Source organism: Helianthus annuus, chromosome 5, assembly GCF_002127325.2.
Source record: "Helianthus annuus cultivar XRQ/B chromosome 5, HanXRQr2.0-SUNRISE, whole genome shotgun sequence".
NCBI lineage: Eukaryota > Viridiplantae > Streptophyta > Magnoliopsida > Asterales > Asteraceae > Helianthus > Helianthus annuus.
This window is the reverse complement of record NC_035437.2, coordinates 168136175-168188063: the sequence shown is the minus strand read 5'-3', so window position 1 is coordinate 168188063 and position 51889 is coordinate 168136175. Positions and strand designations below refer to the sequence as shown.

The following is a 51889-nucleotide window of genomic DNA, read 5'->3' as shown; positions in this document are numbered from 1 at the left end:
TTGTCTTGGGTGTTCTCAGGCGAAGTGTCACCAGTTGCTTCATTCACAGCCAGAATGGGGTCAGCAGATGATGGAGATAGACGGGTGGTAAATGGAGTTAAACCAATGTCAGATGAGTCAAACGGTGGTTCAACATGTGTGTCTTCAACAGGCTCAGTTTCTGGAACTACATCCGGAATTTCAAAGGTGTTAAAAATAACACCCACATCATAGAACCAATCAGGAGTACTTCCGGTGTTGGTGTAGTTTCCTTCTTGAAAATCAACATAGTAGGATTCGATCACCATCTTTGTTCTTTTGTTGTAGACACGGTAGGCCTTCTGTGCGGATGAATACCCCATGAAGTAGCAGATATCACCCACTGCTTCAAATTTGATGAGATTTTCCTGAGTGTTAAGAAGGGTGCACGAACAGCCAAATGGTCTGAAGAAGTCAATGAGCGGCTTTCTTTTGAAGAGAAGTTCGTATGCAGTCTTTCCATGTGGTTTTACAATTAGTACCCTGTTTAGAACGTAGCATGCCGTATTTACTGCTTCTGCCCAGAAGATGATTGGAAGCTTTGAGTCCACCAGCATGGTTCGTGCAGCTTCGATCAGCGTTCTATTCTTGCGTTCAGCAACTCCATTTTGTTGGGGAGTTCTGGCCGCACTGTATTGGAGATGAATTCCCTTTTCAGCACAGAAGGATATGAAGGTCTGATTTTTGAACTCGGACCCATTGTCGCTTCTGATCGACTTCACTTTCAATTTGGTCACATTTTCAATCAGCGGGATGAATGTTTTGAGGACTTCAGCTGTCTCGCTTTTAGCTTCAAGAAAATAGACCCAAGAGAAACGAGAGAAATCATCTGTGATCACCAAACAGTAAGAACTTTTAGCAAGACTTTTAACACTAATTGGACCAAAAAGATCCATGTGCATCAATTGAAGAGGCGCAGTGATCGTATTCACTGCTTTGGACTTGTGCAATTTCTTGTGTTGCTTTGCCTGGGCGCATGCTATACATTTTTCAGAAAATGGGAATTCTTTAACCGGAAGACCTCTTACTAAGTTTAACTTGAGAGTTTATTCATATTTTTAAAATTAACATGCCCCAATCGCCTATGCCAAAGCAGTGATTCCGATTCTGAAGCCTTTGAGATTAAGCAGGTCAGGTTGTCATTTGTCTTGGCATTTTTCATGTTGAGCACGTATGTGTTGTTTTGTCTTGGAGCAGTGAGCATGATCATTTCAGCAGGAACAACATAGCCGGGCTTCAGAAACAAGCATTCCATGTCATTGAAAAGCACTGATATTCCTTTATCACAGACTTGTGAGACACTCATAAGATTGTAACACAATTCTGGAACGTAGTTGACGTTCTCCAACGTGAGTGCTTCAGACACTACATCTCCAACTCCAATGATCTTTCCTCCTTTCTCGTCTCCAACGAAAGATACGAAATCACCATCAATGAAGCGAAAATTCTTCAGAAGTTCCTTCAATCCAGTCATGTGTCTCGAACATCCGCTGTCCACATGCCAGATGTATTCCATGAGCATCCGAAGCCATTTCTGCAGTTTATTCTGATATACAAAAATATATACAAATTAGCTAGATTTAGGAACCCAAATTTGCTTTATCTGGCTTCTATCGTGATTTTGACCCACATTGACCTCTTTTTGTTTCCAAAAATATGCAGTTGACTCAACCAGATTTTTAACAGACTTCTTAAGATAATTTAACTGATATGTGTCGTTTGTAAGAAAATCATGTTCTGGTTCGGAAAACTTTTTGGTTTTACAATGTTTCGCTGTATATCCTAAATGACCATAGCGAAAGCATCTTTTATGTCTGGGTCTTTTGGTGTTAGAAGATGATGTATGTGATGAGAGTCTTGAGCTTTCTGCTTTCTTCATTTTCTTGTCCACTCTGCTTTCATCTTCTGAGTATTCTTCATCATTGTCTGAATCGGACAAACTTTCAGACATGTTTTCTTCACTTGAGCTTTGCTCTTCACTGTCTTCGTAACTAGATTCATCACTGGTGAGTTGATCTTCATTTGAGTCTTGGTCTTCAAAGGCAGATCTTGAACATTCGAAGCTTTCATCATTGGTGGATTGATCTTCACTTGAACTTTCTGATCCTTGCTCGTCTTCTGAGGCAGTAATGTTTGAATCTTCATTGCCATGATCTTCAGAGAAACTCTTTTCTGAATCTATCACACCTGTTCTAGACGGAATAAATTCGGGAATTTCCTCTGTGAGGAATTTTCCGAAACTATTCTTTTTCAATTCTGGCACAAATACAGGAGATTCACATGCAACTTTATCATCACAAAACGCATAATTTAAATCATGACATTCAGACACACAATGTTCACGATCACGGGTCTCAAATGTAGGCACATGGCCCTTACAGTCATCCAAAGATTTAAATTTAGGCACTCGGCCATTACAGTCATCCATCCTACTTAAACTATTACAATCATCCTTAACATTGTTTTTCCTAGAACAGTTCCAGGCGAACCAGTTAACGGTGGAATAACTGTCGCCTGAATATCCAATTCCTATTTTAGACCCGCCGCAGTCTCCATCCTCATCGCACACATCTTCTTTACACACAATGGGATCTGCATTGCTTTTAGAACAGTTAGCGGTTGTCTCATTTTCACAAAAATCATTCTGTTTAACAGAGGCCTTTTCATTGATAAGATCGTTTTCGGGATGAGGAGTCGGCATAGGCACATAGTTTTTGCTATGTGGAGGAAAGAAAAGTTTTCTTTCATTTCCGTGCCTATCCTTATACCCAATCCCGTCCTTCACAAACGTTGGTCATTGGCAGTTTTAATGTCAGTAAAGGCCTTTTGACTGACATTCCATTTATCTATTATAATTTGTAATTTATTCTTTTCGTTCAAAGCTTTTTCTAATCTTTCTGTAAGATCGTTAATGATAAAATCTTTTCTAAACACAAATTCTTTAAGAGTTTGCATTTCAGCTAAAGTTGAGTTCAACTTTCTCTGATATGCAGCCTCGTTCTGTTTAAGCTCGTTGTTAAATTTTAAAGCTTTGTCTTTATTCTAGATTTAAGAATTTATAATGTGCCACGACATCAACGCATGCAGGTGTGCATAATTTTTCTTTGAAACTAAGTGGAATACTGTTTACCAAGTCCTTGTCAGCCTTCTCCTTTGATGAATCTGCTTTCATTGCGGCTGATGGGACCTTTTCCTTGCTCTTCTCAGATGCCTCTTTCGAAACATGCTCCTCTGCTTGACCACATTTCTTTTCCTTTTCAGGCTCCACTGAAATCAGAATACTTTTCAAACCTTTGTCAGCAGTATTGTCTCCCTTTGGAATTCCAGCTTTCTGCTTCTCAAACTGCCTTGATGAGGATTCACCTGAGATCTTGGCCATCAGAGCTTTGTTGACTTGCTCCTTTGCTTCAGTAATTTCTTCACTCCAATCATAGTCTTCGACGACTAAGGCTTTTGGCGTGCTAGGAGACGCGTTGCTCTTATTCTCTTCAACTGTGATTTGCTTTACAGCAGGAGTGGTTTCACTGTTTCCTTCTTTCAACAGAGGACAATCACGCTTGAAGTGTCCTAAATTCTTGTAGTTGTAGCACCTAAGTTTGGATTTGTCAAAGCCAGCTTTTCCAAGACCCAAACGCTTTCCTGTCTTGTCTTGAATTTTCTTTAGCCTCAAAGTAATCATGGCCATTTGCCATTTCAGATCCATTTCCTCCATATCATCTGGATCAACCTGATACATGTCTTCAGCAGTGAACATCTCCTTTTTCAGTTCTCCAGACATCAGGGCTTCATAGCTGCTTAGAAACGTGTTGAAGAGTGCCACGTTTTTAGTGGACACTTTCAATGCTTGAGTGTCGACAGTGATAGTCTTCTCAACAAGTTGTGGAGCTTTTGATGCGCTTGCGGAAGCGTTCGCATAGATTAAGTCGGAGGCTTGTGGAATGGTGCCCCCTGAAGCAAGAAATGCCACATTTTTCAATCCAGCGGAGGTTTGAGTTGACTTTGGTGGGTAACCAGCAGTGTTCATTTCTCTTTTGTTTACATCCATTTCAAAAGCTCTTAGGGTATTGATCAGATCGGACAAAGTGACAGGATTTGGATTGTTGAGGAAATCTTTCTTGATCATCATGCATTGAAGGCTCCATTCCTTGGGAAGTGAATCTAGCAGCTTCTTTATTGCAGCACGATTTGTGACAGGATTTCCCGCCTTCTTCATTTTGGTCATCATATTCAGAAAACGACTGATGTGGTCAGAAAGACTTTCTCCACGAACTCCACAAAACATGTCATACTGTTTCTGGACCATATCTCTCTTGCTTTCGATCAACTCTTCATTTCCTTCATAGTACTCAATCAATGCATTCCAGAGTGCATTTGCAGTTCGGTGTTCCTCAAACATGTTGCAGTCGTTGGTTGATAGAGCCATGGTTAAAGCAGCGTGAGCACGACGATCACGTTGGATAAGAGCCTTGTCTTCATCAGTAAGGTAGTAGCATCATTGTTAGCAACTACTGCATCTCCTCGAACGACCGTTGGAATGTGGGGTCCAGCGGTGACAGAGAGCCACAAATTGTAGTCCGTGTACTCGAAGAACGATTGAATGCGAGTTTTCCAAGTGCTAAAGTCTTCAGCACCTTTCAACTTTGGTGGACGAGTGGTGGTTCCAGTATCAAGTTCCGCTTGAGCAATTGGACTTAGTTGATTCAACGACATCTTAGCTTGTTTTAGACAAAATGGAGCTGATCAGACGTTAAATTCGCTGACAAGTCACAGAAAACCGGTGATGAACTTAATTTCGCCGATGACCGAAGACGCTTGATCAACTTAGCTGGAAGATCCTCAACCTTCGCTAGTATTTTAGGCAGTCCTGCACGAGCGAGCACGATAATTTCGCTGACAAAACACAACACAGACAATAGTTAGGTTAATTCCGCGGATAACCGTGATAAGAACGCTGTGGTTCAGTATCACAATTCTCGAAGTCGCCTTCGATAAGTTCGCTCAAGGGATACTGGACACTATATCGCTAATGATTAGTAATTTCGCTCGAAGGATGATCGGTGAATTTAGTGATTCTGCGATGAGTTTCTCAACGATTTGATTTAATTCGCTGTATTCAAAGCTATGTTCGCTATCTTCAAAAAATAATTTCGCTATATTCAAAAATTGTTCACTGACTTCAAGCTAATTTCGCTGGACAGAGGGTTTAACACGAACTAAAACCCTCTAATCACCCAAAAACAGCTCAAAAACCATGTTTTGATACATCAAAATGTCCAAAATGACTCCCTAATCATGTATTAACAACAACCTATCGATTAAACACACCCAATCAATCCATTTTAAGTCCAAAAATTTGAAAACTTTGAAACTTTTGAAAAACCTTCAAAACTATGAAAAATCTCAACAAAAACACAACAACCAAGAGCACTAAGGCTCTGATACCAAATTGTAGATCCCAAAACGAATCCGGATCACAGTGGTTGGTTGTTTTAACCCATAACACCTATTGATTAGGTGTTTGAGATATGAGAAGTTAAGAAGGATCAAAGATGAAGGTGAAGCTAATGGATTAATGAATACAACAAGTGTTGTATTGAATCCAAATAATAAGATATAACAATAAACCACCTTGGATATCAGATTTGAGCACAAGATCAACACAAGAATGTAACAACACCAATATTCATTGAAGAGCCAAAAGCTTGGGTTTGTTACAAGGCATGAGCTATATATAGTGTTCCTGATTAGCCAGCAAATTTATAAATTTGCTGGAATCTTATCTACACTAGGTCAGGAACTATACTATTAGAGAATTACAAAATAAGCCCTTGCACATTCAAATTAGCTACAAACTATGACTAAACTAATCCAGCACAAGTATCAACGATCTCAAAAGTTCTAACACACCCATCGTTGGTGTAATACAGTCAGTGGCGGAGCTTGACCAAAAATTCCAGGGGGGGGGTCATGGGGCCTAATTTATATATTATATAAATATTTAGGCAAAATAATTGGGGGCGATCCTTTAGGGGGGGGGTGCACTACCGGGTATCAACTAAGCTACACCCCTGAATATAGTGATGTTAAGATACCGAGGTCGTCCAAGGATACAAGAGCTTTTAATACTGGAATATCATCAACGTCTCTAATCTAACCAAATTTTTTAGGAAAAAAATGTTTAGTGAGTAAATATTAAAAAGAAAGGAAAATATAAAAAGAAACAATAGAATGATAGAATCACTTGATTCCGACTCCTCTTTCACGTATCCTTTGATGATTTACGCACTTTAGGTTTTTTAAAAGATTATCTTAGTTAAAGTGGCATGTCCCTTTTTTGGAGGCAACGCTACCCTTGGCCATATTGGTATGAGTCAGCAGGGATATATTCCCGCAAGGCCAGAATATTGAAAGATAATTAAGTAAGTTATTAATGCAAAATGTGGCATGTCCCTCTTTTGGAGGCAACGCCACCCTCGACCATATTGGTCTGAGTCAGTAGGGATACAGTCCCGCAAGGCTGGTTTAAAGTTCTAAAGTAGTTTATTTATAAGGGATTCAAGTCGTTCTTACTCCCCCCGATTTGATGTTATCTGCCTCAAGAGAAGTCCTAATAAGCTTAAATTAAGTCCTCGCAGGATCTTTACACTGAACGAGGCAAGAACTTTACCCAAACCACCCTTCTAACCCCCTTCCAGGCAGTTAACGTGCTTTATATAGACCGTAAAGACACGAATGATTGAATCAACAAAACATGAAGAGGTGATAGAATAAAGTTCACTTTCAATATAGAAAAAAAACTAGTTATTAAAGTCATTAATACATACCCAAATAAAACGTTAACCAAAGCTTGGAAATCAAAAGTAATACATAAAAGATTTGTCTTCACCAAGTAATATAAGATATTAGCCAAGCATTACCTTTGTTTGACAGAAACTCTTACGACCAATCTTGGATCCCGAGACTACTACACACACTCTCAAGGTGGATGATGGAGGCATGTGGTGGATGATGGTTCTGTAGTGGTGGTGGAATGGTGGCATATGTGAAAGAAGTGGTTTGCTAAAGGATGATTTGCAAATGAACCAGGCAGCCCTATTTATAGCTGGAAACAGACCCTTCACATGGCCTCGTGCCTAGGAGGCACGATCCCATGCCCTATATTTCTTTGTCATCATTTAATGAGTTGTGCCAGTCCGTATGCTCACACGGCCCATGTGTTAGAGGGCACGGCCCCGTGTCCTTGTACTTGCTGTACTTTAGGAGATTTTGCATATCTTAGAGTTGACCACGACCTGATCGGAGTGTCGCGCTCCGGTCAAAGATAATATTTATAGTCCCAAATTACCCTTAACAAATAGTTAGTGGTAGCAAGGGGTCAAACCACGAAGAGTATGTGGTTTGCGAGTGGATTTGATTGAATTGAAATATGAGTCACAATTTATGAAACCTGCTATCTTGTTTTTGTATATTTTTGTTTGATTGAAAGACGTGAATTAAAATTACTAAAATGATTGAATGGATTAACTACTAATGATTAACAAATTGCAAGAAATAAAATTGATTGATTGAACAATAATAAGAAAACAAGGCTCACACCCGGTTTCAACAAATGCAAGACTTAGAGTTGCTGTGTATTTTAATTAGCTTTACTTGAAATAGTTCATTAACGGGTCGCAATCACAAAGCTTAGGTGTCAATCGCTATCAACGTCGTAAACAACGGACCATGATACACTTTGTTACTTTGGACTAGCAAATCCTACCAAAAGACAAGGCATAAATACGTGTATTCATTTCACAAAGTCAAATTTAATCATTCACTCGACAGTTTGCAAATTCAATACCAACGTAGGACAATTGTCTAAGATTCAAATGCAATTCAAGTTGTCACAAAACATAATAAACCCTAAACCTTACAAAAGTCTACACCGGGGTGAAACCTCCAAGAAATTAGCCGAGCATGATCGAAGAAACTTAATCACCGGATGTTGAAAGCTTGAATTGGATCATCGTGAAGCTTGAAGATGAATGGATGGATGAAGGTTAGGGTTTTGGATGGGTGATGATGGTGAATGGATGATTGAATTGATGGATTGATGAATTGATGGAGCTAGGGTTTAGAATCAAGAAGATGATGGTGATTTTGTCTTGATTCGGGTTGTAGGAAGGATGGTAGATGGAATGGTAGGTGAAAGATGGGTGAAAGATGGCTCCAAGAATGGTTTCAAAACTCAAAATATTGTGTAACCCCCGTTTCTTGGTCAAAATTGATGTTATAACTCGTCCCCAACTCAAAAATCAAGTTTTTCGCGATATGAGAATGCAGGTGGCGTCGCCGACGGCCATTTATGGCATCCCCGACGGCCCTTGGAAGTCTCAGTTTCGCCCGACGGCTTTATTAGCTGTTAACGGAGGTTTCTGACCTACGGAACAATCCAGAGGGCGTCGCCGACGGCCCTTTTGGGCGTCCCCGACGCTGCCTGGTTTTGTCGGTTTCGTCCAAAACTGTTTTCTTCATAACTTCTTCGTTATAGCTCCGTTTTACTCACCGTTTTCGCCCACGTTCTCGTAATTCAGCCCTCTATCATGCCATCTTCCAATATATTCATTTTAAATCCATCAACATTCCACAAAATACATCCAATCTTAGTGATTAATCCGGTTTTCTTCATTTCACATCCCCGGTTGATCCGTTTCGCGTCCCGGTGCTCCGTTTAGCTCCCGATTAGCTCCTTAAACTCTTTTAGACCTGTAAAACACAAATCCCATTAAAAGTAGGCTATTCAAGATTAAAAGCTACGTAAAAACATCAACTTAAGCATAAACGATCACCGGTTTTCAACCACGTATCACATCCCCACACTTGTCGTTTGCTTGCCCTCAAGTAAATCTGTTTTTCACTTTCACGTGGGTCGAACAAATAATACACTCCCCATTCTCGAGATGAAGGTTAAGGTCAATTGTCATACTAAAGTTCAGACTCCTTACTATTTTCAACATATTTAACGGTAAAGTGAATTCACATATAAAAATGGTTATCCAAGATTAACCCGCCCGTGAAAACAACAATTCATGCACATCCCTCACAATGTTCTCTCCACTCGGTTTATAAATTAGCTAATTTTCATAATGTATTAGCACTTCAAAGAATGATCGCTCAAAACCGATTAGAACACGTACCCGCATAGGCTTGCAACTCAATCATTCTCCACCACTGAACACGAATACTAAGCACAAGTCATAAGGTCTTTGTAAGGGTTGTAACGGGGCTAGGCTAAGGGTAGGAAATAGGACATTTTAAAGTGGCTAAGGTGATGAAAATTCGATTTTTATTACAAAAGACTACTCTAAACAAAACTAAACTACAAACATCAACTACAAGGCAACAACTTTAGCCTTTTATTTCTCAAACTAAGAACATGTATTTTTGTTCTTTTTTTTCAGCAATTTTCTCATCTTTTTCATAACATTTTCTGATTTTTTTATGCAAACAATCAAATACAACTATACAAACTCGACTCCTATAATCGAATTTCCATCACATGGGTTTAAAAGAAAAAGGTTTAAGGTTATGGGCTATAGGGTGGTCAAACGAAAGGATTAGGCTCAAAATTGGCTACTAAGGGATAACTTTTGGGTAAGGATATAAAAATGGTGTAAAAGGAAAAGGTTTACCTAATGCCTTAATCATTCTCGTGCTTGTATTTGGTCTACGGTCTCGAACGTATCAAAAGTTGCAAGTTCTACAATACGCGACTAATGGTCCACTCAAACAAAGAAACATGTATATGTAAATCTATGATATAAAAGTGGCTCAAAACCTCACGTATAAGGGTATGGTATGTGATATGCATAAAATGCTAGTTTCTTAAGAGGATTATTCCCAAATAACCACCCGCTAAATACCCGTCATGCTATTAATTTGAACTTGACCATGACAAAAGACCAAATGGGTTGTGGCATCCCTCGTTGACTTAGTTACTTGTGCTTTAAGATCGCTTTCGAAACAAGACATTTTTGAAATTTCCCCCCATCCCCACACTTGAGGTAAACTTTGTCCTCAATGTGTAGTGTTTAAATGAACGGGTCAAAATCGAAAACTTTTACTACTCCCCCATCCCCACACTTGAGGTAAACATTGTCCTCAATGTGTAAGAACTAGAGTTTTAAAACGCACAAGGGATGTGACACGGCTAACTTCCCAAAAATTCCACCATGAAAAATAATATACAATTACAATCCACTTATGACTAATCTAAAAAATCAAGGTAAAAAGGAAACGCATGCACCTGATTTTTTTTTCGCTAGATGCTCCTGTCTTCTTCTTCTCTTCACAAAAACGGTCGTCCCTCGAACATGATATACCTACAAATTTTAACCCTTGTGTAGAAGCATGCTTCTCACAACCATTGAAATTTGTTAGCTACTTAGTTCTACCATTTTTATGAAAGTATTACCAAATCATGCGTTAAATTACCTTGATTTTTGTGGAAAATAATGTACAACAATAACAAATCCTAACTCACTTTTGTAGGAATCACGGTTGCATTTAGCGTATGCAACAAGCCCTTTTAAACCCCCCCAATAGCTTGGGAGGACGAGTAGGTCTCGTGAGGGTTATATAGGGAACACACCCACAACGTTCATTTAACTACTAAAATGAAATAACGTCATACAACAACAAAACTACAAAGAAAAACTAAAAATAATTGCGAAAGAAAATATACAATAACAATTGTGTAACACCTCGAAAATTTACGTCCTATAATGTATTGACACGTGTCATAAGCTTGAACGTAAGAAAGAATACTCTACAAGAACTAAAGTTGACAAACATGGAAAATATGTGAATATAAAGGTTCAAATTGTCAACAAAGGATAAATATATCCTAGAATGGCCCTACAAAATGTATATACCTTCAAACGAATAAATCATGGATCATACGGGACTAAATATGAAAGAAAGTGCGAGATTACAAACTACAGGGGTTAAATGTGTCAACATGTTTAAGTTATACCTCTGAGTGACCTTTTAGCGAACCCGAAGCTTTGTAACGATTAACTATGCTCACTAGAATGCACGATAAAAATTTCATAAAGTTTTGTTATCATATGAGAAAATTATGATCAAATTCGTATACGAGGGGTTAAAGCGTCAACGTTGAAAATTATGACTTTTCGGGTAAACATAAAGTGACCAAGGACTTAACAAAGTGGGTATAAGTCTTGAGGCCCTTATAAGTAAATATGGAGGGCTCATAATGCAAGAAATAAGTTTGGTTGACCCTTCGAAAGGCCAAGAGACAAATATGCAACAACTTGAAAATGTGAAATCTGAATACAAGGCTCAGGCGGGCCGCGTAAGATGTTAACATGTCTTACGCGGGCCGCGTCAGACTCCCAGATACAGAAAAAACAGGCAGCAGCCTGTTCAGCCTTGTAACCGACTTAGGGAGATATTTTTCACAGCATGGGCGACCTCTACATGCTTTTTAGGCCCTTAGGGACATCTTTGGGTGATCCATGGCCATTGCTAGGCTTGTGTGTCAATGATCTAGTGAGTTTTGAACACTATATAAAGGCCCTTCTTGCAACCATTTTGATCACACCTCACTTCTGCATTTCTGGATCTTCCTGGAGCTTAAGAGCAGATCCTAAGCCTTCCTAATCGTGCATAGGACTTCAGTAAGTATGCTTAACCTTTCTTAGTTGAGTTTTTACTTAGTTTTAGCTTAAAAGTCAAACCGTCATAATTAACGGTTGACTTAGCGATTAATCACTATTGGTCCAGTGATTAGTCGAATTGAAAGTAGTTATAAGTTGGTAATTATGTGGGCATTAAACCCTCAAAAGGGCACCCTCTGATTCCCGCTCTAACTAGATCAAATGTCGGGTCAAAGTTCTTTAGAAAAAGTCAACAGAATGCTAAATTATGAATTAACACATAATTAACAATGTAGAAGGCATGTAACCTATTTTATCACTCATATAACTTGGTAATAAGTATAAGAACTGGTCTAAGCTTGTTTGATCCGACAATTTTCTATTTTGACCCGGTTCGGAACCGAAAGTCGCAAAACTTTGACTTTTGCTTTGACTTCAGTTCTAACCCGTGTTAGTAGAGTTTAGAAATGCCTTAGGACTTCCTTAGGACCAGGTTGCATGATAGTATAACCCTCTGTGACTGGTTCGTTGATTGTCCGAGTCGTTTGCACATTTCCGTCAAATGCTTAAAAGTTGACCATAATGCCCTTTTGATCATAAAATGAGAATTTTGGGAATGTGAGAGAGCACAAATCTTTGTTACTGATTTATAAACATGTCCCTAAAGTTTCATAACGGTTCGAGGTCCAGAATAGGAGTTATGCTAAATAGCGCAATTAAGAAACTTTTGTTAATTAAACGGCGCACTTAGCATAAAGCCTATCTAAAACCCAATTTCGACACCAAACCTTTTACACACTGATGTAATATAATATTTTGAGATTTTTAAAGATTTTTAATTATTTTTAACCTGCTCATAACCTAAGGTTATGACATTGATTCGGTAAATACCGATTATACCCTTTTCGGGCATAAAATGAGTTTTACATAGTGTTTTGACACGAATCCAATTGCTACTGATTTTATATAATAAATAAAGTATTTTGAACTATGTAACCTGATCAGAAAACTCAGATTTCCTGTTTAACCCGAAAATCGCTTAAAATGGCTTTTTACGCGTATTAAACGCCTAGTATAGCTTTAAAACCATTTTGCCATGTAAGGCTTACTACCTACTGATATAACTTGTTAAAATAGGTGGTTTTACTGATTACTTCAGACCCGAACATCAGAATTATAAATAATCTCTTTTATAATCTTTAAAATGACCAAAATACCCCTACGGGGCTTGTATTAAGGTTAAACTCGTCTTGGGCATAATGGAAGGTATCCTACTGATATCACAACATATTTAGGGCATATTAACTTAGGAAACCTGTAAATGACTCTCATGGTTACCCGTTACGCTTTCTGCGCATTCAGTTCGGTTTATGTAACTAGTTTACATAAATTAGCCGAAACGGGTCAAACCTTATCATTTTTATCTCATGATCCAGAAGGTGTTTAGTTCACCCATATTATACAAGTCTTTAAACTTGTTGGGACTAAAACACATTCTATTCCGGTCTTCGCCTGATTGTGCGTTCGAACCGTATCTTTCGTTAAAGCTAACTGGTCTAAGTTTAGGCTTAATTAAAGACCCGTTAGGATTCTAATAGGTTATTATAAAACTTCGTTCCAGAATAGGAGACCCGGTAAAAGCTACCCGCACTTGCTATTTGTGATTGATACTTGCAAAGGTATATACTTTTAACTTAATTTCCCTTATACGGGCTTGGGGTACGGTATATAAAATACCGCTTGGTCCAGCATTGAATCATTAATCGAATAGAGATTAAATCATTGATATGCTTCATTTTGAAATGTTTTGTTTGCTTAAAGCCTTTGGGGGGTTAATGACCATGTCCCGGATATCCTTGGCATCATCTTACGAGATGGCCACGACCTGAGCACGGGGTGTAGGCGTACACCCGTCAGTGCATAAATGAATAAGTAATGTGGTGTGTCTATTGATCTTTAACCCAATCTACGGATCGGGCTACTGAACGCATAAGAAACATGTAATTCGTTTACAAGTATTATATTCAAATAATTATCCCAAGTTATAAAAGTTTGTGCCACGTGCATTCAAATCAATTTTATTAAACTTTTCAAACTGAGTCGGTTGAATGTATTTACCAGTGTAAACTGACGTATTTTCCCAAAAAGGGTAAGTGCAGGTACTACGCGAACTAGGCTGGCTTTCTCCTAGCGTCCTCAATAAGTCTCGCAAGCTTGGATGTCAAAACTGTTGAACAATGTTTCCTATTTATTTTTGATCCCCATGTGGATTACTTTCAACTGTTGTGATACTTGATATTACAATTTATTAAAGTTGAAATATATCTATCTTTTGCTTCCGCTCTGCATTTAAATATTGTGTTGTTTGACTGTAATGTTACCAACTACGTCACGATAATCCCCCACCGGGCCCACCGGTGAAACGTGTAAATATCGGGGTGTGACAAATTGACTTACCACCTCATGGTGGTCGAATGGCGTGCTTGCCGCCTACGAACTCCTCGAAATCACCCACCGGTGATTTATACCATTTGTTGCCAAACGGTCCAAACTTCCTCACCTCCTCTTCCTTCTTCTTTTCTAGAAGTGACTTCTTTGCCTTCTTTTTCTTGACCGTCTTCTTCTTTGTTTTTCCAAACCTACCAACCATAGCATATACCTTTTTGTTTGGATTCATGTCCTTTTTAGGACACTTATCCTCACTGAGCGGGTTAGTGAAATTTGGAAAAACATTTAAATTTAATTCCCGGTCCCCAAACTTCATACTTACCGTTCCCGTTGCACAATTTATTATGGCATTAGCTGTTGCAAGGAACGGTCTACCCAGTATGACTATCGGTTGGGTGTCCTCAACACACCCAACATAGTCTACTACCAAAAAGTTAACTGGGTAGTAGCAATCATCCACCTTAACAATCACATCCTCCACCATCCCCCGTGGATGCGTGGGAGTCTGATCGGCCAATACTACGGGAGTATCAAACTTTTTCAATGGACCAAAATCATATTGGTCATACAAACTCCAGGGCATGAGACAAGCTCCAAGATCTAGGAGCGCCCTCTCAATTTTAAATGTTCCAATTTGAATTGGGATAAGAGGGTCTCCCGGATCTTGAACTTTTTGGGGAAGTGCACTTGATAAAACGGCACTAACATGTGATACCAAATCAATTGGTTCGGGTAATTTATTATGCCATTTTTCAATGCTCAACTCTTTCAAGCATTCCACATGAGCCGGAACCTTTTTAATGTCATCAAGTAACGGCAAATTAATTTTAGCTTGTTTAAAATTTTCCCACCCCTCGTCCTTAAGTGGGCACCGTTCTTCACTTTTCGACGTATTAAGCGGGTTAAGTTGATTTAAACAATTTTCACAAAAAGCATTTTTAGTTACATTTTCAATTGTACTTTGTGAAATCGTTTCTTGTTTATATTCATTTTCTGGCTCATCACTTATATCTTCCACTACACCATCAACGAATTGTGGTGGTGGAATGCTTTCAACACTACAAACTTCATCATTTGAAAGAATACTTACCGTGCTAACGCGTGCATTCCTCACGTTGCTTGTGCTAGAACCTTGATGCTTCGGGTTCACTGTCGTGTCACTTGGAAGTCCTCCTCCGCTTCCATGAATCTGAGCCATCTCTTGTGCAAGTTGCCCCACTTGCTTCTCCAGCGCCTTGTGGGATTTATCCCTCACCTCAAACTCTTTCCGCATTTCAATTTTAATTTCTTGGTTTGAATTCCGCATTTCAGTTTTAAGTTCTTGATGCGAGTTGGTGAGAGTGCTCATAGTGTTCATGATAACATCTAGTTTTGAATCAATCGAATTATCCCCTTGGGAGTTAGATGCACCACCCCCATTACCACCTTGGTTGTAACCCCGCTGATAGTTGCCTTCACGGTTTTGATATCCTTGGTTACCACCTTGGTTGTAATTCCTTTGTTAACCCCCTTGGTTACCACCTTGACGATTATTGTACAATGATCCACCTTGACCTCCTTGATTACCCGATTGAAAATTTGGGTTCATTTGATTCGAGGCATTACCATACCGGAAATTAGGGTGATTTCTCAAGCCCGGATGGTAAGTGTTGGAGTTCATGTCATATTGCTTCCGATCCCCATACACTTGGTTGACTTCCTCGGTGTAGTCACTCGACCCCGTTGGACATTGCTCCGCTCTATGTCCAATATCACCACACTCTTCACACACCTCAAATTGTACCGCGTTCACTTCCTTCTTCTTCATTCGAGCCATTTCCCGCTCTAAAGTAGAAATTCGATCTTTAGAGTCGAGCTCGGGAAGTGACCGGGAAATGGGATGTTTTTTAGCTCTATCGGCCGATTCTTTCTCTTTTGACCGTTTACTCATCCGCTCCAAAAACTCCCAATCATCGTTTTCATGGTTGCTCAAAAGAGTCCCATTGCTCGTCGATTCGAGACGATTCCATGTTGTGTCATCCAACACACGTACAAAACACTTCACCAATTCCCACTTTTCTATTTGGTGATGTGGGCATCTCCGCATCAATTCCTTAAATCGAGTGAATGCTTCATGCAACGGTTCACTCAGTAGTTTCCGAAATGACCTTATTTCATCCCTAGCATCGTCGGTTTTCGCCATCGAATAGTATTCGTCTAAGAAGGCCTGTTGCATCTCACCCCATGTCCGGATGCTATTCGCCGGAAGTGTGAGGAACCATTGCTTTGCCTTGTCTTTCAATGAAAATTGGAACAAACGAAGTTTAACCTCCTCTAGTGAAAAATTGTGCCCCCCGATAGTGTTACAAATGGACGAGAATTCCGCCAAATGCGTATACGGCTCATAATTAGACCTCCCATTGAAGTGGGGAAGTATATTGATGTAATGCGGTTTACAATCAAACATTCTCTGTTCGCATACTATCGGAGAGTCATTTTCGGTGACTATTGGTCGAAAGCGGTCGTTCACTCCCCGTGGAGGTTGTTGACGACGTTGTGGACCGTTAACCTCTTGATCGACCGGCCTTCGGTTGTCCCTTCGATCACCACCCCTATCACCTCTTCTATCGTCTCTTCGATTTCCACCTTGGTTACCCCTTTGATTACCCCTCCCACGAAACGAGGAATCCGAGTAGGGTTGCCATTGTTGTTGTTGTTGTAAAACCCGTCATTTCGGTTCCTTTGGTTGTTATTTCGTGGTTGGCGGTTATTTTCGTAACCGTCATTCCTTCTATTCCCATACCCGTAGTCTTCATCCCCAACATAATTGGCGTTTTGGTAGCCAAACTCCTCATCTTCATACCCTCTTGCATTGTAGCCATTACCCCTATTCACATACCCCCAATCTTCGTCATCATTCGCCCGATCATAATAGTACCCTCCATCGTCCGAATTTTCCGTATGAATGCTTACATGTTTCGACGATTGGTAACCGGGAACACTAAACGGCTCATTATCGGGGATGGCGTTCCTTAAATCGTCTATGTTGAAGAATGGGTCTTCGTCGCGGGATTGCCGTGATCTCGGTTGCGTCGGCGGTCTGAATTGACATTTCGATCATCAAGGTTTAGGGGTAAGGATTGTTGTCGATGAAGGTTTTGTTGTGGTGGTGTTCTTTGGGTATTGCTGGGATTTTGGTTTTGGAAAGGTGGTGTAGGTGGTCCGGTGTTGTTGTTACCACCCGGTCGCTCTTGAGGTATAGGTTGAAAATTTTGAGCGGGATGAAAGGTTCCTCGGGATTGGAATTGGTTTTGGTTGAGGTTTGGGTGATTGGAGTTTTGGTTTGCCATCGAATTGGTTTCAATGGTTGGTGTGGATTGTGGTGTTTGGTTGGTTTGATTAGAAGCAAGAGTTGCTTCCAATCGGCTTGCTAAATTTCTTCTTGCTTCCCTTTCGATTTCCGGTTCGTAGACTAAAGTTGAAGTCCTCCCGGAGTTCTGCGTATGCATACACTACCTGTAACCTGCACAAGTAACACACCCCGCGTAACAAGGAAAAAGGCAAGCACAAGAGAAGAAAGTATGCAATTTAAACAGTTAATCACACAAATTCAAGCAATATCCAAACACAAAGCGCACGCACTCCCAGGTAACGGCGCCAAAATTTGATCGAAGTGTCGCGCTCTGGTAAAAGATAATATTTATAGTCTCAAATTACCCTTAACAAATAGTTAGTGGTAGCAAGAGGTCGAACCACGAAGAGTATGTGGTTTGCGAGTGGATTTGATTGAATTGAAATATGGGTCACAATTTATGAAGCCTGCTATCTTGTTTTTGTATATTTTTGTTTGATTGAAAGATGTGAATTAAAATTACTAAAATGATTGAATGGATTAACTACTAATGATTAACAAATTGCAAGAAATAAAATTGATTGATTGAACAATAATAAGAAAACAAGGCGCACACCCGGTTTCAACAAATGCAAGACTTAGGGTTGCTATGTATTTTAATTAGCTTTACTTGAAATAGTTCATTAACGGGTCGCAATCACAAAGCTTAGGTGTCAATCGCTATCAACGTCGTAAACAACGGACCATGATACACTTCGTTACTTTGGACTAGCAAATCCTACCAAAAGACAAGGCATAAATACGTGTATTCATTTCACAAAGTCAAATTTAATCATTCACTCGACAGTTTGCAAATTCAATACCAACGTAGGACAATTGTCTAAGATTCAAATGCAATTCAAGTTGTCACAAAACATAATAAACCCTAAACCTTACAAAAGTCTACACCGGGGTGAAACCTCCAAGAAATTAGCCGAGCATGATCGAAGAAACTTAATCACCGGATGTTGAAAGCTTGAATTGGATCATCGTGAAGCTTGAAGATGAATGTATGGATGAAGGTTAGGGTTTTGGATGGGTGATAATGGTGAATGGATGATTGAATTGATGGATTGGTGAATTGATGGAGCTAGGGTTTAGAATCAAGAAGATGATGGTGATTTTGTCTTGATTCGGGTTGTAGGAAGGATGGTAGATGGAATGGTAGGTGAAAGATGGGTGAAAGATGGCTCTAAGAATGGTTTCAAAACTTAAAATATTGTGTAACCCCCGTTTCTTGGTCAAAATTGATGTTATAACTCGTCCCCAACTCAAAAATCACGTTTTTCGCGATATGAGAATGCAGGTGGCGTCGCCGACGGCCATTTAGGGCGTCCCCGACGGCCTTTGGAAGTCTCAGTTTCACCCGACGGCTTAATTAGCTGTTTACGGAGGTTTCTGGCCGACGGAACAATCCAGAGGGCGTCGCCGACGGCCCTTTTGGGCGTCCCCGACGCTGCCTGGTTTTGTCGGTTTCGTCCAAAACTGTTTTCTTCAAAACTTCTTCGTTATAGCTCTGTTTTACTCACCGTTTTCGCCCACGTTCTCGTAATTCATCCCTCTATCATGCCATCTTCCGATATATTCATTTAAAATTCATCAACATTCCCCAAAATACATCCAATCTTAGTGATTAACCCGGTTTTCTTCATTTCACATCCCCGGTTGATCCGTTTCGCTTCCCGGTGCTCCGTTTAGCTCCCGATTAGCTCCTTAAACTCTTTTAGACCTGTAAAACACAAATCCCAATAAAAGTAGGCTATTCAAATTAAAAGCTACGTAAAAACATCAACTTAAGCGTAAACGATCACCGGTTTTCAACCACGTATCACGACCCATGTTCATGGATAAGGTGGCATGCCCCCGTGCTTGTCTTCTTATTTGTTGTTTTTGTCACACCCCCAAAAGCCACATGCGGAGTATCACCGCTGGGAGGCGTGACTGACCAGGATCAAGCCACCAATCATATTGAACATAGCGTGTAAACAATTATAAAACCCAAACACAATATAATTGGTGTCCAAACAAAACATAGTTTAAGTTGTAAGCGGAAGCATAATGTTTAAAGCCAAAGTATAAGTTCAAAATGTAATAAATGTTTAACATGGCATAAGACTATCCATGTCCCACAACGTCCACGCCTCCTCGTGCAAGCTCCTGAAATACCTAAAGACCTGCAAGGCATGTAACAACGAGTCAACAACAAAGTTGAGTGAGTTCACAGTTGGTTGTTTAGTTTTACCAATTTGTTTTGTAATCATAAGTTGTTTCGTAAACCACAAGTTAACAAGTACCTTTGTTTCCCAAACCATAACCATAATCAGTGGGGGGGCTTCCCCTGTGAACCACTAGACCATACCATCTAGCATGAACCCTAACTCACAAAACAACCTTATAACATCTAGCATGAACCCTAACTCACAAAACAACCTTATACAATCTAGATCGCAACCCGTATGTATTTCAATGACAAGATCTATTCAACACAAGTGTCAAGTCAACCGCCATATCGGCAGAAACGTGAACGAATGCAATCTCATGAGATACTATCACATAGTTCTTAAACAACCGTTTTGCACAAGAATAGTAAAACCCTAATCACATGATTCTCAATCTAAACATTAATCATAGTCAAACCATTCAGAAGTCATTGTTTCATTACAATATCTATTTACACATAAAGCAAATAGTAGATCGAATCGATAAACGTGACTAACCGGTTAAGATGAAACACAAGAATTTCCTAAAGATATGATGGTGAGAGGTGATGGCTGCCGCAGGGAGGTAGAGAGGTTCTAGGGTTTTCAATTATGCTAAAAGTGTGGCGAATGAAACAGTAATACTCAATAAATATCCGCGTAACGTACTGGACCCATAATGGGCTTCGACGTAACAGTGGGCCGGCGAAACATGTGTTTCGTCGAGATGTTTGTGACGAAACACTCTCTGTTTCGTCGCTATGGTTTATGACGAATCACCCAGTTTCGTCGGGTGTGGGTTTTGGCTAAACTCTCATGTTTCGTTATATTTATATAATAATAATAATCATAATCGTCATATGTCAAATAGTTCACAATTAATCATATAGTCCAATCAACAATGTGTCAAACATATAATCAACAAGAACAATTACAACTCAACAAATTATACAAACATAGTTGTGAACAAATAACGTAAACAATTAACGTGCAGTTAATGCGAAGATGGAATCTTGGAAACTCGAGTTGTCACATTATCCCCAACTTGAAAGAAATTTTGTCCCGAAATTTGGCATGCGGTTACTGAGGAAGCTAGTTGAGTTGCGTGGTTTATTGCTTTTCCTGGGGTGTCACATCACCCCCCGTTGATTTGGAATTTCGTCCTGAAATTCCGCAGTAGCTTCGGCCTCAGTAGTAGTTGCATTGTTGCCGAATCAATTGGGGATACTTGAGTTTCATTTGGTCTTCTCGTTCCCAGGTGAACTCTAGGCCACGACGGGAGTTCCAACGAACTCGAACAAGAGGTATTCTGGTGTGCTTGAGAACCTTAACGTCTCGGTCTGTGATTTCAACTGGTTCCTCGACGAATCGCAACTGGTCGTCGATAGTGAGCTCCTTCAAAGGAACTATGAGGGTCTCATCTGACAGACATTTCTTCAGATTTGACACGTGAAATACTTTGTGAACTCCACTGAGTTCTGCGGGTAGGTTCAACTTGTAAGCGACTTTACCAATTTTCTCAATGATTTCGAACGGTCCGACATAACACAGATTAAGTTTGCCTCGTTTACCAAAACGAACTACACCCTTCCAGGGTGAGACTTTGAGTAGCACTCGATCCCCAACCTGGAACTCGAGTGGTTTCCTGCGCTTATCAGCGTTGCTTTTCTGACGGTCACGAGCTGCCGCCATTCATTGTCGTATTTGTGTAATCCTTTCCATTGTGTCTACTACCAGTTCTGGACCCGTGATCTGACTATCACCCACCTCTGCCCAACAAAGAGGTGATCGGCATTTACGCCCGTACAATGCCTCAAATGGAGCGGCCTGAATATTGGTGTGGTAACTGTTATTATACGAAAACTCCTCCAACGGGAGATGTTTTTCCCAGCCGTTGCCAAAATCAATCACACATGCCCTAAACATGTCTTCAAGGGTTTGAATGGTGCGTTCAGACTGCCCATCAATCTGTGGATGATAAGCGGTGCTCATGCCTAAACGTGAGCCAAAGGACTTGTGCGTTGCTTGCCACAGTTCAGAAGTAAAACGTGCATCACGATCGGAGATAATGGAGGTTAGCACCCCATGCCTCGAGACCACTTCCTTTAAGTAGACGTCTGCTAATGTAGAGAACTTGTCTGTTTCTTTGATGGCCAAAAAGTGTGCAGACTTAGTTAATCGATCCACTATCACCCAAATAGTGTCATTTCCACGCTGAGATCTAGGCAGGCCTGTAACAAAATCCATGGAAATTTATTCCCATTTCCATTGTGGTATCTCTGGTTGTTGGAGTAGACCTGATGGTTTCTGATATTCAGTCTTGACTCTCGCATAAGTCAAACATTTACTGACATAAGTTGCTATGTGGGCTTTCATGCTAGGCCACCAATACGTAGTCCTGAGATCATGGTACATCTTATCTGAACAGTATGTACTGAGTAGCGAGACTTATGTGCTTCATCCATCACTAGCTTGCGTAAGTTTCCATAAAGTGGGACCCAGATGCGTCCTGTTACATAGTAGGCGCCGTCTTCCTTTTGTTATAACCGTTTCCTTGATCCGCGTAGGGCCTCATCCCTGACGTTCTCTGCTTTAAATGCTTCGACCTGAGCATCTCGTATCTGTGTAAGATGGCTAGATTGGATGGTAAGTTGTAAAGCACGTGCGCGTTTAGGTGTAGTATCTTTTCGACTGAGGGCGTCAGCCACAACATTGGCCTTGCCCGGATGGTACTTGATCGCGCATTCGTAGTCATTCAAAAGCTCGACCCATCGACGTTGACGCATGTTTAATTCCTTCTGTTTGAAGATATGCTCGAGACTCCTGTGATCGGTGTAAATGGTGCACTTGGTACCGTAGAGGTAATGTCTCCATATCTTAAGTGCAAAAACAACAGCTCCCAGCTCCAGATCATGCATAGTGTAATTCTTCTCGTGAACTTTAAGTTGGCGCAATGCATAAGCAATGACTTTATCCCGTTGCATCAACACACACCCAAGACCCTGAATTGACGCGTCACAATAAACCACGAAATCGTCTGTGTCCTCTGGCAAGGAAAGAATAGGTGCGCTACAAAGTCTATCCTTTAAGTGCTGAAATGTTGTTTCTTGTGCATTACCCCAACGTGTAACACCCCAAAACCCGAATGTTTATACTTGTCGTATGTTCCTATATAACTTAGTATGAAATAACTAACTAGGCTAATTAACCTAGTTAAGTGTGTGGTTAAAAGTCTTAAATGACCAAAATAGTGCAATTTATGTTAAGTGACAAAGATGAGGGGCCAAATGGAACAAGATGAAAGTTAAGTTACTAAATAACAAAACTCTCACACACAAACACACATATCGTGTGTTCGAGAATGAGCAGGAAGCTCCCATGGAGCCAAGAACCCTAGCTTCATCCATTTCATCAAATTGGAAGGATAAATGAAGCTCAAATTTAGAACCGAACGCGAATTTGTGATCACCTACACTAGGGGATCATGAGGTATGTCTTAGATTCTAGATTTGATGATTACCCACGAAGTGGGTTATGTTGTAGATCATGAATTGGTATAAAATTGAGCATGAGTATGTGTTAGATTCATCATTTGGAACATGGATTATGCATGGTTTAGGTTAATTTGATGTTTAAGGGTGAAACCCGTTGGTTATGGTGAAGATGATGACATGGGTAAATCATCTATGTCTAAATTCTTGCTTAAAATTGATGTATTTTGATTTGTAAGATGGATTCTTATGAGGGGAATTGAAAGAAATGTGATACTAGTATGTTTGATGTTTATGCATGTATGATTCATGTTGATTAGAAGGAAGAAGTTGATGAATTATGTATGAAATTAGAAGGATATGCATGAACTAGTTGTACACTATGCTTACAAGGTAGTACACATATCAAAAGTATGATGAAATTATGAAGAACTTAAGATTAGATCACTTGTAAGTGATTAATAAGTAGTTATGAAGTGGGTTTTAGATGATGTAATGTAAATTGATGATTTGCTTATGTTAACAATGTTTGGAATCATACATGTGTGTGAGTGTTTAAAGAAATTGGATAAGAAATGGTGAATTGTTGTTAGATGAAGTGAACAAAATGTGATGATAATATGTATGATGTTTAATTTTAAATACCACATGTTGATTAGTAGAAGGATTTGATGAACTATGTATGAATTTAGAAGATTGTGCATAAATTAGTTGTACGTTATGCTTAAAAGATGGTACGCACCCCAATCGTATGATAAAATGTATGTATTGTCGTCCGTATAGTCGATTATGATGTTGCGGGTATATAATGATAGGTCAAAAGTTAAACTAAATGAACCGTTGACTTCTAAAAGTCAACCGTGTATAAGAAGGATGGTTAGACGAGTTGTCATAATTGTAAGATTAAGGTAAGTTATATGGAGCGTGTTTGACGAATGTGTGTTTAATTCGATGACATGATGGTTTACGTGAGTTTGAAATGATATGAATTTGGTCACATGTATTATGCTTGCTAGAAGTAACTAATGAAAGTCAAATAGGAATTATGCGATCGATATGATCGTTAACATGCACAATTATGTATGCTAATAAGAATGTGATTTCGATGACATGGAAGTATAGGAATCATGTTGAGACGAAATCAAGCACGGAAGGCGAACGGGTCAAAAGTGGCGAGGAAACGAGTATGAACATGGACGCACGAGGTAAGTGATTTTTGTAATCACTTCTTAGTTGTTTATGTAAAGTTATGTGCAATTTAATTAAGTATGATGATCGAGGTCAAGTAGGAAAGAATTGTATGAGACCGATGAAGTATTAAACGGATCTTAGTTTTGATCCGAGCGAGGTATGTGTGATTAAGAACTGTAGCTAAGTAGTAGGATTGGTTACTTATGCAAGGGAGTCCTTTGTTGTTAAGGATAGAGCAAAGTTGACAAAAACGCCCTTGATGGGTAAAACAAGCAAATGGTCTTAAAAGTTGATTACAAACAAGCTATTTGATTAAATGAATGTTTTGAAAAAGCAAGAAAGCGAGAAGTATGGTTGTCGTAAGCTAAAGACCTTAAAATGCGCAAATACCCTTAACGGGTCAAAATAAGCTCTTGAGCGAAAATGGGTCAAGAGGATGCAAGACATCCGAGAATTTAATCTTGTATGATATACAATGTTGACATTATTAGGTTCATAAGAAGTCTTGGTCAAACAAACAAGTTTTGTGGATGAAGGCATGAACGGGTCGAATAAATCATAAATAAATAATAAGGCGATAGCGTGTAAGTTAAGAATTTCCTTCATCCGGATATGGGGTTTTAAGTTCATATGATAGAATGTGAATTTACAAGCATGTAGGAAGAAACGGGAGGTCAAACGGGTAAACGGTTCAAAAGTTACGCGCGTTTTAGTGCGTACGGACGACGAAACGAACCTGCAGAAAACTGCAAAAACTAGAGGACGTCGCCGACGGGTAGGGGGCCATCGCCGACGAGCAAGGGAAAATCAGTTTTTGTGCTGACAGGTTAATTACCTGTCTACGGGTTTTTGGGCTACGGGTAAATGCAAGGCCCGTCGCCGACGGCCCTAGGGGCGTCGGCGACGGCCTTCCCAAGTCCCAAAAACTGAAATCTTGTTATTTGAGTTAATTTATGTACCGTGGGCTTCGGTTTGATATCCGTGGAGTACGGTGGACTTTCCAAACATGATTTTGATGGTTCCTTAGATGTTTATGGGCTATAAAGCTAAGTCTAAGACCCATGTTCATAATGTATGATTATGTAAGAGGTACGCGTGATCTAGTACGTGTTCGTTAAAGTATGTACGTATGTAGATGTGTATGTACGTATGTATAAAGATATGTACGAGTGTATGCATGTACGTAACGATGTAGGAAGGTGATGAAACAATGGTTAACCGGGCAGGGTTAACACACTGGTCTCGTCAAGAAGGGTTAATCCCTTCCTCTCGAGGATCGCTGGCTGGATCACCGGTGGTTGATCTCCTGCACAAGGAAACAAGCCGTGACTCGTAACAAGGAGGATGGGGTGGGGGGTGCTCCTTGTTACCACTCTCCGGCGTGAGAATCAGTAGTTTGCTTGGGAAGCAAAGTAAGATAGTAGTAGTAGTGAGAGAGTTGTGAAGAGATACCTCAAACCCGGTTTGGGGTTGGTATTTATAGCCGAGGAGTGAAGGAGGAGGATGACGGATGGACTGACGACGTGCTGCACCTTTGTAGGTGTGTCAGGCTTGTCGGTTGTGGAGGTTACGCCACGTCAGTCCATTGCTTACGTAGCTCTGACAGGTAACTGCCATTGGTGCCACTTGCACTGTGGTGTCAGTCCCACTTGTTGAGTGCATAGGATGCGGTGCAAGCCGCATCGCTGCATGCGGTAACGTCTGAGGTTACCGCGTCTCCTACTTGTGACCAAGAAATACGCGAGATGCGGTGCTGGCCGCATCGTCGTCCGCGGAGACTATTTGCCTGCATCCCTTATCGTGACGAAAATGCCCATATGGTGCGGTGCCAGCCGCACCGTTATGTTCATCTTCTTCTATGCCTAAGGTAAGGCTTCCTTGTATTGATAGAAGTGTTCACTGGACGCGGTGCGAGGCCGCATCGCTGTGAATACTTCCGTTTTCATACACCAGATGTGATGCTATGTCGCATCACTCTACCGTTCTCATGTTCCATGTAAGTCCTCCTTCGTTACTAGATAGATTGGATTCAACCCTTGTGCCGACGCGTTCTCGCATGGGCACAAGTAGGTTGTTAGCTGGTGGGGGTTTTGATAAGGGTAATGGTCACTCGCGGTCGATGCTGACGCGAGATCTGGGACCATACCCCTTCAAGTCCCCCCAGTCTAGTGTTGCTGCCACATACAAGTTGTATGTGGGAGGAGTACTGGACTATGGTGTTTGGAAGGTAGTTTGGAGTCTGGAGAAGATCCTAGACCATGTGGATGGTCTTTTCTGTATGTAAATCAAGCTGGAGGTCTGGAAGGGTCATCTGACGCCTCTTCCGTATCGGTGAAGGAATTTCGTCTGATGCGAAATTCTCAGCCGTTTTATGTCACCAGGTGGGTTGCCACCTGTTGTTGTGCCGAAGGTCTCTTGGAGACTTTGTTAGTAATGCTGCACAAACTTCGAACCAACCTCTGAGATGGTGGTTTGAAGGTATGCACAGGCTTTCAACCTCTGAGAGGTGGTCTTGTCTTCCAACCAATTGTTGAAGTGGTGCATGAAGAAGAAAAGAAACTTTGGATCAATCTCTGAGATCGGGATCAAAAGTAGTTGATGCTTGTAAGTGCTTTGCTCAAGCTGTATGTTCAGCATCTAGTCATGAGATGACGATCCCTTTTTTGTTGGGTTTTCGTGTTCGTCGTCATAGCTCTCTAGTAACCGCACGTCCTTTGCGGTTACCTCGTTGCGTCATTGTTGGCCATGTTTGGTCGAACGATGTAGATTTGTACTATGGGTAAATAAACATGGTCATAGGCAAGGGTATGCCCACCATTGTTTATTCTATGCGGCCCATAGGCGGGCAAACAAAGTCATAAGCAGACTTGTTACCGCTGTTCGGACGCTTGCTGTTCGACAAGGGCTTGTTTAGAGCGCTTATCTGCGTTCTTTCTGGAGCCACTTACCTTCACGCTCCAATACCGAGTTTGCCTTGAAGTAGCTTCGCTCGGTGATGTGGAGTGAGCTTGGCTCTTCCGTAGCAACCAGTCTGCGGAAGCTATGGTTATGTCCGTAGCTACTCGTGAGTGTCTGCGGTTTTGCATTACCATATTCGCTCGAAGCGGGTGTGTTGCTCGGATGTAGCTCCTGAAGGTTCAGGAGTCAGGGTTGCTGATGTGCGCACGCGTACATTCCCTTCCTTCTTTATGTTAAAGAAGGTGTTCATGTACCCTCTGCGGTTGTGAACCGGACAGGAGGGATTTGAAGCTTGAAGAGAATGAAGGCGATGCGGTTTACCTGTGTCTGAGATGCGGTTCAGTCCAAAGAACAACGCTGGTTCTGAGCATCCGACACACCTGAACGGGCTCGTGTGTGTCATGTCCGCATATTCCACGTGTGCTCGTGGGTAGGGCGGATAGGTATTATACCCCCTTATAGTGTAGAGATATATATTTTTACCTATTTTTAGGGGTATGTTAAAAAACGACATGCGGTATGGGTTATGGTGCGGTATACTAGAGAAACCGCATGCCGCTTATTGTTGGATAATGTAGTCGCTTTTTCTTGCCTACGTGGCTGATCTCACGTGTGAGTTGGTGGAAGGTGGTGAGATCTTTCTGGCATGTGCTGAAATGAAAGGACATTTGCACTGCCCGAGGCATTAAATGCACTGTAGCAAGGAGTGTAAACGTCTCCTATGTCAGGCGTGTGGGCGGCCACGCGCGCGTGATAACTGTCAGCGAAAACGGCGCTTGACACGTGGTGTCGTGCAATTCGCTCTTTTTGAACGTGATGATTCGTTTTCTCCCTCCGCATTAATTGCGATGGGTATATAAGGGGAAACCGTTCGTGGTTTCCCCTCACTTGTTCGAAATTTCAAAAATTTGCCGGTGAGAGAAAACTTTTTCTTTGTCTTCTCCGACGATATTTCTTGAAGTTCCGGTGAGGTTTTTAGTTTTTCCACTCACTGTCTTCTATTTTTTTGATATATCTGATGGCTGAACCATCAAGTCCACACAATGTGGAGGGTGAAAACCCTGAACAGCCGGCAGTAGCGGCTGATGAAGACGAAGATGATGACGTTGACGTTCCCGGTGGTGGGTTACCAGTGTTGAAGTGGTCAAAGGGTGGTTTTAAACTCCTGATGACCACTGTGCAGATGGCCGACGATTGGGATGCCACCTACCCACAAGAGGGGGATACCGGTGCCGATGCTCCGGCCGGTTATATAACTTTGTGGGCCGATTTTTTCAATGACGGCAACCTTAGGTTGCTGGTGACTGTAACACCCCAAAACCCGAATGTTTATATTCGTTAAATGTTATGATCGGGTACATCAAGAAATAAATAACTAGGTTATTCGTCCTAGTTAAAAGTATGGTAGAAACAAATAAGGAATGAAAGTTGTGTCAATTCTAATTAGTGAGAAAACTTGAGGGACCAAAACGGTTAGGATGGAAAGATGGGTTTTATTTATGAAAATCAACACACACAAACACACACATTCGTGTGTTCTAGAAAGGAGCAGGAGCTCTCATGAGAGCTCAAGAAACCCTAAACGTGAAGAATCATCAAATCGAAGGGCAAATCAAGGTCTAAATTCATGAATGAACACGGATTAATGATCACCTTCACAAGGGGATCGTAAGGTATGTCTTAAAAGTTAGATTGGTGATCTTTCACGAAGTGGGTTATGATGTAAATTGCGAATTTGTATGAAATTGTGAATGGGTGTGTGTTAGAATCATCATATTGAACATGGGTTATGCATGATTTAGGTTAATTTGATGTTTAGAGGTGAAACCCATTTGTTTTGGTAAGGATGATGACTTGAATGATCACCCAAGTCCAATCCTTGTTCACATCTTGTTGTGTTATGGTGTATGTAATGCGTTCTTGTTAGGTAGATTGAATGTGATATGAATTTGTTGATGTTTTTGTGTTAATTGATGAATGAAAGCATGAAGTAGGAAGTAAAGCATGAAACACTTGTACATTATGCATAAATTGTGGCATGCACACCAAGTGTTTGATGAAATGCCTAGGTGGGATTAATAGATGAAATGGTATGCAAGTAATGGATGAAATCGTATAATATGGGGATATGATGTATTTGATGATAAATAAACATGAGAAAATCTATTTTTATATGGAACTCATGTAGGATTTGGTTGGCCATGTTATTTAGTAAAAGTATGCATTAGAATATTGTACTCTATGTTGGAGTGGTATGATGTTTACTACATGTTTGAATAATTGCTTAATCAAAATTGATAAGTAAAAGTACACTAAATGTGAAGCATATGAGATCATTAGAATAGGATGAAGTTAGAATGATGTTGGGTTGTTAAGCATAGGTCATGGTGTTAGTTGTAGAATTATGTTACTAGAATGAACGAAATTAAATATGTTTGGTATGTGCATATAACTAGATGATCATGTGGTTGTATGCTTATTGCATCGTGAGTATGAAATGTATATAGTGTCATTAGTATAGTCTACTATAATGACATGGATGTATGAGGTTAAGTCGAAAGTTCATATGATAAATTGTTGACTTTTTGAAAGTCAACTGTGCATAAGTAGCAATGTTGGACTTTTGTCACAATTGTGATATTATAGAAAGTCATATGATGCGTGTTATATCCATACGTGTTATATGTGATGACACGATGAATTGTATGAGTTTGAAAGATTAACTTGTGGAAATATGCCTTATGCTTGTTAGAATTGACTAATGAAAGTCAAATGTGAAACATGAATTTGATATGATTGTTAATATGTACAATCATGTATGCTAACAAGAATGTGAATGCGATGACATGAAAGTATAGGGATCATGTCAAGATGGATGGAAGCATGGAAGGTTAACGGGTCAAAAAGAGGCGAGGAAACGGATGCGAATACGAACACTAAAGGTAAGTGATTTCCGTAATCACTTCGTAGTACAAGTAAGTAATAAAGTGTTGTAATGAATTAAATATGATGTTTGAGGTCAAATATGTGTTAAAGTCTTTCGTCGTAAATGATGGGTTTAAGGTTGACCAAAATGCCCATGATGGGTATTTTGGGGTAAACGAACTTAAAAGTGGTTTAGAAGCAAGTTATTCGATTAGAGTAATGTTTTGGACAAGTATGGAAGTGGGGATGATGGTTTGGTCAGTCATAGACCAATTAATGCGCGAATACCCTTAACGGGTCAAATAGTTAGAAAATAGTTAAGTCGAATGTATGTAAGTTAAGGATTTCCGTAATCCGGAGGTAAGATTTTAAGTTCATATGATAGAATGTGAATTTACAAGCATGTAGGAAGAAACGGGAGGTCAAACGGGTAAACGGTTCAAAAGTTACGTGCGTTTTAGTGCGTACGGACGACGAAACGAGCCTGCAGAAAACTGCAAAAAACTAGAGGGCGTCGCCGACGGGTAGGGGACCTAAAGGTGGGATCCTAAAGAATATGTAGTAATATGGTACCTAAAGGTGGGATCCTAAAGAATATGTAGTAATATGGTACCCAAAGGTGGGATCCTAAAGAATATGTAGTAATATGGTACCCAAAGGTGGGATCCTAAAGAATATGTAGTAATATGGTACCCAAAGGTGGGATCCTAAAGAATATGTAGTAATATGGTACCCAAAGGTGGGATCCTAAAGAATATGTAGTAATATGGTACCCAAAGGTGGGATCCTAAAGAATATGTAGTAATACGGTACCCAAAGGTGGGATCCTAAAGAATATGTAGTAATATGGTACCCAAAGGTGGGATCCTAAAGAATATGTAGTAATATGGTACCCAAAGGTGGGATCCTAAAGAATATGTAGTAATATGGTACCCAAAGGTGGGATCCTAAAGAATATGTAGTAATATGGTACCCAAAGGTGGGATCCTAAAGAATATGTAGTAATATGGTACCCAAAGGTGGGATCCTAAAGAATATGTAGTAATATGGTACCTAAATGTGGGATTCTAAGTTAAGAGTTTCCTTAAGTAGATACGTATGAAGGTATGTATGTATGTATGTATGTGTGAATATAAGTGGTATGTATGAATGAATGTATGTATGTATGTATGTATGTATGTATGTATGTATGTATGTATGTATGTATGTATGTATGTATGTAGGTATGCACGTATGTAGGAACGTACGTATGAATGTAGGTACGTAGGTTTGTAAGTAGTTATGTGTGAACGGATGCACATATGTAAGTATGTATGAAAGTATATACGCATGTATTCAATGAAATTGAGTATTGACGATAATAATAGTGTGCCTTGTGAACGAAGTGTAACGCAGGTACAATGAGAAAGTCTCACCACGGAATGTACAATCAGATGGAAAGCTGGGATGTAAAGAATTAACGGAACAAGAAGTAAACGTGAATAAATCTTGTATGTTTATAATGCGTACTAATGTTATGAATTTAATGTGGTGAGCGCAGGTAGTACGAGTCATGAGGATCATCAAGGAACAGAGATCGAGGATCGAGTCACTAGTGAGATTGTACGGGAACGTTGATGTATATAATGTAGTAAACATAAGCTATGTTTTTACTTAGTAAATAAGTCGATTGATGGATTTATGTGAAAGAGTTATGTTAAAGTTAATTTTTAAATAAGTTAAGGTGTTTATAATGAAAGAAAGTTTATGGCTTGAACTTCCGCTGCGACTTTTAGTCAAATACGTATTAGGGTCTTACAAGTTGGTATCAGAGCCCTGGTTTGAGGGAATCAAGTACGAGAAGGTAGGTACTTGAACTCAAACCTATGTGCTCTTGTGATAAGGAACCTGTACAATCCATGACTCGATCAAGATCCAAAGGTAGAAATGGAATGAAAACGTGTATGTATGTATTCATATGAAGAAGCTAACGGTTTGCTATGTGCAAGGTAAGCTTAAAAGTTTGGAGAGGATGATCCGTGAATGCAGTCTAAGGTGGATGCTAAGGCAGGCAAGGATGCGAATGGACAGACGGACCCCAGGTACACAATGTTGACATGTATGGGTACCGTTGTTAAAAGAAAAAGGAAGAAGTCTCCTTGGGAGGGTAAGTACTAAACGGAAGACAACGATATTGTCTTGGTAAAATTGTAAAAATGTAGCACGAACTGAGACCCACTAATGCGGACATAAGGCGATGATTACCTGAAGGCACGAAATTAGTATGTGAATTGCGCACCTGGCCAGTACGCAAGAAGCATATGACGTTCGTGAGACCGTGGTAATTATCGCAGGTATATCTGTAGAATTAGGTAGCAGGTGGGCGTGCGGGTGAAGTGGGTAGTAAGGCTCTCGGGAAATTGAGAGTACTATGTAGGAATGAAATGCAGAAAATGATATGTTTGAATCTGTGAGACGGATTCAGCACATGTAATGAATGAAAGATGTGAATGGGTAATGTAAATGAAATGTTTGAATCCGCGAAAAGGATTCAAAGCACGAAAGGAAGAAAATGTATGAATAGTATGTTTGGAACCGCTAGACGGATTCAAAACATGAAAGCAATGAAAGGCATGAATGTGACGTTTGAGTTCGCGGGACGGATTTAAAATATAAAAAGGGATGAAATTAATCCACATCACAATGTGTCGACAGTTTGACCATGGTTGTGTCAAACGAGTCATACGGGTAAATGTAAAGTAATAAACAAAAGAATGATCGTAATGGGCATGCAAACCTAAATTTTAAAGCGAAAGAAAGAAGTTCGAACAAGTTATGTGTTAAATATGTTAGTAATGGACTCTTAGGAGTCATAATGAATGACGGGCTACGACCCGGACAATAATTTAAGTATGAATGAGAAGGGTGAGTTTTGTTAAGAATACCAAAATGATGTAATGGATGTCCTTGTAGGTAAACATGAAGGGAAAGACGTACGAATGTGTACCTCTTTACATCTACGATAAGTAAGAAATGTCAGTTTGACCTTGAAACGTCAAACTGCAAAGGTCGACAAAATAAGTAACCAAAATAAAGAATTGCATGTAAGGAATGAAGTATGGAAAATGTTATAGCATGTGCGTAGGAAATTGTAAAGAATTATAGGTGAGTAATCACCTAGTTTAATGAATGCTTGAATGAAATGTGCTAACCGCTAAAATTGTAGATGATAATGTTAGAAACTCTTGATGTGATGAAACCAACCGAATTGGTGGAAGGATGTGCACGGGCGAAAGCGCATTACGCGGATGAATGAAATCTAGCCTGGTATGGCTAGTACTCGTGAAGAATGCGGATCGATCTGGGTTACGGATCGTCGATTGATGATATGAGATGAGGTCAGTAAAAAGTTTAACTTATGTTAGATAAGTATGAATTGGTTAATTGGGTACGACCTACGAAATGAATGGTGGAATGGGTATGGTATAGTATGGGAAGTTTGATTTTTTTTTCAGTTGACATAAGAAGAAAACTATGTCATCAAGAAGCGAATCTCAAAGGTTTTGAGTGAAAAGTTCGAGTATTGGTTAAAATCTCATGAAATGAATTGCACGACACGTATGCTTATGCAAAATAAGTAAGGCACGAAATGAGAGGTATAGTAATGTAGAACGAATGAGGCAAGTTGAAGGTAACGTAAGGATATGTAAGGTACGAATGACTATAGAAAAGTAGAATGATGCTAACTATGGAGTTAAGCATGTAGGTGTAACTATGAAGTAGTAGTTTTGTTGTGATAACAAAACAAGAGTTGAATGTTATAGAATGTGTGTATGAAATGTAATCTTAAAAGACAAGATGAAAGTATTAGATCCGTTATAAACAAATCCTACGAATGAACGTATTATCACAAGCTTGAAGAAGTATGTATATTGACCTATTAAAAACGGGTCAAGGGAAATGAAAATGTTATGTGAAGGTATGGTGTGAAAAAATATGGACTTATTATAAAAAAAGTCAATAGTATGAATAAATATGAACTGAGATAGGATGATTACATATAATTATGATATGACTATGAAGTCAAACATAGATGTGTGTGTGTAAGAGGAAATGAGAAAGGTTTCGGGGACGAAACCTTATTTAAGGGGGGTAGACTTGTAACACCCCAAAACCCGAATGTTTATATTCGTTAAATGTTATGATCGGGTACATCAAGAAATAAATAACTAGGTTATTCGTCCTAGTTAAAAGTATGGTAGAAACAAATAAGGAATGAAAGTTGTGTCAATTCTAATTAGTGAGAAAACTTGAGGGACCAAAACGGTTAGGATGGAAAGATGGGTTTTATTTATGAAAATCAACACACACAAACACACACATTCGTGTGTTCTAGAAAGGAGCAGGAGCTCTCATGAGAGCTCAAGAAACCCTAAACGTGAAGAATCATCAAATCGAAGGGCAAATCAAGGTCTAAATTCATGAATGAACACGGATTAATGATCACCTTCACAAGGGGATCGTAAGGTATGTCTTAAAAGTTAGATTGGTGATCTTTCACGAAGTGGGTTATGATGTAAATTGCGAATTTGTATGAAATTGTGAATGGGTGTGTGTTAGAATCATCATATTGAACATGGGTTATGCATGATTTAGGTTAATTTGATGTTTAGAGGTGAAACCCATTTGTTTTGGTAAGGATGATGACTTGAATGATCACCCAAGTCCAATCCTTGTTCACATCTTGTTGTGTTATGGTGTATGTAATGCGTTCTTGTTAGGTAGATTGAATGTGATATGAATTTGTTGATGTTTTTGTGTTAATTGATGAATGAAAGCATGAAGTAGGAAGTAAAGCATGAAACACTTGTACATTATGCATAAATTGTGGCATGCACACCAAGTGTTTGATGAAATGCCTAGGTGGGATTAATAGATGAAATGGTATGCAAGTAATGGATGAAATCGTATAATATGGGGATATGATGTATTTGATGATAAATAAACATGAGAAATCTATTTTTATATGGAACTCATGTAGGATTTGGTTGGCCATGTTATTTAGTAAAAGTATGCATTAGAATATTGTACTCTATGTTGGAGTGGTATGATGTTTACTACATGTTTGAATAATTGCTTAATCAAAATTGATAAGTAAAAGTACACTAAATGTGAAGCATATGAGATCATTAGAATAGGATGAAGTTAGAATGATGTTGGGTTGTTAAGCATAGGTCATGGTGTTAGTTGTAGAATTATGTTACTAGAATGAACGGAATTAAATATGTTTGGTATGTGCATATAACTAGATGATCATGTGGTTGTATGCTTATTGCATCGTGAGTATGAAATGTATATAGTGTCATTAGTATAGTCTACTATAATGACATGGATGTATGAGGTTAAGTCGAAAGTTCATATGATAAATTGTTGACTTTTTGAAAGTCAACTGTGCATAAGTAGCAATGTTGGACTTTTGTCACAATTGTGATATTATAGAAAGTCATATGATGCGTGTTATATCCATACGTGTTATATGTGATGACACGATGAATTGTATGAGTTTGAAAGATTAACTTGTGGAAATATGCCTTATGCTTGTTAGAATTGACTAATGAAAGTCAAATGTGAAACATGAATTTGATATGATTGTTAATATGTACAATCATGTATGCTAACAAGAATGTGAATGCGATGACATGAAAGTATAGGGATCATGTCAAGATGGATGGAAGCATGGAAGGTTAACGGGTCAAAAAGAGGCGAGGAAACGGATGCGAATACGAACACTAAAGGTAAGTGATTTCCGTAATCACTTCGTAGTACAAGTAAGTAATAAAGTGTTGTAATGAATTAAATATGATGTTTGAGGTCAAATATGTGTTAAAGTCTTTCGTCGTAAATGATGGGTTTAAGGTTGACCAAAATGCCCATGATGGGTATTTTGGGGTAAACGAACTTAAAAGTGGTTTAGAAGCAAGTTATTCGATTAGAGTAATGTTTTGGACAAGTATGGAAGTGGGGATGATGGTTTGGTCAGTCATAGACCAATTAATGCGCGAATACCCTTAACGGGTCAAATAGTTAGAAAATAGTTAAGTCGAATGTATGTAAGTTAAGGATTTCCGTAATCCGGAGGTAAGATTTTAAGTTCATATGATAGAATGTGAATTTACAAGCATGTAGGAAGAAACGGGAGGTCAAACGGGTAAACGGTTCAAAAGTTACGTGCGTTTTAGTGCGTACGGACGACGAAACGAGCCTGCAGAAAACTGCAAAAAACTAGAGGGCGTCGCCGACGGGTAGGGGACCTAAAGGTGGGATCCTAAAGAATATGTAGTAATATGGTACCTAAAGGTGGGATCCTAAAGAATATGTAGTAATATGGTACCCAAAGGTGGGATCCTAAAGAATATGTAGTAATATGGTACCCAAAGGTGAGATCCTAAAGAATATGTAGTAATATGGTACCCAAAGGTGGGATCCTAAAGAATATGTAGTAATATGGTACCCAAAGGTGGGATCCTAAAGAATATGTAGTAATATGGTACCCAAAGGTGGGATCCTAAAGAATATGTAGTAATACGGTACCCAAAGGTGGGATCCTAAAGAATATGTAGTAATATGGTACCCAAAGGTGGGATCCTAAAGAATATGTAGTAATATGGTACCCAAAGGTGGGATCCTAAAGAATATGTAGTAATATGGTACCCAAAGGTGGGATCCTAAAGAATATGTAGTAATATGGTACCCAAAGGTGGGATCCTAAAGAATATGTAGTAATATGGTACCCAAAGGTGGGATCCTAAAGAATATGTAGTAATATGGTACCTAAATGTGGGATTCTAAGTTAAGAGTTTCCTTAAGTAGATACGTATGAAGGTATGTATGTATGTATGTATGTGTGAATATAAGTGGTATGTATGAATGAATGTATGTATGTATGTATGTATGTATGTATGTATGTATGTATGTATGTATGTATGTATGTATGTAGGTATGCACGTATGTAGGAACGTACGTATGAATGTAGGTACGTAGGTTTGTAAGTAGTTATGTGTGAACGGATGCACATATGTAAGTATGTATGAAAGTATATACGCATGTATTCAATGAAATTGAGTATTGACGATAATAATAGTGTGCCTTGTGAACGAAGTGTAACGCAGGTACAATGAGAAAGTCTCACCACGGAATGTACAATCAGATGGAAAGCTGGGATGTAAAGAATTAACGGAACAAGAAGTAAACGTGAATAAATCTTGTATGTTTATAATGCGTACTAATGTTATGAATTTAATGTGGTGAGCGCAGGTAGTACGAGTCATGAGGATCATCAAGGAACAGAGATCGAGGATCGAGTCACTAGTGAGATTGTACGGGAACGTTGATGTATATAATGTAGTAAGCATAAGCTATGTTTTTACTTAGTAAATAAGTCGATTGATGGATTTATGTGAAAGAGTTATGTTAAAGTTAATTTTTAAATAAGTTAAGGTGTTTATAATGAAAGAAAGTTTATGGCTTGAACTTCCGCTGCGACTTTTAGTCAAATACGTATTAGGGTCTTACAGTGACGGTGTTCGTTGCGGAGGTGTTGGAGTATTATCATCTCCATATCTCCCAACTTAGTCCCTTTGGAATGTTCCGAATTAGGAACTTTGAATATACATTCCGTGCCCATGGCTTGCCCATTACAGTGGAAAATTTCCGGCGATTCTACCAGTTGACGGTGAACACCGGGTTTTTCTCGTTTACTCAACGGCATGGGAGCTTGAAGTTGATGACGCCCCCTAAGGGTGTGACAGGCTGGAAGAAGAAATTCTTCTATGTGAAAGCCTGTGCGGTCTATGCCAGCATGTCTTTCAGGAATGTCAACGTTGGAGTTTCTGATGAAGATATTCCTGTTGCCACCGCAAAGACTGTGGATTGGTTCTCTAGGCTGCGGCCTATTGAACTCAAGAAGTTGGATAACAATCAGCTGTGGGTATTGCGGATGATGCTCACTAGACCGGATAGGAAGGCAAGGCCCGTTTTGCGGGAAAAGAGTGGTGGTAAGTTTGTTACTCTTTGTTGTTTTCCTTATTTCCTAAGCCTTGTAGTAACCTGCATGCATGTGTTGTATCAGCGGATGCGGTTGGCTTGTGGAGAATGTTTGAGCCCGATTTCGAGGGCCGGGTTGAGCTTATTGCGGTTGAGCTGAAGAAAGGCTTCAACCTAGAAATACTTAGCAACTTCCGCGTACCGTCGCGTGCGGTGCTGGATGCCCCGGTGCTGGGAGACACAAGAGGTAGTTCGTACGTTGCATTTATTTTTCCAGTTTATCTTTTTGACTGGTTTTCTTGATTGTGTCAATCCAGGTATCCTTGCGGATTTGGGGAAGTTTGAGAAGCGCATTCCCAAAAAGTATGCGGAGAAGAAACCGGTGAAGAAAACCGCGCGGGGTCGTGGCAAGGGGAGTTCTGAAGGCTCAGTTGCCCCTTCTTCAGTTTCTGAAGCCGCAGGTACCTATCGATCTTGTTATCGCGGATATACCGATTACGTGGTAGTATCTGACACCCTTGAGGGCTTGGGTGTTGTAGGTAGTGGGGCGGCTGCGGGTGGAACTGCTGCGGTTCCCCCTATTGTTGGTGAGAAAAGAGGACCAGAGCAGAAGGCTGCTGGTGGTGGTGAACCAAAGCGTCGGAGACTGCAGACCAAAAGGGCTGCTCCGGCGCAAAAGAAACCTGCGGTTGCTGCTGGTAAGTATATCCCGTTTCATTGTTTTGCATGTACAATATGTTGGATTAACAATTGTTGCTCTTTGTGTTGCAGAATCCCGAGATGCAGGGTATTCTTTCTTTGACTTCCCTTCGTCTCCCCTGCATACCGCTGCTGCGGGTGCGGGGGTACCGAAGGAGACTGTTGTGCCCAAGGAGCCTACGGCCCCTTTTGTTGGGCCGGTTCGCGATCCCACCGTGGAGAAGACGGTGGAAACGACTGCTGACCAGATATTCGACACTGTGGATTCCTCAGACAATCTGATCTCTCCTAATGAGGGTGATGGATTGGACTTGAGGTTTTCAGATGCTGGTAAGCAGAAGTCTGATGCTGAGGTGCGGCAGCAGGATGCTGAGCCGCGGAAGTCTCCTGCTGGTGAGAAGGGTACCGGTTCGTCTGCCGGTGGTGCGGGTTATGATGGGCCTCCAATTCAGCCTGGGGAGTCTGAATTGGAGTATTACTACCGCACCTATACCCAGGGTCGAAGTACTGTTTATCACCGACCCCCCTGGACTGTTATGCAGGGGGATGATATTTCCAATGACCCTTCTGCGTGCAAGGAGATTTTGAGTGGTCTGGGCACCCCGTTTGAAGTTGATCGTGCCCGTTCGGCACCCCGTGAGCTGCGGATCAACCAACTTTCTAACATGCTAGTAGGAAGTTCCATAGTGGCGAACGCCATTTTGGAAGACTATCGGGTGTTAGGCCGCAGAGAGGATGAAGCTGCTCGCTTGCGGGCCGAAGCGGAAGAGTTGGTCAAGGCTGCTCGTGCGGGTGCGGAGCAGCTTGAGAAGGATAGAGCTGCTTTTGAGAAGCAGAAGCAAACCTCGGAGTGGGCTGCCACTGCTCAGTTGAAACAGGTTCGTACTCTTGCCAAACTTCTTTCTGATGAACGCAAGAGTTGGAATGAAAAGTATTCCAATGAGCGCAAGAAGTGGAATGAATCTTGGGCGAAGCAGAATGACACTCTGTTTCGTGCTCGGCAGGAGTTGACGAACGCCAAGGCAGCGAACGTTGCCTTGGGCAAAGAAAAAGCTGCAGCTGAGGCCATTGCGGTTAAAGCGCAGCAAGCAGAGGCCCTGGCTATTAAGGCGCTGGAAGAGGCCAAGGAAACGGGGGCCCGTACTGCGAAGGCCCTTGATGAGGCCAAAGAGAGGGAAAACCGCACTTCGAAGGCTCTAGAAGAGGCGAACGCGGAGCGTACCCGCTTGGGTAGGGTTGTTGCCAGCCTTCAGGTATGTTTCGTTACCTCTGTTGTATATTTCCTTCATTGTTTTGAAAATGTTTATCGAGTAACCTGTTTTCTGTTTTTTGACAGGCTGAGGTTCAGGCCCGGGAGGTCGCGGTTAAAGACCTTACTGCCCGCGTGTCGGTTGCGGAAGAGCGGGCTGATGCCGCTGTTGAGGCCAAGGATGCCTTGGCGTCCTCTTTGGACCAGCTGAAGGCTGACCGTGAGTGGTTGCGGACTCACGGTATCGCGCGTGTAAGTATCCGTTGCCTTTAGATTTGCTTGGATTAGCATCCGAGACTTATGATCCTTTTATTGCAGATTGTTGAGGCTATCATGGATGCCCCTGAGACCGCAGCTGGCTTGGACTTGGTCAAGCAGCGTGCTCGTGACGCTGGTTTTAAAGCTGGTTATAACCGCTGTATTTCCCATATGAACGTCATGTCTATAGGCGGTATTATCGAAGAGCGATCCGGCTTTCGGGACGTGGATACCGAAGCTTACCTGAACGCGGCCGTAGCCTCCTTTTATGATACGTCCCTCTCTTGTGTAGAGGAACTGGACAATTGTTTAGAGGCTGCGGACTATGTTGATCGCCTGCGGATGCTTTATCCTGATGAGGAAGAGGAAGATCCCGCTGGTGGTGTCGAAGGAGGTGCGGGAACCAGCGGTACAAAATAGGGCTTAGGTTGACTAGTGTGCCTCCTTTTTGTTTCCCTCTTGTATAGAATAGGAACTTTATGTAAATCCATTAAGCATCACGTGGGTGCTTGAATTTTTTGAATATAAAGTTGTTTGTTCAATTTGTACAAGTGTTTTTACTTCTTGCATGTTTGAACGTATGTATGCGGAACTTTACCCATTTGTGAATGGGGTCAAGTATACTCCATACTTTTGTCGTATGAGTACGCGTCAATTCTGTTATTTACCCCGTTAGGGTTTTAGAATTGTGTAAACTTTGTAAAAGCTTATATATCCGGAACTCTACCCATTTGTGAATGGGGTCAAGTATACTCCATACCTTTGTCGTATGAGTACGCGTCAATTCCGTTGTTTGCCTTTTTGGGCTCAGGAATTGTGTTAAGTGTTAACAAAAAACTTGTTTATCCGGCCGGATAAATATGCAAGTCTTTTTGCCTTCTGCTGGCCTATTACAATATTTGTGTGTGGTTACCACTTTGTATGGGTATCGCGAATGAAGATTTTGCCAATCTGTTTTTGGGATACCGCAAAGTGGAACACGCATTTGTAATAGTAGTAACAAACAATAATGTATAAAATTGTTTATTTATTTATTTGCCAATGACCTGCGGCCCGATAGGTTACATAGAGAAATGTAAGAACATGGCTTACATATAACAGCGTCGAAGCTGTTGTGCATTCCATGTTCGTGCGATAGGTTCGCCTTCTAGCGTTTGTAATTTGTACGCGCCTTTCCCTAAGACCTCTTTGATGAGGTAGGGTCCTTCCCACTTGGGGGCAAGTTTGCCTGGGCGCTCGGCATTAGATGCCTCATTGTCGCGTAGGACGTAGTCTCCTGGGTTGAAAGTACAAACGCGGACGCGCGCGTTGTAGTACTTTTCAAGTTTGGATTTATATTTGGCCTCGTTGATGGCAGCGTTTTCGCGCCTTTCTTCCAAGAGGTCCAAATCGATCCTGCGTTCCGTGTTGTTGTCTAGTTTTTCAACAGCCAACATTCTAGGAGATGGGAGACCTACTTCCGCGGGGATCACCGCTTCTGAACCGTAGACTAGGCTGAAAGGTGTCTCCCCGTTGCTTGTTTTTGGGCTTGTACGGTGAGCCCATAAGATACTTGGGAGTTCATCGACCCAGCCACTACTGGCCGTTCCCAACCGTGCCTTGATCCCTTCGACTAGGCTTTTATTGATACTCTCAACTTGGCCGTTCCCTTGCGGGTGTGCGACTGATGAGAATATGTGCTCAATATGTAGTTCTTCTAGCCATTTTTGAAATTCATCGGCAGCGAAGTTGGTGCCGTTATCGGTGACAATGCACATTGGTAAACCGAAACGGCAGATGATGTGTTCCCAAATGAACTTTCTTGTTATCATAGCAGTGGTTGAGGCGAGCGGTTTTGCTTCTACCCATTTTGTGAAGTAATCGACCGCTACTATGATAAATTTGACCGCACCCGGAGCGTCAGGGAAGGGTCCCACAACGTCAATTGCCCATTTCTGAAAGGGCCATGCGGTTGTGACGGGGACTAAGTTGTTCTTTGGCCGCAAGGTTTTTGGAGCATGACGTTGACAGTCAATGCATTTGCGCAACTCTTTGACGGCGTCCAGGTGCATGCCGGGCCAGTAATACCCGGCATTCGTGATTTTGGCCACTACCATGCGCGGTCCAGTATGTATGCCACATATGCCCTCGTGTATCTCTCGGATGAGGTATGTGGCATCCTGTGGGTTGACGCATCGCAGGAGTGGCCCGAGGTATGACTTTCGGTATAAGATACCGTCTCCCATTTGATAGTGGCACGCTTTGTGTTGCAACTTGCGTGCCTCTGACTTGCTTTCGGGAGTCACACCTGATTGTAGATATGCGATAATAGGTGTCATCCATGATGTTGTACCGTATTGAATGACATTGACTTGGCGTAGGGGTACCGAGGGATTTTGCAGAATTTCGATGCGTATCTCCTTTGCCAAGTGTTGGAAGCTGGTAGATGCAAGTTTTGATAGTGCATCTGCGGACTTGTTTTCGCTTCGATTAATATGGCGAATATTGAACGAAGCGAATTTGGATATTAGTTGCAGGGCTTGCTCGAGGTAGAGGATCATGATATCCCCTTTTGCGGCATAGTCGCCGCGTATTTGGCCTGCAACTAACAAAGAGTCGACGTGTGCTTCCAGATGTTGCACGCCGATTTTGACTGCTAAACGTAGCCCCGCTAACAGGGCCTCATATTCTGCCTCGTTGTTTGTGCTTTTGAAATCGAGGCGGATTGCATATGTAAGCTCTTGGCCGTCAGGGCTGACGAGTCGCAGACCTGCACCCGCACCTTCCTCGTTGGAGGCACCATCGGTGAATAGTGCCCATGTTTCTGAGGAGGATGGCGTTGGTGCAGGAGTTTGTGCTTCTTCGCATTCTTGGATGCGATTCACCGGTACTTCGGCGGCGAAATCAGCTAAGATCTGGCCTTTAATCGCGGGGCGCGGTTTATAGTGTATCGTGTGTGCGCCCAGCTCGATTGCCCATTTTGCTAATCTCCCAGAGATGTCAGGTTTGGATAGGATCGGGCCGATCCTGTAATTGGTTAGCACTGTGATGACGTGGTTTACGAAGTAGCGTCGCAACCGTCTTGAAGTGTGCACTAATGTTAGCACCAACTTCTCCATTATTGAGTATCTCGTCTCTGGGTTGTTGAGCATCTTGCTGATGTAATAGATGGGTGTTTGGACACCCTCTCGCTCCACTATCAATACCGCACCCACCGCGTTGTCCGCGGCGGATAGGTATAATATGAGTGGCTCATCCTTGCGTGGTGCGGTTAGAGTTGGGAGTTGTATCAAACACTCCTTCATTTCCCGGAAGGCCTTTTCAGCCTCTGCGGTCCACTGGAATTGTTCTTTCTTTGAACAGCTCCGCAGGGTCTTGATGAAAGGATAAGACTTAGCTGCATGGTTGGCTAAGAATCTGTTGAGTGCCGCTAGTCTGCCGGCTAGCCGTTGCATATCTTTCATCGATGAAGGCGATGGCATGCGCTCGATCGCCTGGACTTTCTCCGGGTTTACCTTGAATCCATCTTTGGTCACGATGAACCCAAGGAATTTGCCTTCTTCCATTCCAAACGAGCATTTCCCTGGATTGAGCTTTATGTTAACGCTTCGCAGAGTCTGGAATGTTCTTTCAATGTCTGTGAGCATGGTATCTTCTTCCATGCTCATGACGACTAGGTCGTCCATGTAGATTTCGACACTTTTGCTTATTTGGCCGCGGAAAGTGTCGTTCATCAGCTTTTGATATGTTGAGGCCGCGTTGCACAACCCAAACGGCATCTTTGTATAACAGTAATTTCCGGTGGGAGTCCGGAATGCCGTTTTGTCTTCATCCTCGATTGCCATTTGTACTTGATGGTACCCTTTGTAGTAATCGAGGAAACACTTCCACCTGAATGGTGCGAGATTATCGACTTTTTCGTCGATTTCTGGAAGCGCGTAACAATCCTTGGGGCAGGCTTTGTAAAGGTCTTTGTAATCGACGCACATGCGCCAGCCCCCGGAAGGTTTCTCTACCATGACTGGGTTGGATAACCAAGTCTGGTATTTGACTTCCCGCAGGATGCCTGCGGAGAGCAGTTCTTCGATCTGCTCTTGCATCGCCTGATTTTTAGCTGACCCAAGGTGGCGTTGGCCTTGGATCACTGGCTTAATACCTGGAAAGGTATTCAAGTGATGTTGCGCAATATCACGTGGGACCCCGGTCATGTCTGCGGGTGTCCACGCGAAGATGTCTTGGTTCCTGAAGAGAAGTTGCTTCAGGTGTGCTTTGGTGGCTGGGGACAAGGCGTGACCCAATGTGACCTTTTGTTCTGGGTATCTCGCGTTGAGAACCCATTTTTCTGGTTGGTCGTTGGGAGTGGGCCTTGCGACCTTAGTCGGACGTATTTCGTCCGACATCATGACGTCCCTGCGGGCATAGATTATCACGACCCCCGATTCGGTTGGGAAACCGACCGCAGAGTGGGGGACGGATGTAATCATATTGAAATCTCCTTGGGATTCTCTCCCGAGGAGTACGTCATATCTGGAGGTGTGAGGTAAAACCATGAAGTTTACCTCTTCTGTCCTTGTGTGTCTTCCGTTGGAAAGACGCACAGGAAAAGTAATCTGGCCCAGGGGAAAGACAGTTTCCCCTGCGAACCCGGCCAATGGGTAATCTACCGCTTGCAACCGATCTTTGTCCTCCTGGTCGAACTGGTTGAAGCATTGTTCGTAGATTATATCAGATGTACTGCCCAGGTCGATGAATAGACGCTCGGTGCAGTAGTGTGCCAGTTGGCCTGAAATAACGACGGCGCGCCTATCGCGCGGTCCGCCTCGGACTTTTGGAAAGACGACTTGCTCGTCTTTCCAGTCATTGTCCGGCCTTCTCGCCGCTTTGCGCAGCCTACCTTTGCCTCCGTGGGTCATGTGGGTGGAAGCCACGTACATGGTTCTCTTCCCGGAGGAGGTACCTTCGCCATGAGGGGTGATGCGCTTGGTGGGTTTTTGCCCACCTGGCAAAAGGTGTTGCAGTTTCCCCTCCTTTAAGGCCCGCTCAATCTCCAGCCGGAGACTGATGCAGTTGTTGGTGGTGTGGCCCGAGTCCTTGTGGTACTCACAGTAGAGTGTGAGGTCCTGATTTTTCTTGGACTTCATTGGTTGGGCCGGTCGCAAGAACTGTGGGTCCGCAAGAAGGACCTCACTTGGCGACATGGTGATCTCGGTCCAGTTGCGATCCCGAGAATCTTTTTTTGACGCCCGATTGTCTCGGGCGGGGTTGTGGTTCCTTGGGTCGAACGTGTTGGTTCGCAGGAAATATGGTTTGGAAATGTTGTTACGATTTCCCGCGTCCCTGTTGCGTTTATTATTACGCTTGGACCCTTGGTGGGAGGTTTCGTCTTGGGGCTGTGCCTTCGCCAGATGCGGTTCAAGAGACCGCTGCGTCTGGGCGTATGTCTTGACCGCGGTCATGACATCTTCCCATTTTTTAGGCAAGCCTTCCTTGCCTGAGATGGTCATGACCATCTGCTTGTCCCTGACTGCCTTGATGAAGTGGTTCCGTGCCATTTGGTCTGCCACGTCACCTATCTCCAGGCACTCTTTGTTGTAACGGACGACGAATGCTTCAATAGATTCGTCGTCCCTTCGCCAGATATTCATGACGTCCATCGAATCGCGTTCGTGGCGTCGTTGTTAGCTGAAATGGGCGAGGAACTTGGTACGCAAGTCCTCGAATGATTCCAGTGATCCCACTGGCAAAGAATCGAACCATGCCCTGGCCAGGCCCGTGAGGGTCTGGGGGAAAAAATTACACCACGTGGGTTCATCCCACTGGTCGTTGCACCCTGCGCCCATGAAGACGTTCATGTGGTCGTCCGGGTCGGTCGAACCACTGTATTTCCCGATGCCGAATGGGAATTTTGTAGTTGTGACCCGGGCGTGGGCAATCCGCGGGGCGAACTTGGAATTTTCGGCTGCTGCCTTTGGCCTGTATGGTTCATTGGCAGGGCGCTTGGCCGCCCTGAGGTATGTGTTGCGGGGGTGACTGGGAGGAACATAGTTGCGCCCTCCCGGTCTGCTGCTGGTGTCGTGCGAATCCCCGCGGTAGGTACAGTCGTCAGGGTCGGTATGACCGTACCCTTCGGTGTATGGTTGTGGGCCCAGCCTGCTCTGAATACCTGGGCCGTGTCGGGAGGTAGACCGCCGCCTGTCCTCGCCATAAGGACCAAGGCGGGTATGCACTGGTCCTCTGGTGTGGGACCCATACGAGGAATCGTCCTCGTGGAGTGTGCGGACCGAACAGTAAGACGATCCGCGGTCTTCACGTCGGCTTCTTGAAGCCGGACGTGAATGTACCCTGCCGTCGTATTGTAAAATACGGTCAGCATGGGTGTGCGGTGCTGGGGTAGGCCCAGCTTGTATATGCGCTTCCGCACAAACGCGGTTGTATGTTGCTGTCAGCTGGGCTGCCTGCTGATCATACCAGGTATGAACGTCCATGCCTGGTGGGATCGCAGGTGCGAACTGTGATAAGTCATGTCCAAACGTAAAGGAGGGACCCCTTTGTGTGGACGTGCCAATGTGTCCGGGTTGGGAGGTCGAGGGATTGACCCCTATCGGAGGTGGGATTGGGGGATTTTGGTTATCCGCAGTGTTGTTTTGGTGATCAGTCATGATCTTGAGAGAGGAAAAGGATAGATGAAAAAATGCTAAGAGTAGCGGTGGGTGCCAATGATGAAACAATGGTTAACCGGGCAGGGTTAACACACTGGTCTCGTCAAGAAGGGTTAATCCCTTCCTCTCGAGGATCGCTGGCTGGATCACCGGTGGTTGATCTCCTGCACAAGGAAACAAGCCGTGACTCGTAACAAGGAGGATGGGGTGGGGGGTGCTCCTTGTTACCACTCTCCGGCGTGAGAATCAGTAGTTTGCTTGGGAAGCAAAGTAAGATAGTAGTAGTAGTGAGAGAGTTGTGAAGAGATACCTCAAACCTGGTTTGGGGTTGGTATTTATAGCCGAGGAGTGAAGGAGGAGGATGACGGATGGACTGACGACGTGCTGCACCTTTGTAGGTGTGTCAGGCTTGTCGGTTGTGGAGGTTACGCCACGTCAGTCCATTGCTTACGTAGCTCTGACAGGTAACTGCCATTGGTGCCACTTGCACTGTGGTGTCAGTCCCACTTGTTGAGTGCATAGGATGCGGTGCAAGCCGCATCGCTGCATGCGGTAACGTCTGAGGTTACCGCGTCTCCTACTTGTGACCAAGAAATACGCGAGATGCGGTGCTGGCCGCATCGTCGTCCGCGGAGACTATTTGCCTGCATCCCTTGTCGTGACGAAAATGCCCATATGGTGCGGTGCCAGCCGCACCGTTATGTTCATCTTCTTCTATGCCTAAGGTAAGGCTTCCTTGTATTGATAGAAGTGTTCACTGGACGCGGTGCGAGGCCGCATCGCTGTGAATACTTCCGTTTTCATACACCAGATGTGATGCTATGTCGCATCACTCTACCGTTCTCATGTTCCATGTAAGTCCTCCTTCGTTACTAGATAGATTGGATTCAACCCTTGTGCCGACGCGTTCTCGCATGGGCACAAGTAGGTTGTTAGCTGGTGGGGGTTTTGATAAGGGTAATGGTCACTCGCGGTCGATGCTGACGCGAGATCTGGGACCATACCCCTTCAGAAGGGTATGTATGTATGTAGAGGTGTATGTATGTATGCAAATGTGTATTTGTGTATGTATGGAAGTACGTGTGATCGTAGGCATGAATGTAGAGACGTATGAATATAGGTACGTATGTAGAAGCGTATTTATGTATATATGAAGATACGTATGATAGTATGTATATATGTGAAGGCGTAGAAATGTATGTATGTATGCAAATGTGTATTTGTGTATGTATGGGAGTACGTGTGATCGTAGGCATGAATGTAGAGACGTATGAATGTAGGTACGTATGTAGAAGCGTATTTATGTATATATGAAGATACGTATGATAGTATGTATATATGTGAAGGCGTAGAAATGTACGTATGTATACAAATGTGTATTTGTGTATGTATGGGAGTACGTGCGATCGTAGGCATGAATGTAAAGACGTATGAATGTAGGTACATATGTAGAAGTGTATTTATGAATATATGAAGATACGTATGAGTGCAGGCATGTATGTATTGAGGTATGGATGTATGCAAGAGTATATGTAAGTATGATTTTGGATACGTTAAGTGTTAATGATATTAATCATGTACCTGGAAAACGAAGATTTACGCAGGTACATTATTGAAGACTCACAAGGGAATGGATACGCTAATGATATGCTTAAAGTTAGAGAGAAAGCTGAATGGAAAGTGTACATGTATTGAGTCTTGTTTATGTATTGTATACTAATGTGATGAATGTATGTGGTGAGTGCAGGTTGTACGAATCACGGGTGGTTATCACGAGGAATAGAGCTCGAAGAGCGAGTCACAAGCTAGATTGTACGGGAATAACTGAATATGTATTATTAGTAATCAGGGCTTATGCTTTATTTTTTTGTAAAAGATACATATTAAAACGTACTTTCAAGTAAGTCATGACGTTAATAATGAAAGAAATTTTATGGCATGAGTTTCCGCTGCGACTTTTTTGTCAAATATGAATTAGGGTGTAACACAATGGTAGGTGACGCCCTTCTGAGTTAGTGAAGTGAGAGGTTGCGCAATCTTGGAGAAATCCTTGATGAACCTTCTGTAGTAGCCCGCCAAACCCAAGAATTGGCGGATTTTTGTTGGTGTACGGGGTGCAGGCCAGTTCTTAATTGAGTCTACCTTGGATGGATCGACATGAATCCCATCCTTGTTTACCACGTGGCCTAGAAAGTGGACTTCACGAAGCCAAAAGTCGCATTTTGAAAACTTAGCGTACAACTGTTCTGTTCGGAGGAGTTCCAAAATAAGCCGTAGATGGTGCTCGTGTTCCTCCTGACTCCTAGAATAGATCAGGATGTCGTCGATGAAAACAATAACAAACTTGTCTAGATAGGGCTTGCACACTCTGCTCATAAGATCCTTGAAGACTGCAGGCGCGTTTGTCAATCCAAAAGGCATCACCAGGAACTCGTAATGCCCATAACGAGTCCTGAACACTTTCTTAGAGATATCCTCGTCACGGACTCTCAGTTGGTGGTAACCTGACCTCAGGTCAATCTTCGAATAGTAGCTCGACCCTTGCCGCTGATCGAATAAGTCATCAATGCGTGGGAGAGGATAACGATTCTTTACGGTCACCTTGTTGAGTTCACGGTAATCGATACACATTCTGAAAGTACCGTCTTTCTTCTTCACAAATAATACTGGAGCTCCCCAAGGCGAAGAGCTAGGACGAATAAAACCCTTATCCAAGAGTTCTTGTAGTTGCGTGGACAGTTCTTCTAGTTCTGATGGAGCTAAACGATAAGGTGCTCGAGCTATTGGCGCTGCTCCAGGAGCTAGTTCGATTTGAAATTCAACCTGACGATGGGGTGGGAGACCAGGTAATTCCTCAGGGAATACTTCAGGAAAATCACGCACAATCGGGATATCTTCGATCTTCTTTTCTTTCTTCGCGGTGTTAGTAACGAGGGCTAAAATAGCACTGTGGCCCTTTCGCAAACACTTCTGGGCCTTAAGAAAAGAAATGATGCCTACCACGACACCACTCTTGTCGCCATGAATCACTAAAGGTTCTCCATTTGAACGAGGATTGCGGACGATCTTCTCCTGACAGAGGATCTCTGCTCGATGTTGCGATAACCAATCCATACCAATAACAATGTCGAAACTACCCAGTACGATAGGAATGAGGTCGATAAAGAAGGTCGAACCAGCTAAGATGAGATTACAACCCTTAACTACGTGTGTGGCCTCTAAACTTTTACCATTTGCTAACTCTACGACATGCTTGGTGTTCAAAAGTGTTGGGACACGCTTTAACATTTGACTAAATTTTAGAGACACATAACTGGAATCGGCACCCGAATCAAATAAAACATTAACATAAAAGTCATCCAATAGAAACTTACCCATCACGACGTCGGGATCATTCCTAGCATCACCCTGACCAATCACGAACGCACGGCCCCGGGCGCCATTGTTTCCATTGTTTCCCCCATTGTTACCCCCATTGTTGCTCCCGTTTCCCTGATTATTGTTGTATTCTGGTTCTGGTTCAACTGAGGACAATTTCTATTGAAGTGGCCTTCAGCACCACACTGGAAGCATCCCCTGTTACCCTGCTGCTGCTGCGGCTGATTCTGTGGTGCCTGCTGTTGCTGTTGACGATTCTGATTCACGGGTCGTGCGCCCCTGCAATCCTTTGCTTCATGACCAAACTTGTTACACCTCAGACAACGACCCTTGTTGCACTGCCCACTGTGATGCCTGTTGCATCGGTTGCACTTGGGGTGGTTTCCCCCTGTATCCACCATGCCCTTAACTACCAGAAGATTGCTGACCAGGACTCTGGTAGTCATCAGTCTTTCGCTGCTGAGACTGAGACTGAGCCGATGTTGAACCCTTGCTGGAGACTCCATCCCATTTGCGCTTGTTGTCGCTGGGGGCATCAGAAGTAGTAGTGACTGTAGCAGTAGTACCAATACGCTTGGGCAGTTTGTTCTGTTCCACCGCCTGATCAGTGAGACGATGAGCAAGTCGAGTGACTTGCTAGATGGTTCCAAGGTTAGCCGCGGTCACATGACTCTGAATTTCTGGTACGAGACCCTTGAGATACAGCTCGATGCGCTTGATAGGAGGGTCTACCATAGTAGGACACAAGATTGCCAGCTCGTTGGATCTTTTCGTATACGCTTCGATTTCCGACCCTGTCATCTTTAAGTTGAAGAACTCGACTTCCAACTTGTGGATGTCATCACGACTACAATACTCTTCCTTGATCAGTTCCTTGAAATCATTCCATGGGGTGGCGTTAGCAGCAACAATCCCCAGCATTTGAAGCTGAGCGTTCCACCACGTGAGCGCTATTCCTTCAAGAGTACCAGTAGCATACTTCACCCTACAAGCCTCAGGGCATTCACACATCTCGAAAACAGACTCGAGCTTCTCGAACCAATGGAGGAGGCCTACCGCTCCTTCAGTGCCACTGAAAGTAGTAGGTTGACAGTCCATAAAAGTTTTGAAGGTACATGCAGGAGGCTGAGCATGTTGACCTGTCGTGTGTGTAAGAAGTGACAATGTTAAACACAAGTGTTGGTTCACGAGAGTAGGATCTAAAGATCCTAGAGTAAGTTGCAATGGCAGGTTATACCTCCTGCCTGAGCTGCTGCGAGTGCTGAAGTAACTTGTTTATTAATTAGAGCCGTTAGCTGGGCTTGAGTTAGGTTAACGCGTCCACTCATGATCTTCATATCAAAGGAAACATGAGTGAGAGATGTTCACGAAAGTGCGATGACA

The 51889-nt window shown here is 42.1% G+C and overlaps 1 protein-coding gene and 1 long non-coding RNA gene across 3 annotated transcripts; one reads left to right on the top strand and one right to left on the bottom strand.

The window, feature by feature from the left end:
* Window positions 1–14142: 14142 nt before the first annotated feature.
* Window positions 14143–16311, bottom strand: LOC110931448. The gene is made up of 2 exons (XM_022174841.1): window positions 15815–16311; window positions 14143–15625 (listed from the first exon to the last, which is right to left on the bottom strand). Exons 1-2 carry the CDS (start codon window positions 16309–16311, stop codon window positions 14143–14145), a joined length of 1980 nt encoding a protein of 659 aa, XP_022030533.1.
* Window positions 16312–24228: 7917 nt separating this feature from the next.
* Window positions 24229–49057, top strand: LOC110928954. 2 transcript variants are annotated; one of them, XR_002586757.2, is made up of 2 exons: window positions 24229–24393; window positions 48876–49057. It is a non-coding gene; the product is annotated as an uncharacterized LOC110928954 (long non-coding RNA). The 2 variants fall into 2 exon arrangements; XR_004893568.1 differs by lacking the exon at window positions 24229–24393 and adding an exon at window positions 48574–48784.
* The last annotated feature ends 2832 nt before the right edge of the window (window positions 49058–51889 follow it).

Bases quoted from the DNA above. Each gene is read 5' to 3' on its own strand.
- LOC110931448 (XM_022174841.1), bottom strand. From the start codon at position 16,311: ATGGCGAAAACCGACGATGCTAGGGATGAAATAAGGTCATTTCGGAAA. The intron at 15,626-15,814 runs GTATGGGGATCG...GGGTTAACAAAG, and splicing joins ACCGAGGAAGTCAACCAAGT to GAATTACAACCAAGGTGGTA.